The sequence below is a fragment of the Gopherus evgoodei genome, chromosome 6, assembly GCF_007399415.2.
Source record: "Gopherus evgoodei ecotype Sinaloan lineage chromosome 6, rGopEvg1_v1.p, whole genome shotgun sequence".
Classification (NCBI taxonomy): Eukaryota; Metazoa; Chordata; order Testudines; family Testudinidae; genus Gopherus; species Gopherus evgoodei.
Window position 1 is genome coordinate 12785393 of NC_044327.1, and position 72089 is coordinate 12857481.

Sequence of the window (72089 nt, forward strand, 5' to 3'; positions counted from 1 at the left end):
GTATAGATTAAGTTCTGTGTGTCTTGCAAGAAGAGAAATATAATTAAAGTAGGGAGGGGGTTAGGTTTACTGACATACAACAATAGGACTGGGAGTCCTGGGAGTCTGCAAGATTTATGAGAATGTACTATGTGCCTAAGGATGGTGAGGGATACAGTGCACTGGATTTGAGTATTTGTGAGCCTAGAATATTTTTAGTCTAGAGAATAAGTTAACAAAAAGATTGTACTGTTCCATGAAGAAAACAGTCTCTAACACTTAACAAATGTTATGTATACTTTAAATTTATCTAATTTATTATGAGTAAGCGGAATGAGCTTAACCGAATAAATGTGTTCAGAGAATGTTGCCCACATAACTTGCCTGTTGTTTTTCACCATTACCTGGAAAAAGTCAATTGCTCACATGTAACAGAGATCTAAGTAACAACATTTAAGTCCTGACCTAAACTGAAGTTAAGCCCAAATTTGAGGAGTGGTGTTTCAGATCTTCTCATCATCCATCCACCCTAGCCACAAATTCAAGGCAATTTGGATTCTGGCCATTGATTCAGGCCAATCTAGCGTAAATCATTGCCTCTCTTTTACTTCAACTGCACTGTACTAGCTTACCTCAAAGTGGTGAATTAATTAATGAGCTTGCTTTCTTCGGTGTAAGATGGCACATTTCTGAGGTGCAAGGCTAAGGGGCTGGGGAGATTTGCTTGTGTCTCTGTACTGTTCATGAGTGGCTTGGAGAGAATTCATGCAACTTGGGTGTCTCTGCATGCTGGTGGCTGAGTGATAACAGTGCCTGGAGGGGTTTGCTGCTTGTTACTAGTAAAACATTGTGGGAGACAGCCCAGGCTGGAGAGTTTAGGGGGCATAGCAGTTCCTGGCTGCACCTTGGGGGGTCTTGTCACACAAGTCTCTGCCTCCATCTACAATCCATACATTCCTTCTTTCCTTTCCCCCACCGTAAGTCTAAAGCTGTTTTGTCTAGTCCATTATCTTCCTGGTTCTTTATATCCAGTCTCTCTTCAGTCTCATCCGCTTTCCACCCTAGACTTTGAGCTTTCACCCTCCTCCAAGTATCTTAGTTCTCTCTTCAGTCTCATCCATGCCAACCTCCTCCTAGCTCTATTTTGCTTTCTTTTGGGTTTACCCTACTCTCTTTGGCTGGCGGTAGCTCAGTTCCAAAATGCTAGTTTTTCCTGTGCTTCTCCACACCACTGATGTTCTTTTGGCTACACCGGGATCATTGCAACTGTCGCTTGATTGCACTAACACTGGTGCTACTGACACTTACCATCACTTGGGCTTCATTCTTGCCTTCAGCTAGAGTCCATTCTTTGGCCAGGGATCAGCTATTACTCATGATGTCTGTCGGTCAAGCTGGAAAGGATAGTGTTAAAATTAGTGGTTCTCAACCTGTGACCCACAGGCTGCTTCTGGCCCAATCAGCACAGAGCTATGGTCCATGTGACCTCCTCAGGGCCATATAGGTAGTACTGGATGTGGGTCACAATGGTAAAGAGGTTGAGAACCACTGGTTTAAATGAACTCAAACATCATGAAAACTATCAGTCCCATAGAAGAAATTAGTCAGCTCCAAGTTCCTCAATGGCTTCCCTGCTAAGTAGATAAGGTATGCTCTGTCTCTTTGTAAAATTACTCAGAAATCCAATCAAATGTTGAATACCGTTGTACAGGAAGAAACTGTTTTCTGTATACTTCTATTTCCTAGACCCATCAGAAATGAATGCAACACTGGACATGACCTCATCAACAGGAGAAAGTGCACTCTTTTTGTATTAGGAAAGTTCATTCCAAGTGCAACAGATCATGAAAAACTGGTACACAAGAATATGAACAAAATGAAATGAAGTATAAGGAGGTACAGAGAAAACTCTTGGAGAGAAGGATCCTGTGAGGTGCTGAATCCCTGCAGATCCCACTGAAGCAAAGTGGGAGCTGTTTGAAGTGTCTCAGCACTCCTTAGGATTTGGCCTGGCGTGTGCTTTTAAGTGACACTGGAGAAACAAGTGCATATTGTGAATGAATGTAAATTAATGGCTCCCTTCTTGGGTGACAAACCAGGGAGTGAATTGGGGAGCTTGGGAGCTAAAAAATGTGAGCTGCTACAGTGTGAACTTAAGTTCTTGAGCTGGAGGTCATATCTGATGCCTGAAGGAAATGTATCTATCACAGAGGGGGACCTGCAATGCACACTCCCCAGGAACAAAAATTAACAACCTGTGTGTGGGGGTTAAATCATACCTGTGGGAGGCTGGGAATGGTAAGGTCCCCAGACAGTGACTGACTGGGACAGGGACCCTCAAATTGCTTTCTATACCCATGGCAGTGAAAGATGGAGGTTCTTTCAACCTGTCTGCTGCTCCCCTTGTCTATAAACATTTTTGGAGGGGAGAAGGGGTATCTTTGACCCAAACAGCACCACCACATTCCCTGGTGAGCTCCTTGTCAGTCAGCAAAAGACTTGAGGCCCCTTTAGAAATTTCTTCAGCCAGGATGGGAGGAATCAGTGCTTTCTGAGACATTGGGGGACTCGCTGAGTGTGTTCCGTGCTTTCTGACGTGTCCTTTCCAAAGGTCTGAAAGCCATCTATTGACCTAGGGATGCTGCCTTTGGTAATGATCTAGTAGCTAAGTGGGCAGAACTCCCTGTCCTATCCAAGGATAAATAGCTCCAAAACAGGATGTGTCTTCATAGCTCTGGTATTTGGGAGGTTTGCAGGGGTTGAGGAGTCTCTGCAATCACTTCTAAGCAGAGGCAAGCTAGAACATTGAAGGATGAAGAAGCCCTTCCAGGGCATCTCTCCCACTCCATTCAACTTGGCTTTAAGCGTTCTATAAATACTTCTGAAGATAGATGTTAGATGTGAGAAGAGGTGCTGCCTCTGTTGGGAGCAAAACCAGATGCCGTGTGCCAGATTTTCCCCTTTATGTTGTGAAAGTAGAATGAATTATATTGTGAAAATAGAAAGGATTAAAGAAATGCTGTCTGTACCTTTAAGCAAAATTGTTGGAACGCTGCAATCCAGGTGTCAGGAATACAGACATTAACATAGAACAATTGCACTGTTTAAGGGCAATTGGTGAAGTATTAGCCTTAGATTGATAAGAGTTAGTAAGGAAGTAGGATATGCATGCTGTGCCCCAGGTGAATTTTACTGTTTTGCTTTCTTTGTCCCTTTGTCTAATTACCGCTCTTTTATCTGTATAAATAAGATAGTTTGTGTCTTGCATGGTGCTCACATTATCTGGGTGTTATTAGCAGAGCGCTGTGCTAATAAAACAGAGTGGTCTGACAAACTGTGAGTCCTGAGTCTAACTTTGACAATGTGTAAGAGAGAATTAATGGGGAAACAATACCTGAGGGAAATCTACTCCGTGTAACGAGAGAATGCAGATTACACCTTCGCCAGCTGTCAGACTCTAATTCGGACAGCAAAAGTGGGTGAGTTTTAGGGAGCTGAGACATTCCATTAAAGGAGATGACTGTTTACCCAAATACAGCAAAAAACTTTCTCAATGATGCTTTGAGATTCAACAAATAACGAAGAGCCCGCTGTGCTATAATGACAGTCTGTGATGCATGCCAGCACCGTCCCTGGGAATTGCCGGGTCCTTCCTTTCTCTTGCTAGTGCAGGGCTGCCTCCTTTTTCCCCCAGCATACCTGTCTGAGGCTGGATCTTTATGGCTTCAGTTGTAAGCTTCTGCAACCTTAAAGTTGTCATTTTGTACTTGGCAGCTGCCTCTCTCATCTAGAACAGGGGTCAGCCACCTTTCAGAAGTGCTGTGCTGTCTTCATTTGTTCACTCTAAGGTTTCATGTGCCAGTAATACATTTTAACGTTTTTAGAAGGTCTCTTTCTATAAGTACATACAACAATAGAGGCTCTCTACACAAACATCCCACACACAGATGGAATACAAGCTGTCAGGAACACTATCCCTGATGATGCCACAGCACAACTGGCTGCTGAGCTCTGTGCCTTTATACTTACACACAACTATTTCAAATTTGATGACAATATATATCTCCAGATCAGTGGCACTGCCATGGGCACCCGCATGGCCCCACAATATGCCAATATCTTCATGGCCGACCTGGAACAACGCTTCCTCAGCTCTCGTCCACTCACACCCCTTCTCTATCTACGCTACATTGATGACATCTTCATCATCTGGACCCATGGGAAGGAGACTCTGGAAAAATTCCACTATGATTTCAACAGCTTCCACCCCACCATCAACCTCAGCCTGGACCAATCTACACGGGAGGTCCACTTTCTTGACACCACGGTGCAAATCAGTGATGGTCACATTAACACCACTCTATATCGAAAACCCACCGACCGCTATGCCTACCTTCATGCCTCCAGCTTCCATCCCGGGCACATCACACGATCCATTGTCTACAGCCAAGCATTGAGGTACAACCGCATCTGCTCTAACCCCTCAGACAGAGACCAACACCTACAAAATCTCCACCAAGCATTCTCAAAACTACAATACCCGCACGAGGAAATAAGGAAACAGATCAACAGAGCCAGACGTGTACCCAGAAGCCTCCTACTGCAAGACAAACCCAAGAGAGAAACCAACAGGACTCCACTGGCCATCACATACAGCCCCCAGCTAAAACCCCTCCAACGCATCATCAAGGATCTACAACCCATCCTGGACAATGATCCCACACTTTCACAGGCCTTGGATGGCAGGCCAATCCCTTGCCCACAGACAACCTGCCAACCTGAAACATATTCTCACCAGTAACTGCACACCGCACCATAATAACTCTACCTCAGGAACCAATCCATGCAACAAACCTCGATGCCAACTCTGCCCACATATCTACACCAGCGACACCATCACAGGACCTAACCAGATCAGCCACACCATCACTGGTTCATTCACCTGCACATCCACCAATGTAATATACGCCATCATATGCCAGCAATGCCCCTCTGCTATGTACATCGGCCAAACTGGACAGTCTCTACGGAAAAGGATAAATGGACACAAATCAGACATTAGGAATGGCAATATACAAAAACCTGTAGGAGAGCACTTCAACCTCCCTGGCCACACTATAGCAGACCTTAAGGTGGCCATCCTGCAGCAAAAAAAACTTCAGGACCAGACTTCAAAGAGAAACTGCTGAGCTTCAGTTCATCTGCAAATTTGACACCATCAGCTCAGGATTGAACAAAGACTGTGAATGGCTTGCCAATTACAGAACCAGTTTCTCCTCTCTTGGTTTTTACACCTCAACTGCTAGAACAGGGCCTCATCCTCCCTGATTGAACTGACCTCGTTATCTCTAGCTTGCTTGCTAGCACACATATATATACCTGCCCCTGGATATTTCCATTACATGCATCTGAGGAAGTGGGTATTCACCCACGAAAGCTCATGCTCCAAAACGTCTGTTAGTCTATAAGGTGCCACAGGATTCTTTGCTGCTTTTACAGATCCAGACTAACACGGCTACCCTCTGATACTTGACAACAATAGTTTAGTTATATAAGATTTTTAAAATGTTTATGAAGCTTCATTTAAAATTAAACTAAAATGCAGAGCCCCCCAGACGGGTGGCAAGGACCCGAGCAGTGTGAGTGCCCCTGAAAATCAGCTCGTGTGCTGCCTTTGGCAAGCGTGTCACAGGTTGCCTACCCCGATTTAGAATATTTTCTGTTTCTCTTTCTGTCTCTCTCTCAGAGATAGCATAGTCTCACACCTATAAACTCTGGTGTTGGACATGTCTCTATCTACTCTAGATTTATCCTTGCTTAAGAACAAAGGTAGTTGAAGAGTTTGAGGATTACTGTCTAACAGAAGACTTGTCCCATTCAAAGACTGGCTTAGTGATTACACTGGAAAAATAATAAATGGAGAAATAAACATTATTTCTTATAGGGGAAAGTGGCCTTCAGTTGCACAGAACCCTTTCTAACATTTGCTTTAAATATCCTACACTGCTTTGCTGGTGAATACTTATCTGCTCTGGAATAGTTTGCTTTCTTCTTTCATTTGCATTTAGAACTTGAGCAGCATAGAATATCTAGGGGGAGAGGAGGGAAACCCCAAACAGTCTCAGGGACTTGAAGTCACTGACACAGGATCACTCAGAAGGAAGTACAGTAAGAGTAGAGGTAAGTAAGCATAACAGGTTGGCAGTAGGACATGGTACCACTAGTTACCATGGTTACCATGCAGTAGAATGTCAGCACACTTCTTGAGCTCACCTGCCTGTCAGTAACTCTAGTTTTTCAGTTACAGTGGATGAATAAATTTAAATATTTATGGGGTGTGTAGGAACAACTGTGTGTTTCTGCTGATCCAACAGGACTGCCCCTGGCAGAATATTTACATCTCAATGGATTTGTCACAGGGACACCATTTCAGATTTTGGAGAGGGGGCAACTTTAACAGTGATTCCAAGGGCTATTTATGCACCTGAAAACTCTAGGGTTTTTTTTGCAGATAACTTAGAAATTAGCTGATAGCAGCACTGTATCTAATTCCTATATAAAAAAAGAGGATTTAAAAAATTAGACCCACTCAACTCTAATACTAACATGTTCACACATCTTGTGTCAAGTCACTTAAAGAACACTGGGTAGGTTTAAAATTTTAATGTATATTCTTTGTTACTAACTCTTGGACAACTGAAATAATTGTAGAAAAATCTTGATTACTTTCTATCACTTTTTTTTGCAGTTCACCAAGCTGGGAATAGATCATTTAACTTTGGAAACATCCTACTAGGACAAGACCCTGTGAGTTTATACTGCACCTGCCTGGGGTCTAGAGGTGTTACCTCGCTACAAATAATAGACTAGAAACTAACCTTAAACAGGAGTGAAACTGACACTTTCAAGTCATTTTCACAGTATTGCCAATCCCAAATGTTCAAAAATCATTAATCAGGCTCTCCAAAAATCATGAGTGGCTTTAAAATCATGAGATTATGTAAGAGATTTGCCTTCTGCTTTCTGAGCCTTTAGGGTGCACTGGGGTCATATTTTGAAGCTTTCACCACAGCCATGAGGACTAGAGACTTCATCTTTCTTTAAGAATGAAGGCTGAAATCATCACATATCCACTTGCCTCCAAGAGCTGGGGCTTTAAGGAAAGGAGTTATCATGAGACTCATGACAAAATCCTTGAAGTTGGCAACACTGCTTTTACCTCTGTTTAAAGGCCAGTTACTTTCCAGAAGGCTCTTAAACACAACACTACAGTGAATCATATAACATCAGGGTTGGAAGGGAGCTCATCTAGTCCAACCCTCTACTCAAAGCAGGACCAATCCCCAATTAAATCATCCAACAGATTTTCACCCTATATCCCTAAATGGCCTCTTTTAAGGATTGAGCTCACAACCCGGGGTTTAGTAGGCCAATGCTCAAACCACTGAGCTATCCCTCACTAATTCCCAACTAAATCATCCCAGCAAGGGCTTTGTCAAGCCTGACCTTAAAAACTCCTAAGGAAGGAGATTCCACCACCTTCCTAGGTAACCCATTCCAGTGCTTCACCACTCTCCGAGTGAAAAAGTTTTTCCTAATATTCAACCTAAACCTTCCCCACTGCAACTTGAGACCATTACTCCTTGCTCTGTCATCAGGTACCACTGAGAACAGTCTAGCTCCATCCTCTTTAGAACCCCCTTTAAGGTAATTGAAAGCAGCTATCAAATCCCCCCTCATTCTTCTCTTCTGCAGACTAAACAATTCCAGTTCCCTCAGCCTCTCCTCATAAGTCATGTGCTCCAGCCCCCTAATCATTTTTGTTGCTCTCCGCTGGACTCTTTCCAAGTTTTCCACATCCTCCTTGTAGTGTGGGGCCCAAAACTAGACACAGTACTCCAGATAAGGCCTCACCAATGTTGAATAGAGGGGAATGATCACTTCCCTCGATCTGCTGGCAATGCCCCTATTTATACAGCCCAAAATGCCGTTAGCCTTCTTGGCAACAAGGGCACACTGTTGACTCATATCCATCTTCTTGTCCACTGTAACCCCTAGGACCTTTTCTGCAGAACTGCTTCCTAGTCATTTGGTTCCTAGCCTGTAACAGTGAATGGGATTCTTCCGTCCTAAGTGCAGGACTCTGCACTTGTCCTTGTTGAACCTCATCAGGTTTCTTTTGGCCCAATCTTCTAATTTGTCTTGGTCCTTCTGTATGCTATCCCTACCTCCAGCGTATATACCGCTCCTCCAAGTTTAGTGTCATCTGCAAACTTGCTGAGAGTGCAGTCCACTCCATCCTCTAGATCATTAATGAAGATATTGAACAAAACTGGCCCCAGGACTGACCCTTGGGGCACTCCACTTGAAACCGGCTGCCAACTAGACATGGAGCCGTTGACCACTACCCGTTGACCCCGACAATCATGCCAGCTTTGTACCCACCTTATAGTCCAATCATCCAGCCCATACTTCAACTTGCTGGCAAGAATACTATGGGAGACCGTATCAAAAGCTTTGCTCAAGTCAAGGAATAACACATCCACTCCTTTCCCCTCATCCACAGAGCCAGTTATCTCCTCATAGAAGGCAATTAGGTTAGTCAGGCATGACTTGCCCTTGGTGAATCCATGCTGGCTGTTCCTGATCACTTTCCTCTCCTCTAAGTGCTTCAGAATTGATATCTTGAGGACCTGCTCCATGATTTTTCCAGGGACTGAGGTGAGTTCCCTGGATCCTCCTCCTTCCCTTTTTTAAAGATGGGCACTACAGTAGCCTTTTTCCAATCCTCCGGTACCTCCCCCGTTCGCCATGAGTTTTCAAAGATAATGGCCAATGGCTCTGCAATCACATCTGCCAACTCCTTTAGCACCCTCAGATGCAGCGCATCCAGCCCCATGGACTTGTGCTCGTCCAGCTTTTCTAAATAGTCCTGAACCACTTCTTTCTCCACAGAGGGCTGGTCACCTTCTCCCTATACTGTGCTGCCCAGTGCAGTCGTCTTGGAGCTGACCTTCTTTGTGAAGACAGAGGCAAAAAAATCATTTGAGTACATTAGCTTTTTCCACATCCTCTGTCACTAGATAGCCTCTCTCATTCAGTAAGGGGCCCATACTTTCCTTGACTTTCTTCTTGTTGCTAACATACCTGAAGAAACCCTTCTTGTTACTCTTAACATCTCTTGCTAGCTGCAACTCCAAGTGTGATTTGGCCTTCCTGATTTCACTCCTGCATGCCTGAGCAATATTTTTATACTCCTCCCTGGTCATTTGTCCAATCTTCCACTTCTTGTAAGCTTCTTTTTTGCGTTTAAGATCAGCAAGGATTTCACTGTTAAGCCAGGCTGGTCGCCTGCCATATTTACTATTCTTCCTACACATCGGGATGTTTTTTTCCTGCAACCTCAATAAGGATTCTTTAAAATACAGCCAGCTCTCCTGGACTCCTTTCCCCCTCATGTTATGTTATTTTCCCAGGAGATCCTGCCCATCAGTTCCCTGAGGGAGTCAAAGTCTGCTTTTCTGAAGTCCAGGGTCTGTATTCTGCTGCTCTCCTTTCTTCTTTGTGTCAGGATCCTGAACTTGACTATCTCATAGTCACTGTCTCCCAGGTTCCCATCCACTTTTGCTTCCCCTATTAATTCTTCCCTGTTTGGGAGCAGCAGGTCAAAAAGAGCTCTGCCTCTAGTTAGTTTGTCCAGCACTTGCACCAGGAAATTGTCCCCTACACTTTCCAAAAACTTTCTGGTTTGTCTGTGCACCGTTGTATAGCTCTCCCAGCAGATATCAGGGTGATTAAAGTCTCCCATGAGAATCAGGGCCTGCGATCTACTAACTTCTGCTAGTTGCCGGAAGAAAGCCTCGTCCACGTCATCCCCCTGGTCTGGTGGTCTATAGCAGACTCCCACCATGACATCACCCTTGTTGCTCACACTTCTAAACTTAATCCAGAGACTCTCAGGTTTTTCTGCAGTTTCATACTGGAGCTCTGGGCAGTCATACTGCTCTCTTACATACAGTGCAACTCCCCCACCTTTTCTGCCCTGCCTGTCCTTCCTGAACAGTTTATATCCATCCATGACAGTGCTCCAGTCATGTGAGTTATCCCACCAAGGCTCTGTTATTCCAATCACATCATAGTTCCTTGACTGTGCCAGGACTTCCAGTTCTCCCTGCTTGTTTCCCATGCTTCTTGCATTTGTGTACAGGCACTTAAGATAACTCGCTGATTGTCCTGCTTTTTCGGTCTGAGACAGGAGTCCTGCCTCTTGCACTCTCCTGCTCATGCTTTCTCACGGTATCCCATTTCCCCACTTACCTCAGGGCTTTGGTCTCCTTCCCCCGATGAACCTAGTTTAAAGCCCTCCTCACTAGGTTAGCCAGCCTGCTTGCAAAGATGCTCTTCCCTCTCTTCATTAGGTGGAGCCCGTCTCTGCCTAGCACTCCTCCTTCTTGGAACACCATCCCATGGTCAAAAAATCCAAAGCCTTCTCTCCGACACCTCCTGTGTAGCCATTCGATGACTTCCACAGTTCGACAATCCCTACCTAGGTCTTTTGCCTGCACAGGGAGGATGGATGAGAACACCACTTGTGCCTCAAACTCCTTTATCCTTCTTCCCAGAGCCACGTAGTCTGCAGTGATCCACTCAAGGTCATTCTTGGCAGTATCATTGGTGCCCACGTGGAGAAGCAGGAAGGGGTAGCGATCTGACAGCTTGATGAGTCTTGGCAGTCTCTCCATCACATCGTGTATCCTAGCTTCTGGCAAGCAGCAGACCTCTCAGTTTTCTCGGTCAGGGTGGCAGATAGATGACTCAGTCCCCCTGAGGAGGGAGTCTCCAACCACCACCACCCTCCTCCTTCTCTTGGGAGTGGTGGTTGTGGAACCCTTAGGACAGTGCATCTCATGCCTTCCAATCGGTGGAGTGTCCTTCTTTTCCCTTCTCTCAGATGTACCATCTAGTCCACTCTCCACATTAGTATCTGTGGAAAGAACATGAAAACGGTTGCTCATCTGTATTTCCACTGCTGGTACATGGACGCTCCTCTTTCTTCTTCTGGAGGTCACATGCTGCCAAATTTCTTCATTGTCCCTCTCTCCCCTCTGCACAGCCTGCTCTGATTCTTCAAGGCGTTGTGCCCGTAGAAGCATATCCTGACATCTGTCCAGGAAATCTTCATTTTCTCTTATGCAACGCAGGGACGATACTTGTTGCTCTAGACCTCGAACCTTCTCTTCCAATATGGAAACCAGCTTGCACTTTGTGCAGACAAAGTCGCTTCTCTCCTGTGGAAGGAAGACAAACATGTCACAACCCTATTCAGGTTACAACAGCTGAATGCTCACCTTCCATAATTTCTTCCTTCCAAGAGCTTCCTCAGCTGTTGCGGCAACTCAGAGAAGCCCTCGGGTTGGAAGCCTCAGTGGGCTCTCCCCAGGCAAACTCTCTCTGTTCACTGCTCAGCTGGTTCACTGCTGACTGCCTTTTTATAGCAGTCAGGCCCATACCTATATGACACTTTCTCATTCCTTCCTTTTCTCAAATGCAGAACAAAAAATGACTGAACAAAATGGTTTTCAGTTAAAATGTAAAATTGCACAGCAGCCATTGCTGTACAACCCAGCCTGGGGCAGAATCTGCCACCCCTTGGGAGTTAAGTGATTGCCTCTCATCTGACTCTCATTCTTCATCCTTCCTAACCTCTGTGCTGCTTTTCATGCTGTCAACCATGACATCTATCCTGGGACCATTTGCTGGAGTCTCAGAGAACTGGTTGCCTTGGTTTTGCTCCCATCTTTCAGAGTCCTATTTTATTTTTTTATTTAATAAAGAGAATGGCTGGCCTGCTGGAGAGGGAGCTAGCCCTGAAAGACCTGGGTTCTACTCCCCCATGGACTTCCTGTCTGACCTCAGTCCAGTGCTTTAAGGACAGAATTTCAAAGGTTTTTAGGCACCCAAAGATGCAGCTAGATATCTAGTGGGGTTTACAAAGCATCAACCTTCTAAGTGGCTTTGAAAATCTGACCCTTAGTCTGTGTGTGCCTCAGTTTTCCATCTGTACAATGGGGATAACGGCATTGCTCTAACTCATCGAGGAGCTGGGCAGAGAAATAGGTTAGACATTGTGAGGCACAGCCTCAGATAACATGGTGACAGGGCCACATATGTACCACAAGTAGAGTGGGAACTTCTTTATACACTGCTAGCCCTTTCCTGGGCTTGACTCCTTCTTTTCACCAATGCCCCCAAACCTCTCCCTTTTCGGAATGTAACCTGGGCTCAGTGCTTTGCTGTATCTTTTTCTGAGACACTGCCCCCACTCTGCCCCTGTGTTCCCTATAAAACAGCCCCTCCTCCCTCCACAGAGGGATTCCTCTTTTTACAGGCTAAACTTCCATATCCTTAATTTAATCACCAGCCCTTCTTCTCTTAATCACCCTAAACAAAATACTGACTCCATGTCCCAGGGGCACTTCTCTGCTGCAGAACTTACATTTCACGGTAATGCTGTGCTGTAGGTAAGAGCTCCACTTGAGAGCTTGCACCTCCTGTATGAAACTTGGTGGGTGTGTGTGCGGGGGGGGGGGGGAAGGGCTTCTGCCCTCCCCTGCTCCCCCTAATTGGCTCCCTTGGTTCTTCACTGAACAAATATTTGAATGACAAACTAAATGAAATGGCTGACTTACCAGTAAGTCATGCTAGGGAACTCCCTGGGTTTGTATGTGTATTTGAATGATAATCTCTGTTGTCTAGCTGCAATTGTTTAAAATGTTACGCCATAATGTGTGCATTTAATTGATGTGATCTAGTAAATATGCTACTGGGGACAGGCAACCAAACTTCTAAACAGCTGGAGTTGCTGCATGTCTGGGGTTTCAGTGTACATCTGTTCCTAATAAAAGTACTATAGTGGTGTGCCAAGTCTTCATGTATACACTCTAATTTAAGGCTTCGCATGCCGGTAATACATTTTAACATTTTTTAGAAGGTCTTTCTAAAAGTCTATAATCTATAACCAAACTACTGTTATATGTAAAGTAAACAAGGTTTTCAAAATGTTTCAGAAGCTTATTTAAAATTAAATTAAAATGCAGATCTTATTAGTTTAGTGTGATCCTTGCCCTTGCTTTTCCTTGCTGAGTTTTCCAATGTCCAAGGGAAATTAAAACAACTCAGGAAACTACAGACCAGTTAGTTTAACTTCTGTGCCAGGGAAGATAATGGAGCAAGTAATTAAAGAAATCATCATCTGCAAACACTTGGAAGGTGGTAAGGTGATAGGGAATAGCCAGCATGGATTTGTAAAGAACAAATTGTGTCAAACCAATCTGATAGCTTTCTTTGATAGGATAATGAGCCTTGTGGATAAGGGAGAAGTGGTGGATGTGGTATACCTAGACTTTAGTAAGGCATTTGATATGGTCTCGCATGATATCCTTATTGATAAACTAGGCAAATACAATTTAGATGGGGCTACTATAAGGTGGGTGCATAACTGGCTGGATAACCGTACTCAGAGATTAGTTATTAATGGCTCCCAATCCTGCTGGAAAGGTATAAAAAGTGGGGTTCCGCAAGGGTCTGTTTTGGGACCGGCTCTGTTCAATATCTTCATCAAAGACTTAGATGTTGACATAGAAAGTACGCTTATTAAGTTTGCAGACAATACCAAACTGGGAGGGATTGCAACTGCTTTGGAGGACAGGGTCAAAATTCAAAATGATCTGGACAAATTGGAGAAATAATCTGAGGTAAACCAGATGAAGTTCAATAAAGACAAATGCAAAGTGCTCCACTTAGGAAGGAACAACCAGTTTCACACATACAGAATGGGAAGAGACTGTCTAGGAAGGAGTATGGCAGAAAGAGATCTAGGGGTCATAGTGGACCACAAGCTAAATATGAGTCAACAGTGTGATACTGTTGCAAAGAAAGCAAACGCGATTCTGGGATGCATTAACAGGTGTGTTGTAAACAAGACATGAGAAGTCATTCTTCCGCTCTACTCTGCGCTGGTTAGGCCTCAACTGGAGTATTGTGTCCAGTTCTGGGCACCGCATTTCAAGAAAGATGTGGCGAAATTGGAGAGGGTCCAGAGAAAAGCAACAAGAATGATTAAAGGTCATGTTCTCAAGACCTTTAAAGGAAGGCTGAAAGAATTGGATTTATTTAGTTTGGAAAAGAGAAGACTGAGAGTGGACATGATAGCAGTTTTCAGGTATCTAAAAGGGTGTCATCAGGAGGAGGGAGAAAACTTGTTCACCTTAGCCTCTAATGATAGAACAAGAAGCAATGGGCTCAAACTGCAGCAAGGAAGATTTAGGTTGGACATTAGGAAAAAGTTCCTGACTGTCAGGGTAGTTAAACACCTGGAATAAATTGCCTAGGGAGGCTGTGGAATCTCCATATCTGGAGATATTTAAGAGTAGGTTAGATAAATGTCTATCAGGGATGGTCTAGACAGTTTTTGGTCCTGCCATGAGGGCAGAGGACTGAACTCGATGACCTCTCGAGGTCCCTTCCAGTCCTAGAGTCTATGAATCTATGAATCTATGTCTGGTGGCATGTATTTAGATACTTTAAGCTGCACACAGGCTTCTGAGTGATCAGTTGATAACCAGCTGGCAGGAGGTCAGCGGCTGGAACCCCATATTGGCAGCTGAGGTGAGTGGAGCTGGTGACTGGTAGGGCTGAGCAGGGCTGGAAGCCTGGACCCTGTGTGGCAGGGGGGCCTGCGCTGGAAGCAAGGTGAGTGGGGCTGCAGCGGGGACTCCGGCTGGTAAGAGGCCAGCAGCCAGAATGCCAGAGCGGCAGCGGACTGAGCTGGTCAGCCCACCCAGCTCTGGCGTTTCAGGGGTGGGCTGAGCATCTCCACTAGCCCCCCTCTAAGGTTTCAGCTACTGGTTCCTGCCAGCAAGGGTCTCAGCCCACTGCCAGCCTGGGGTTCCTTCCCTCAGGCCAGCAGCGGGTGCTGAGTGGGATCAGTGGCAGGAACTCCAGAGAGACGGCGGGCTGAGTGGCTCAGAGTGCCCCGCGTGCCATCAAAACCACGTGCCATAAGTTGCCGACCCCTGTAGTACAGTGAAGGCTAGATTTACAAAGGAAATCAGTGTTGTGCTGCTCAGCAACAAAATGCCTAACTTTTAGTCACTAAGACAAATCAGTGGGATTCACAAAGCCTGAGTTAGGTTCTCATGCTTCCTATACAATAAATGGAGGAAGCCTGGCATTTAAGAATGAGTTTCACAAAAGTCAGCATGCAAGGTAGCTCCCTTCTTAAACTAGCCAATAGGGGAAGCCGAAGAGATGGGATGTGTCCAACTCCCACTTTCAGGGGAGTTCAAAATCTAAGTCTGGGCTGCAGAGAAATACCCGTCTTTGCTAGGGATTGTCAGCTGTGAACCCTCGCCTGGTGTTAGGCAAGAAGCCTGGAGGGGTCAAGGTTTGGGACCAGGAGAATCTCCCTTAACTTTTAGCCTAGTGGTTAGGGTACTCACCTGGAATGTGGCAATCCCCAGTTCAATTTCCCCCCCACCTAAGGGAGAGAAGAGATTTGACTAGGGATCTGCCATCTCTTTAGTGAGTGCCCTGACCACTTGGCTATGAGACATTTACAAGAAGTTGTAAATATCCTATGCTGATCAGTGGCTTTTCTGAAATAACTTGCTGTGTTCCCTTTGGCTATCATGTGACATGTATCACATCTGGCAACTAGCTGACATCTTTCTTTGTAATATGAGCTCAAGAGTTGAATGGACATGGAGACCGAACTACACTCTGTGTCCACAAACTTGTGCTAGCCTAATAGTTCACAGATGTTCCATTAGAAACAAGTATCAGAGGGGTAGCCGTGTTAGTCTGGATCTGTAAAAGCAGCAAAGAATTCTGTGGCACCTTATAGACTAACAGACGTTTTGGAGCATGAGCTTTTGTGGGTGAATACCCACTTCCTCAGATGCATGTAGTGGAAATTTCCAGGGGCAGGTATATATATGCTAGCAAGCAAGCTAGAGATAACGGTGCCATTAGAAACAAGAAATTCATACCCAGCTTTGATGAAAGGTCAGGGACGTACACCATTGATTCATAACTACATGCTGCACCATGTGCATTAGAGACCTGAGCTGAAATTGCCAGGTCCCATTTTTTCCTGGAGGGGCTTCAACAAAATCTGTAGGGGCAGTCCAGTCTCTACAGAAAGGCCAGTTCTTGGCCTCTCTTCTGCTTGGATTGCTAAGAAGGTTGGTAGAAAAATACAATGTAAATTATTTCCTACTACCCTGACAGGTTGTGCATACACCATGCAAAATGACTGTTAGTCATTCTAACTCAACAGTCCAATTCACTATTGCCTTGTCTCTTGTGTGGTCTTTTATATGAGTGCAGAATATAGGGTTAAGAAGAAAAAATTAACACTGAGTTGGTAGCATTTTGATACATAATATATAGTTATCCCGTGTTAATATGAATATACAAGGTGCTGAACAGTGGCCCACCAGGCACTCCATGACCAGCTTGCTAAGCTCTATTTTCAGGTTTAAAATATTGAATCTCTCTTACCCCCCTTCAGAGCTGGGGAGTGAATAATGGGTTCTGACTCTCTACGAGTCAAGATGGGAACAGGGTAGTTGGACAATCAACGTGCATGTTTTATTAAAACACATCACTTGTTTGAAGGGGAGCTTAAAAATACCGTGTTGTGTTTTCACCACCTCCACTAAGAGGTGACATTCCTTTTAGCAGGAGCGGTTCTTCTGTTTATTCCTTAATTTCGGCATACTATTGATGATAGAACTCCATTTCTGACAGAAGGGCATTAAGTGTAATAAGTCTGGGATACATTTGTGCCTGTTAAATCTCTCTCTCAATGATAAATTTCACTGGCACTTTTAGTTCTCATTACAGTCTTGTTAAAGAGAAGGAAAAATCATAATTGTAATGTCTTGCCTGTTCTGTGAATTTTTGTAGCATGCTTTCATTGTGCTGACCTTTTCCCTGCATGGTGTCTGAATGGTAATTTGACATTCCTCTTCTTTGTTTTGGTGGTTTCCATTAATCTGTCAGTAAAAGATGGGATCATTGCTGGCCAACCAAAATACATAAGGTTAGAAAAGTAGAATATTTATTTCTTAGAGTCCTGCCATGAGTGCAGGGGACTGGACTAGATGACCTCTCGAGGTTCCTTAGAGTCCTGAGTCTATAACTGAATTTAAATAATGCAGGTTCAAAGTCTCTATCAAAACCCTTCGTTTCTATCTTTTACCGGTGCTACCAAAGTTGCCCTGAAGTACCTGAGTGAGAAAATTTTGCACAGAACACTATTATCAGGCGAACATAGGTGTATTTCCCTTCCAGTTGCTCAACTGAAAAGGAAGTATTGGCTCATCAGACCATAGTAGTGGATCCTCTTTGGAAGCTGTGTCTGGGATGTGGTTGTCTGGCTTTTAAACTAACCAACGAAAATACTAGAAGAGTTCAGACACGAGTTCCATAGAATAAATAGCCCATAAATAACATGAGCCTGACTGTTTCCTCCCTGTGATGCTTGTACAGAAGAGGTCATTCACATGAATTTCCCTGTGCATGGGAACAACAAGGAGTCCAGTGGCACCTTAAAGACTAACAGATTTATTTGGGCATCTTTAAGGTGCCACTGGGCTCCTTATTATTTTTGTGGATACAGACTAACATAGCTACCCCCGATACCTGTGCATGGGGTGAGAGGTAGGTGGCATCTCTGTTCTGTCTCCCTTTCCTCAGACCCACTGAAGGGGAAACCTGTGTAGTGTAAAGACTCCTCCCATAGAGGTAGAGAGTCTCAGAGGCATCACTTCTTTAGCAACACAGTGCCGACAACTAGCTCCAGATGGGCTGTGAAGGCTGATGAAGGGTCTACACAGTGCCATAAAGAACCTGGAGTTGAACCCAGGCATCCTGAGTCTCTACATTCCTCTGCTGTCAGCAAATATCTACAAAACCCACTGACAAAGTGTGCGTCTATTTCTCCCCAGTCTAGTAACTGGTCCACATAGAGCAGTGGTTCCCAAACTTGTTCTGCCGCTTGTGCAGGGAAAGACCCTGGCGGGCCAGGCCAGTTTGTTTACTTGTTGCGTCCGCAGGTTTGGCCAATCGTGGCTCCCACTGGCTGCAGTTCGCTGCTCTGGGCCAATGGGAGCTGCTGGAAGTGGTGCGGGCCGAGGGACGTACTGGCCGCTGCTTCCCACAGCTCCCATTGGCCTGGAGTGGCGAACCGTGGCCAGCGGGAGCTGCGATCGGCCGGACCTGCGGACGCGGCAGGTAAACAAACCAGCCCGGTCTGCCAGGGGCTTTCCTTGCACAAGTGGCAAAACAAGTTTGGGAACCACTGACAGAGAGGATAACAGCCTAATACCAGTGCTACCAGCTGCTGCATCAGCTCAAGTGGCAGAGGTCTGGATTGCAGCTCTGAAGGTCTGCATGAAGAGTTTGTCAAAAACCTATCATTTTAGTTTTCTTGAAACTATTCATGAACTTGACACAAATTGGCACCATTCACAAAATAGCCAAAGGACGAGGAGTGGTGACTATGGTCCCCTTATAACTGTTAGCTTATTGGTTAGAGCACTCGTGGGATATGGGGAACCTGTGCTTCAGATCTCCTTTCTGTCAGATATGGGGCAGGTATTTGAGTCTCCCTCCTCCTAAGCGAGTGCCCCTAACCACCATGCTACGGAATTGTTTTCTCTCTTGCTACCAATGATTTTGACCAAAAACAGAATTTGTTGAGTCACTGACATTTTTGGCTTGACTCAAACCAATATATCTTAATTTTTTTAATTTTCCAGATCTACCAGTGACCCAAAAAATCAGTTTTGCCCAGCTCTAACCTATAGCTACCCACCTAGGGACCTGGAGCTGATTTGGGGCACTGTTAGTCTGTATACGATGATGCAGTCATCTACCAATGAGAACTCTTGACACGTGCAGTTCCTCTCACTCCAGCCCATGTAATAGCAGCATGCAAATTAACTGGGTGAAATCCTATCACATATACTAGGCAGATGGTTAGAGGAGATGGTCATAACAGAACTCTTGGGCTTTCGAATCTCAGTCTCTGGTAGAGTTAGCTCTGATGTCACAGTGACACTGTTCTATAATATTCTGAGCGGTTGAGTTGGCCTTGACAACAAGGATAACCGAGCTCTCTGTTAGACTGAAGCACTTGATCCATCTGGTTAAACACTGATACAAAGAGGTACGATGGCCACACCGGGTTTCTCAATTAACCCTGTGCTCAGCGCACAAAGGCGGTGGGTAAAGATCCATTCTGTGAGCACGCAGTTGGAACTGGCAGGGCACTGCTTGTGGGGAGCTCCTAAGCCCTGAGTCCTAGGACTGGCACTAGAAGAAGGTGCTGTTTTGTGGGGAGTTGTGTCCAGGGTATGGTTGGCTTTAAACTAGCCAGAAAAAAATACAGATTGCTGTCACAGGCTCTTTACACCAGGTAGTCTGTATAGGATATGCCGTGTTTAGCCTAACCAAACGAAGGCTGAGGGAAGATATGATTTCAGGGGGAACTCTGTGAGTTGATTCTTGTAAGTTTCCTCCTCCAGGCTGTTTCCCTACAGGCACTTCCATAAGAAGGCTTGCTCTATGCAGTGTTAACTTCCTGGAATGAATGTCTCCTAACTAAGATCAGGAGGGCTAAAAGACAGATGAGCTAATTATGGGGGTCACCAATGTAAAACACAAAACTCTACTGAACTTAGAAATATCAGATTTAGCATTTAGAGGAGATTTACTGGTTTTAATCAGACTTTTATGCAAATATGACTTTTCCTAAGGACTGTGATCTAATTATTCTACATAACGGGACAATCTTCATTAAAAGATCACTGGAGTCTTTCTGGAAACATTATCTCCATTCACCTTGGGCGTAAGAGATCTAAATAACCTAAACTTGAACTTATGCATGGTTTCATGGCTATGGTTAGCCTGATATGTTCCAGGAGCATGTGTTATTGGCTTGAAAACAATAGATGAATGTGCAACCAAGCTTTAAGTAAGCAATGTGCTCTGTGTAACGTGTTAACTTCTCAATGTGTGACCTCTGTTAGAGGTGTTTTATAGGAGTTACAATAAGGGGTTTGTTTCAGGGATCCTGTGATTATGGTTGATTTTCTGTAGGTAACATATAGTTGCTGGGGACATCTATTTGAATAGATCATATGCTACTATTTCCCAGTGTGAATTTAAACTTGTACCAAAAGAGTGCCATGGCATTGGAGGGGTGTCCATTATTATTGTTGTAAATTGAAAGTCAAGTTTCATATAGTCCTATCTAATATACAGTAGATTGGCTAAAATTTGTGTACCCTCCTGGTAGAAGGGAATATTCCACTGGGGTAAAACCAGAGGCTCTTATGCCAGCTCCTCTGTTACGGGGAGCATGTTCTGGAATGGAAGGAGGAAGGGGATGCTTAGAGAACTCCTCCACTATATCAGTTCACTTAGACTGGCCTAACTTGCATTAGGGCTATGGTACCTTGAGAATAAGGGAGCAATACCTGCCTCCCTGATTCCCTGCATTCAGAAATACTAGCCTGATCATCATACTCACCGAAAAGACCTCAGTAGCACCTTGCTCCTTTTTAATACCTGGTTTTGATGTTCCGAGCAGCTGCAGCTCCCATGGCAATTGGTGGGAGCTGCAAGTACTCAGCACATCCCTGGATCAGACCTTTTAAAATGCTAAACATAAATGCAGAAATAAGAACCACCGATGGAAAATCTAGGCAGAGACAAGAGAGGAGAAAAATACATGGGATTTGGCTCACTATAAAAGCTCTAGTTACTGTCACTACTTATAGTACTTACTACTTGACAGACAACATAGATGGGTTGATTATTTCATGTCACTAGGGATGTATACTCCAGTTTTAACCATTTAGTTGAATCTGGCTTCCCAGAGTCTCAATTCTGGAGACTTTTTTTGGAGGTGTTTTATCTCTTAAGCTGTGTTTGATTTTCTTTCCCTCTTACGTGAGTGTGAGGGCCACGTCTCAGTGCAATTGTAGATCCAACACAGTACTAGATCATGGACATGGTGTGTGATCGTTTCCTTATACTGCAGCTTTATATATAATGGGGCCAGATTCTTTAGCGTATCCCCACTAACTTCAAGGGAATGACACCTATTTACACCAGCTGAGGGATCTGGCTCAACGATTCTTCCCAATGGTCTCTGAATGGATTCTAGATGTTGCAGAATGGGTGAGGTGCTCTTTGTCCCTCAATGAAACGCTTAGGTTGCTTTTTGTTTTGCTTAGACGACTGTCACCTAGTGGGCTAGCTTTTGTGGATCACGGTCTAAGGTACCAATTTCTCTCCATTCATTGTATAGGGACCCTACACTGTTAACTTGCTTTGTAGAGTAAAGTGATTCCTGGGATTTTTTTCATGGTGCCTAAAAGTTGCACACAATGCTCAGTATTGCAGTGTCTAAGTCCCTTTGTGGATCTGGGTCACAGGGATGGATGTGGCTGGCATGAGGGATATGTGCATTTGGTGCAAGACCCCTGGAACAGTACAACTGCATGCGTATAAAGCTGACATTGTTTGAGAGCCCACACAGCTTGTCTGTCTTTGGGTTTCATTACATATTTTGCTAGGCAGATGATGTGCTGTGATCACTATTTATCATTACACTTATTTGTGTCTCACTATGACCTTGTGCTCCCCCCCACCATCTATCTGTTGTATTCACGTGTGAGTAAACTTCTAATGGAGGGGAAAAGACAGGGAAAATCCAATAAACCTAACAAGAAGCAGCTGTAGGGAGTTAGAGTACCCCATGGATTAGAACTAAGCTTCAGTCCAGCTGGCTCCAAGTGTCTATTCATAAAACCTACTACGTATGAGAATGAATCTATATTACAGTTCCAGTGCCAACCTCAAAAGAGCGTGTATGCTGCTGAAGGTATGCTGGAGTAATCCGCTTTAGAGAGGGGAACTCTTTAAAGATACTATGTGAGGAGAAGTAATGCCTTGGAAAAGGAGGTATGAAGTTTTGGTACAGACTGAGGCTTCCTTCCCTTTAAAGATTTTCCCTGTACAAAACTGTTATGGGGAAGAGGGTCTAAAAGTAAATGAATTTCTGGGGTGGTGAAATAAAAACAGAGGCACTGCTCTTAAGAACTATTCCTTGTGTGGCTTCCTGTCCTCCCCTCTGCTGCCATGTTATGGGGTAAATGGATCACCTTGGCCACCAGGAAGTAGTGACAACCTGTGTGTTTTTTTGTTTGCAAGCTTTTTTAGAGCAATGATCTTATTTTTCTGTGTATAAGCGGGGTCCCTACGTACAATACAAATTATTAATAATAAACTTGAACCTTGGCCAAGGTTTACTGAATTGTTCACTGAGGGTCATGTTCTAGGCTAGCTTGAAGGGATCAATTGATGGTTTTCTGGGGAAAACGTGAAAAGAATTTTAATGGCTTTGACTGACTCCCCGTGTTTGTTTCATTTTGCCTGATTCTTATTTAGTCTACTACACTTTTCCTTCTGGAAAGCATCAGTGCGTTTGGTTTACTGAGCTATTTCTGAGCTAGTTTTGTCTTCAGGCTATAGAGCTCTGAACATGATCCATCAGGAGGAGTATTTGCCCTGCACTTGGCATTGCTTTTCTAAGGTGGAAGTGCAATGAAAATGTCCTAGCAGCTCAATAATTCAGTGTTATGCTTATCTGTCAAGCAAACATTTTTGTTGGGTCTTATCTCAAGTGTAAAGCATCTCTATTGTTTGTGAAAACCACCACACAGAGAAAGTGGGGTGGGGAAAATGGGAAGTGATATGTACGTAACAAATGAATGTATCTGAAATTGTTCTAGATTGTGTATAAAATACCAATGATTACCCATTTATTTTAATATAATTATTCACTGGATTCCATGGTTTTTTAAAAAACCGTATGTCAGAAAGGAAAACCTCAAGTTTGTGCCAAACAATTAATACTGAGTTGGCATCATTCCTGGAAAATGTGTGCTTTGCCCCTCCTGCATTTATCTGACTTCAGATCTTATTGCATCAGCAGACCAATGGTCCATTTGGTCACTTAGTCTAGGGCAGTGGCAACTACCAGATGCTTCTGAAAGTGGAAAACATTATACCAGTAGGATACCTTTCTTGAACTGACACTGCTAGAAGTATGTGTCTTGAAAGAGGAGAGTCTCTAGCCTTTATTAGCTGTATTAGCTAATGTAAATAGCATTAATTTCTTGCACAAATGTAATACAAGCTAGGAATTCTGGGACCGTTAACATTTGCATAACTCTTTGTAGTCCACAATCCTGGAATACGCTGAAGCTAATGGAAGAGACAGGCATAACGGTGGATCTACCAGGTAAAGGAAATGCTATACTGCAAAAATAGCATCAACTTTCTTTCCTTAGCCAAATAAAATGACTTTTTTCAATGTGAACGTTTCTTGTACTCTCTCTGTTACACACATTTAACTAACAGACATCAAATGGAAGTTTATCATCTTCAGTAGTAAACCTACTTAAAAGCCTGTCCTAAGTGCAAGTGAATTTGAATGAGAACAGAAAATGAGTGCAGTATGTTGCATAGATGAAATCGTGGAAGTGGAGAGGGAAGGGTAAGAACTGCCTATGAAAAGGTCTATTTGAATTTAAAATTGAATTTTGATTTGAATATTTGTCACATTTTCACATCCCTTCACCCTCTCTTCCCACCCCCAACCTCTTGGAACATCTGCTTTGGAAGCATGGTCTAGTGGACAAGATAGTGATCTGGGGATTGGAAAGTCTGGGTAATATTCCTGGCTCTGTCACAGACCTACTGTTTTACCTTGGGCAAGTCACTTCGCCGCTTCTTCGAGGGATTGCTCATATCAATTCCAGTTAGATGTGTGCGCGTGCCACGTGCACAGTCATTGGAAAGTTATTCCCCTAGCAGCACCTGTCAGGTCAACTGTGGAGCCCCCTTGAGTGGTGCCTTCATGGTGCTCAATTATATGATTCTGCCAACCTGGTAGCACCTCAGTTCCTTCTTACTGCCAGTGACGATCGTTAGAACTGTGGCATCTTGCTTAGCAAGTTCTACCATGTTTCCCTAGCTTTCTTCATTTGTTCTCTATATATATTAGTAAGTTTTCGTTTGTTAGTAGTTAGCAGTTGGGCTGGGGGGTTTCTCCTCCATCCCAACCCCTTTCCTCTTGGAAGGGCTTTCATGCCCAAATCCCAGGGCTTCAAGTCCTACAGCAAGCCCAGGCCAATGGGTGACCCCCATGACAATTATCTGAAGTGTCTGGGGATGCTCACCAAGCCGAACGGCGCAGGATTTGTAAGGGGTTTCACCCCAGAACCAAAAATTAGCCAGACTTTCGCCTCAAGCAGCTTCTTATGGAGGCAGCATTCAGACCTCAGCCTCTGCTGATGCAGCAAGACCTGGTGCCGAGTTCATCAGTGCATAGTGCCCCAGTGACAGTAGTGGAAGGGGCACCACAGAAGGACGCTGGCAGACACCCACAGCACCGCCGCTCCCTGGCGCCGAAACTGGTGGGATCGACCCGGCACCGCTCCCACTTGCCAGCACAGAAGTGGCACTGGAACCAAGAAGCCGCCAATGGGGTGCATCCTTGTGAAGAGCACCCAGCGCAGAAGTCTGCGGTGATGGCGCCATCAGCTTAATCCCCACAAGGGGGACTGTCAAATCCAGTGCCATTGGACTCCCTGGCCCAGGTAATCGAGGAGGTGGAACTGCTATCCACCCCAGACACCTTTTGAGGCCACGAGCGACCTCATCACCATGACAATGCTGAGGTCACCCACCCTTTGTGCCATTGAGTGGCACTGTCCTAAGGCAAACCGGCGATGCTCTGGCCCTCAGCACCGCTGATGGACTCGCGGCACTGGTCTAAGTTGCACCAGCATTCCCGCTTCCGACGCTGATCCACGCATCAATCCCTGTCACACAGCAGGTCCCATTCCTGGCACCGGTCCCGGTGCTGCTCAGTGACCCCATGCAGCTCTAGGTCATGGCACCTCACTCCAGCCTCTCAGCACCATTTTCAGGTGTCAAGACATCGCTCCCCTGCATAGCGCCGCTCACTAGATCAGCTCCACTTGGCACCGCCCTGGCCTTCGCGGTACCGATCCCAGTCTTTGGACTCGGAGGCAGGATCTAGATACTCAGAGCAGAGTCAGCACCGGTTGCACCATGGATGCTCTGAGGTGGTGGCAGGGCCGTGGCCTGTGCAGTGGCAAGGGACAGCTCTGTGGCCATTTTTGACCCCATGAGTGAACCACCAAGCACAGGGCACCCAGTCTAAAGGCTCCTGATCAGCCACCTCTGACCCGCAGATGCTGGAGGCTTCCTCCAGTTGCCCCACTCCTAGGGGTGCTGAGGAGACGCTGTGCCCCTACCATCACCCCACAGAACCAACTCCAACTCCGGTTACTGAGCAGGACCCTGGTCTGCCTGGTCCAGCCAGCAAGACAGGACAGGAGGTTCCTGATGAGCAGAAGGGACAGGAGGACCCTATTCCCTTGTCACCCTCCTTGTCGTCCTCCCCAGATGAGGCTATTGCGGGCACTTCTGTCTCCGGACCACCCCCCATAGACAGCTGGTGGGCACTGCGAGGGGAAAAGCTTTCTGACAACTGTGCATGTGGCGTGCACACACCTAATTAGAATGGACGTGAACAACACATCTCGAAGAAAAGTTACAAGAGGTGAGTAACTGTTTTTATTCTCTGTGCCTATTTCCTGCCCTGTCTTCTGTCTAGTTGGTTTAGATTGTAAGCTCTTTGGGAGCAGGGGCTGCCTCTTACTGTGTTTGCCGAACACCTGACACTATGCGATCCCACTCATGTGGGGTCTCTGTAGCAAAGCTAGATTTAAGGACCTGATCCAAAGTCCAATGAAGTCAATAAGACGGCACCCTTTTTGACTTAGCAATCTTAGATTAGGTCCTAGGTTGTTGGTTTTTTCCTCCCCCTCTCTCCAATACCTCCCACTCACTTATTGTCTCCTTCTATTCTGTGGACCTCCACTGCCATAGATCCTTGCAGTCCTTTAAACATAATTTGATAGCCGTTGGAGAGCAGGGCCTAATTTTGTACCCAAAAGAAATACTTTTATTGGAGAAGTAGAAAGTAACCAGGGCACTGGGCCTGTCCATACCCCTTTAAAAGGTGCCCTGGGATCTTTATATTAATGAGAAGATATTTTCTGCCCATCTTTGGTGAAAATGAATGATACTTTTGCAGAGAACCTGTGTTCAGCTTATGTTCACAATATGGTTATCTTTTATAGAGGCCTGAAATACTGCTGAACTGGTGGCAAATCTGAAACTTGACTATTGACTAACAGTTTCTCTTAGCATCTGTGTTTCAGTGAAAAAGGGGCTGGCTGCATGGCCATGTATTCAAAGGTGATTTGTTTTGGGGGTGGGGTGGGGTTACATTCTCTCATGGCCTGTGCTTGGGATCTACCGCCATTTGTCTGCTACAAAATAAATAATCTTCGTAAATTAATTGTTCCTGTTTTTTCCCCACACCTGTTAATATAGTAAAACTTGACTTGCTGCAAATATTTTTCTTTCTATGGTAGCTCTCCCATTTTACATGGCCGTACTGGAGGATTTGCCCTTTGCAACATGCAGAGAAACATGACGTCTGTCACTGCAAGCCAACGTCATGAATATATTTTTCTGTAGTGACTTCTCTCTCTTTGAAAAAAATTTTGTATGGGTCACATTGACATGCATTGTCTATTTAAAGTTGGCCATGGTTATTTTAATGTATCTTTCATGAGGCTAGATCACTTCTGATCTAGCAATAACAGGATAAAACTAAATAGATGGGTTTGAATATATTTATTGTGAGTGACTCAGATGAGAACATCCAAATCTCAACCTCTTGAGTGTAGAATTGTACCTGTTACAACTTTCTGTATCACTGTAAAGAAACTGACTACTTCTGTTATTAGGCCAATTGTGACCTTTATTCCTTATATGTCAAGTGCACAGCTAAGGTTTTGTGGAGGTAGAGGATCAGTGCAGTGGACTGGCTCACTGTTCTTTCCATATGCTAGTGATGCCCAGTTCTTGTGCTCGTGCTCTCTCTCTCTCTCTCTCTTTCTTCTCTGACTGAGCTGTACCGTACTGAGTACTGTACCCAGTGTTTGAGGCTGGGGTTAGATAACCCAAGCTCAGGCAGGATAAGGCAATGTTGGCAGGCCAGGCAATTGAAGGAAAAGGCAAAGCTTATACCTGACCCCTGGAGTGAGTGGCCCATTGTTTCTTATTCAGGTGGACAAGCAGGGAGTTAATGGATACTCGACTGCCTTTGACTCTAGCCAAGACCACTTCTTTCCATCTGTATTTGACAGGTATGTGAGATGCTTTCTTGGCTGTGGACCCTTCTAGGATCATCCATGCTTTTGTCACGTTGAGATTACTGACACAGTGTGATCTAACTGATAGGTCACTGGCCTGGAAACCTAAAGACCTGGGTCCTCATGCCACCTCTGAAGCGCCATGTGACCTTGGGCAAGTCACTTCATCTGTTTTCCCTGTCTTGTCTGTTTATATGATAAGATCTTGAGAGCAGGGGTTCTCTTACTATGTTTTGCATAGTGGGGCTACAGTCTTGGTTAGGGCCTCTTGGTAATATTGCTATAATAATAATATGATCTACAGGGGGCTTAGGGAGAGGTGGTGTATACTATTCCCAGAGCTGCCATTGACATGTTGGGAGATCTTGGGCAAGCTGCTTCCCCTCCCTGTACATTAGTTCCTCCTGCTGTGAAACTGGTAGAATATTACTGATTTCCTCTGTAAAGTTCTTGGAGATCTACTGTTGAAAATCACTGTATCAGAGAGAGGTTTTATTTTATGGAGTCTTGATATATCTTTCGCTTTCTTTGCAAATCATAAGGGTTTTTAGGAAAAGCTGCAGTGAACTCTTGCATCAAGCACTCTCGAGGCAAATCCTTTCTAAACTTGTTTATATTATGTCAACTTGTAGATGTGTAATTATGCTGATCATCTGAACTGCATTAACAAGGAAGAAATCAATTTCTTCCTCTGTTTTCTTCTTATGGTCTCTGAACTAAGCCCATGGTTTAAAAAAAATCTAAAGAAAATAAAAGAATGAAATGTTCTTTTCCCACTTTGCTCCAAGCAGTCACTATTATTCAGTACAGAATGTGAAGAAAGCTCTTCTGATAGCATCTCTGCAATTCATGCTTTATCCTGTGTAGCTGTTCTCCCTGATAAAAGAATTTCTAAGAAACAGCAAACTGTTGTAATGTGAAAAATCAAAAGGGTTCAGTTTTTTGCTGTTAGATTGAGCACAAAAAAAAGCAAAAACCAAAGAACGACAAAAATTTTATGTTTACTGGGTAACAGATATACAAATTATGCCATTGCCCATTTGCAATTCAAACCTGCCAAGCTTCTCGATTGGAGTGAGACTCACTGTTGGGATCAATTTCTTTTTTTAAAGTACCTCCACTTTTTTTATTGTAGGGTTCTGCAAAGGGTTTCAATGAGACATTAAAAATCTCACTCATTTTCTCACCTTCCCCAGCCCCCAGAAATCTTGCTGTAGCAATATAAATGATCATAGTCTGAGCTGACCTGAAAAATGTTTCATGTGATTTTACTAGTATGACATCTGCATACTTCATGAGGAAATAAGGCTAAAAGCTCCAAGCTTTGCTGGAAGAAGTGGCTAATAAGCTGAATAGGTGTTTGTACTGTGGTAAAGTTTAATTACAAAATTCAATACTTCTATCACACTAGTTCCCAGAGGTCCCAATTGGGATTACAAACCAAAGTAACTTTCCCACGGATTTCTTGAATCAACTTTGGTGACCCAGAAGTTGAACCTGATGTCTCCAAGGTCACACAAGGACTCAGGACGACACTTAGGGTATGTCTATACTACCCGCCAGATTGGCGGGCAGCGATCCATCCAGGGGTGGTTGATTGATCACGTCTAGTCTAGACACGATAAATTGACTGCCAAGTGCTCTCCCGTCAACTCCTATACTCCACCAGCATGAGAGGTGCAGGCGGAGTCGACGGGGGAGCATCAGCAGTCAATGCACCTCAGTGAAGATACCACAGTGAGTCGATCTAAGTATGTCAACTTCAGCTACGTGAATAACATAGCTAAAGTTGACATACTTAAATCGATTTCCCCCCCACCATAGTGTAGACAGTCTTAGTCTCTGTGCCTTCATTCCCCAACCATTGTCTATTTAAATTTTGGGTAAAGACTCACCCTCTGGTTACCTTAGCCCCAAGTGCCATACCTACAGAGTGAAAGTGTGAAAAATCAGAACTGGGTGGAGGGGGGTAATAGGCACCTATATAAGAGAGACTGAAAAATCGGGACAGTCCCTATAAAATTGGGACATCTGGTCACCCTACTAGGGCCTCTGTTCTCAGTTCAGACCTCTCAATGCTATTGCAATACAGATAAGAACTTTGGGGCTATGCCTAATACAATCAGGAAGGGAACCTTTGCAAGCCAATCCATCTTTCTTTTGTGATGGCTATTTCATAAACTGTCATTAATTGTTGTTCAAAAAATAACTACTATGGAACAGTGTTGTTAAGTTACAAAGGTGGTTAATCTTCATCTCAAAAATGTATATGTTTTGAGAAAAGACCGTCCAAGCATTTGGAAGGAAGATAAGACGAGACTGGGTGTAAGAAGGCCAGGGTATAAGAACTAGTAAAACTGACACTTATGCTGTTAAATGAACAGACTCCTAAACAAGTAATAAAGCTGGTGAAAGAAACATAAAAGCATGTAAAATACTATCGTATCTTAGAGTTTTAGAACACTTATCAGAGACCTGATGCTTCCATCAGATGGAGTTTCCCTGCATCAGGAATGCAGGATATGGTCCTATAAAGCAGACAAAGAAAAGCAGAATTTCTTGTCAAAATGGCAAGGTAAATTCAAAACACTGAAGCAAAAGCTCAGAGATGTAGTCACATCAGTGAAAACTGGGTGTGAAATGTTACTACATCAAGTGTAGTGTTACACCTATTTTGTACAAGTATGTATAACTGCAGAGGGTTTGGAATATTTAGTGCTGTGGCCTTCCAAATGCCTTGTTACAAAGGAGCAGGGCTGTACGATCAGGGCTGTACAAAGGCTGTACGATCCCTGGTGTCTTTAAGGACACAAGAATGTGTCCGTCTTTCTGGTGATGGTGTAGTAAATGACTCTGGATGGCTAGTTCCAAACACCTAATGTCAGGAGTACAACAGTGAGGTTTAAACTGGAAAGGAAGGATAGTCCAGCTGGTGTGGGATTTGGGAAAATGGAGTTTAATTCCTTGCTCCACTACAGACTTATGGTATGTTTACACTGCGATAAACCCGTGGTTCTGAGTCTGAGTCTGGGTCACTGACTCGGGCTCCTGTGGCCCTGTCTGCAGGGCTAAAAATAGCAGTGTTGGCACCTCCCCCCTTGCACGGTCTCAGTGCCTGGACTCCAGCCCGAGCCCAAATGTCAGCACTGCAATTTTATATCCCCATAAGCCTGAGTCAGCTGACTCAGAACATTCATGGCCATGCCACAGGTTTTTTTAATCGCAGCATAGACATCCTTAGTGTCTGCCTCAATATCCCATCTGTAACCATACTGGTACTTATTAAGGGGATAATAGCACTTCCCTACTTTGCAAAGGTGTTACAAGGCTAAATAGACTAAAAATTCTGAGGTGCTCAGATATTGCAGTAATGGGTTATAATAATAATGGCAGATAGGAGAATATTTTAAAAAGCATAGCTTGATTAAGGATGTTAATTTCAGATTAGAAAGTTGCCTCTTTAACACATATTTAAAGCCTTGATATATCTGCCAATCTGATCTTTTTTCCCCACACGTATAAAACTGGTCACCATATTAGAAGCTTTTCAAGATGCAGTGTAGTGCTGGCTGACCAGGTCATGATAGAGAGTATTGAGGTCAATTCACTTGTGTAGATCAAAGTAATGGTTAGATGTATTACTGTGTCTATTCAGACATTTAAATGTCATGAAAACTAATGGAAGGTTACTTGTGGTGTTTTCACTTCTGTTCCTATCATACTGTAATAGCAAACATTTATATAGGTAATTTAGTTACAAGGGTATTTGCCATCAAAGAAATCCTGTGAAAAATGCTAATTAAGGACTTTAATAGAAAATGCTAATTTCAGAGCAAGTGGCCATGATGTACATGGTCAGAGATCAAAAGTCTATGTGCATTCCTTACGCTCTGGTCTGTAGAGACACGGTCAGCTTGCTTTCTGTGTGAAGATACAGAATCCTTCTTTGAGTCACTATTTACAGTATCTCTGGACTGTTTGGATTCTGAGAGGGTGGAAAAACTGAAAGAGAAGATAAAGGTCCCCAGAATTATTCGTGTAATTCCTGAAAGACTTTTGGGAAATTGGCAGTGATTACATCACTGCCACCATTTGGAGTTATGAACTCTGATTTACCTGTCATATTTTACCTGCTTTTGTTTCTCAACTCATTTCTTTTTCTTAGCTAATAAATCTTTAGATTACTGCAGATCTGGCTGCCAGAATTGTTTTTGGTATAAGATCTGTAATACCAGCTGATGTAGCTGATGACTGGTCTCCTGGGACTGGGAGAAACCTGATGTGGTGCGATTTTTTTGGTTGAAGTAACCTTTTATCATAAAGGTCAGTTTGCCTGGGTGGCAAGATAGACTGGAGAGTCTAAAGGGACTATGACTTCATGGTATGACTGGTGTAGTGATCCAGGAGTTTACATTTGTTAGTGGCTTGGTGAAATCTAATTATAGATGAGATACCATGAGTTTAAGGTGTCTGCTCTTATTTTCTGACCATCTGAGATAGGCACTCGCAGTTGTCAGCCGTGCCAGACAGCATGACATACAGATACCTTGAAAGTGAGCGTGTGTGTGTATCTTTCAGAAAATGGAAATGGTAGGAATTATTTAGGAAATTTGTGAACATTCTTACTCCTGAGTATGATGTTGCTAAAAGCAACAATTTCTATTGATAGTTCGACACCTTCATTTGATGGGTGAATCACCCCACCCCCCAAAAAAGTGGTTTTCAGACAAACATGCACATTTGAATGCCTATCCAAATGATCCAAACCTCAGGAGTCTGCAAAACTCCTCTGTTCGTTGAGCACAATCTTCCAGCCTTGATGCTTTTGGACAAACAAAAGGAGAACCTCTGTGTAACATCTCAGCAATTCTGGTCCTGGGGCCCAATCCTGAAGCCCTAACTCACATGAGTATCCTCACTGAAGTCAAAAGAACTATCCAGGTGAATAAGGGCTTCAGCATCAGATCTTCGTGACTGGCAAACTTACGAAACACGGCGACACTAGAAATGGTAACACGGAGACCAACCTCCTCCCACCCCGCCCAACAATACTTCTCAAGCTGTACTGTGCTGCAGTAAGAAAACATACAACGCTCTTCCCCCGGACTTTGGGGTCTCTGATTCCCAGTGTCTCCATGATGTAGGGCTGATCTTTCTAATATGATTTTTTCCATCATGTCTCAATTTGGGGACATCGGGATGGGGGCCTGGCCCTTTATAGTAGCTGTAATGTTTCTCTGCCAAATTTAAAGTGACTTTTGCAGTAGCTGTAATTGTTGCATTGTCCTGTCTAATTCTTAACTCTTGTGATTTCTGAGCTTACTTTAGCTCCAGACAATGAATAGAACTGGTCAACTTGTGTTTTCATCAAAAAGCATGAACAAAGTAGTTCTTGAGATCTTTCACTTTTTTGTTTTAACTAAATTTTTTTTAATGAATTATTCTATTTTGATTATTTTTGGACTCTCTTGCCCATTTTTTTCACCTTTCCCCACCATTTTCCTGGAGTTGGGGAATGGGAGGAAATTGGTGGGTGGGGGCTACCTGGAGTGGGTTTTATTTTTTTGTGGAAAGTTATGGTTAACCAAGATGAGTGATAATATGCTGGAAGCAAAGGGATCTGGTAGCATGCTAGAAAAAAGCAAGAGAGAAAATCCTTTAAAGGGGGAAACACCTGGCACGCACTCATTTCAGCAGGCACGCTTTCAGCAGCTATCTAAAACCGCTCAGCTTGATAGTGTGCCTTTAACTCTAAAAACCAGAGTCCCCTTTGACAACAAGGATTTCTATGTCAAAAATTGATGGCTAGTTATGGCCTACAGATAGTTGTTAAAAACTAATTGAAAACTACTTGGAACAATTTCACAAAGACTGTTACTTGTCCAATAGAGGACAGAAGTTGAGATAGAATCTCTTAATTTTTTAAAATCTTAGGATCAAGAATGGCAACTCCAATATGAGTGAACTCAGTTTTTCATGTGGTTTTTCTAATATATTTTATTGAGAAGTGAATGACTCATGTTGTTGGTCAGCTCATGACATCCTGGAGTCTGGCATCGTATACTCCATTGCAAGGACAATACAAGGTTAAACTTGATGTCAGTTTGACTGGCATCTTATGTAAATGACAAGTCACCACATTTCCAGTGCACAACTCATTTCAAATTATAATTGATTGTGGGAAAATATATCAAACTAATTAATATTTTATACTGACAGTATTTTGAGGAGAGGATAATGCAGGATGTGGAAAAGACTCCCTCACTCCCCTTAGGAGATGCATAGTAATGTATCTGGGCTTTCTTCTGTATGCAGGTAACTTAATTTAATTTAGAAATGTCCAAATTACATGAAACATACCCCAGAGGCTTACATTACAAGTTTAAGCTAGAGATCTATGGATAACTCTTGTCCTATTTACAATTATTTTAAGAAATCAGGGGCTTGTGGCATCATTAAGAAAAACTCATTAAATACCAGTGTCTAATTTCCTGCAGAAAAATTTCATTATTGCCTAGATTAGTTTCAGAGTGAGACTGAATAATTCTGCATTTCCTATAGCACTAAACATCTGATTAAAAATATAAAAGTAAAACAAGTGCATTGTAATATTTATATTTGGGTTTTTATACCAAGTCTCTCCAGTCATCCATGTGTTGCAGTTGGATTCTTTGTTTTCATAGTGTTGCTACAGTGCCAGTCAAATGAATTCCCAGCATGTCAAACCATTCACACTGTAAACTTATTGGGACAGAGACTGTCTCGTAATGTGTATGTACAGCTCCTAGCACAATGGAACCATGTGGTCAGATGAGGGTGTTTAGGTGTTATCAGAATACCAAAAAATAATGGAGGAGTTTCCCCTAATGTTATCACGTGTATTGATTGAGACCCCATATCCGCATTTAGGGTGTGATACTTGGCAACTGAGAACAGAACATCCACCCAGTTAAGCAGGGAAGTAAACCTCCTACCGCTCTCAGCAATAGAAATCTGAATTGATGACCATGCGTGGGACTGAAAGTGCATAAGAATTGTCATATTGGATCAGACAAATGGTCTATCTAGCTCCGTATCCTTTCGTCCTACAGTGGCCAGTGCCAGAAACTTCAAAGGGAATGAATAGAATGGAGCAAACCTCAAGTGATCCATCCCCTGTCGTACAGATACAGTATCTGGCAGTCAGAGGATTAGGGATGCCCAGAGCATGGGGTTGCATCCCTGATCATCTTGGCTAATAGCCATTGATGGACCTATTTCACCATGAACTTGTCTAATGCTTTTTTTAAATCTACTTATACTTTCATCCTTCACAACATCCCCTGGCAATGAGTTCCATAGGCTGATTGCACATTGTGTGAATAAGTACTTCTTTATTTTGTGTTTAAACCTGCTGCCTATTAAGTTTATTGGGAGACTCTTGTGTGACTGTGTCTGGTGTGGATCACAGCTGAGCCTGCCAAATTCAGGACAGACTGATTAAAAATAGGGCAGACACACCGCAAACTGCTAGTTATTCTCACATTAGAATTCACGAAGCCAGTGACAGAAGTGAGCTGCTGTATCACAACACTGGTTAACAAGAAGCCAAAATAAAGGGCCCGTAGGCAATCCAGCCCCTATCATCACCTATACCCCTCTGGTCTTTATGATGAGAGGTTACAGAGTCATCATATATAAGGTGGTTCTAATCAGAAAGGATTAGCCACTTCTTCAGGACATATATATCCTTCTTATAAGCTGAAATAAAATGTCCACAGAGAATGAGGCTCTCCCCCACTATTTTTACACTGGTGTAATGGGTCAGACTCTCCATGTAAATCAACATAGCTCTGAGATCAATGCTACATGAATGCACACCAGCTGAAAATCTCACTCATTAATTTGAGAAGAATTAGTTCTGCTGTGGCTTTGAAGTTATGCAGGGCTAGAGCAACATAAACTGTTGTTACTTCATCATTAAAGGTGTAGGCAATCTGCTGTATTGCAAATTGAGACAGTTATTCTAGTCCAGTACACTTGGTAGTGAGTCAGATGGTATAAACATTCTGCTTCCCTTATCCAAAAGTCTACTAGCCAAAAGCTGTATTAGAATTTAAAATGAGCCCTGCAAACTTCTTGGCTGTGATGGTGTCCATACTTATCACAGCATTTGTCTTCACGTTCATTTTAATAAAGAAATATGGTGTGTTCTACCCAGACTCTTGCTGTGGTAAGCTTTGGCAATGTTTCCCCATCACTGACCCATCTTTTGGGTACAAAACACACCTTGACTCTCATTGTTAGTCCTGCTGTTTTGGTTAAAGGGGAGTAGTGGGGACAAAAGACATATCTGGCTTCAGGACTAAGCTTGATAAGTTTGTGGAGAGGATGGTATGATGGGATAGCCTAATTTTGGCAATAAATTGATCTTTGATTATTAGCAGGTAAATAGGCCCAATGGTCTGTTATGGGATGTTAGATGGGGTGGGATCTGAGTTACTACAGAGAATTCTTTCCTGGGTGCTGGCTGGTGAGTCTTGCCCACATGCTCAGGGTTTAACTGATCGCCATATTTGGGATCGGGAAGGAATTTTCCTCCAGGGAAGATTGGCAGAGGCTCTGGAGGTTTTTCACCTTCCTCTGCAGCATGGGTCACGGGTCACTTGCTGGAGGGTTCTCTGCACCTTGAGGTCTTTAAACCATGATTTGAGGACTTCAATAACTCAGACATAAGTTAGGGGTTTGTTACAGGAGTGGATGGGTGAGATTCTGTGGCCTGCAGGAGGTCAGACTAGATAACCATAATGGTCCCTTCTGACCTTAAGTCTATGAGTCTGAGTCAATAGCTGTGTGAATCAATACCCTGTCTTCCCTTCTCACTGGAAAACTGTTAACCTTATGATCTGTTAGCATTGCCCTCAGGCTCACTAACAGCATCTTACTCTCACACACTTTTTTTTGGTCTTGCCTTAAAATGGATCGTAGGTGCTTTGGGGCGAGAATTGTCTTCCAAGTATGGTAGAGCTCTTAACACAATCGGGTCCTGATCCTGACTGGTCCTTTTGGGTGCTACTGTGATAGAAATAAACAATGAGTCTGCATTTGGGGTTAGAAAGAAATGTATTTTGGGTGTGAATGCATGTAAAGGAGAGAATAAAATATCTAACTGGACAGACCACTTTGCAACCACTTTGCTGTCTCAACACAAGAGCACTGATGGAATTAGTGGAGAACTTCCTCAACTGTGCTAATGGCATCGTAGTTGAATTAGTCATTGTCTAGCAGTCACTGGCTAGAGTTAAACATGCTGGGAAAAGCTACGCCCCAATGCATTATACAGGCCATTTACAGCACAGTCAGATGCACATCCAACTAACTTGGCCAGAGAGGGGGCCATTTGTGCTTTGCAGAAGTTAGACTAAATAATCTACAGAGTCTTCAGCATCTCTATCTCCCTCCCCATAGTACACTTCCTACTGTTCTATCTAGTCTTGTTTTACAGGACTCAAGAGCCAGAGCTCTTCATTATATTAGTGCTGCCTTTGCTTAAGACTCAGTTGCGGTAATTAATAAGATGCAGGCAGTTCAGAAACCAGATGGGATTCTGTCTAATGACTGTACCTGCTCTGGCATGCCACCATAAATTGGTAAACCTAACATATTCCACTATGAATAATGGAAATGCCTGTTTAGAAATTATTACATTTAGAGCAAATTTCGTGGAAGAGGAAATAGAGTTGGATTTTCTTCATCTCTGCTGCATAAATCCTATGAAAATCAGGTCAATTGACAGCAGCCAAAACCTTGGAGATATGAGGAAAATCTCTCAGTATTAACAGTAAGCTGTGACGTACATAATCCATGGCAAAGGAAAACACTGGATGGGATTACAAAAGTATTCTGTGTGAGGCTAATGGTGACTATGTTAAGGTGCCACAGTATTTGGAAAGCAGTTATTGGTCAATCCATAGCCAGTAGGCTTTGCCTGCAATGCTCCAGTGGAGTCTTGCTGTGTTTCGGGGGGGATTTGGGGATCCTCTGCTTGGGGAAAAGAGTGACACCCTTGCATGATGTGGAGGACTAGCTCCATCAGGGTTCCTATACATCTCTGCAGAGTAACTATCGGGGTCCAGGCTGGATGAGAATGCAGGCACAGTTAATGAATCTGATGGTCCACCAGCTATCGACCACTTAGGAGCAGGGATGAAGCACCAGGAGATACTGTGGTGTTAGCACAGGAAGAGTGGTCGTCCACTAAAAAGCCTCAAGCTAAACATATCCAAATGAGCTATTTTTAAAAAATAGAGGTTTTTTAAACGGACAACAGACAGAATCCATGTCACCTTGCATTATAACAACCACCTTGAGAAGCCAAGCATTTTGAGTCAGAGATGCTGTTAGGAGTCAAAGCGCAAGAAGTCTTAGAGTGCACAGACCTAAAATGAGTGGAGGCCAGTAGACTATTACCTCTTTAACCTCTCTGACTTCTGAATTCTATCCTGAAAAATATCTGAAATGGAGTGAGCATCTTAAACTAAAACATCTGTTCTTTCCTCAAATGCCTGCTACAGTTAGGGGTCAAGTTCACTTCTCCCTTCCAGTGAACTGTAAATGAGAGATACCAACAAACCTATTGGGCTTTCAGTAAATGGGGATGTGTTCCTGTCCTTTTCTTTTCCGTTGCCTGGTATGGTATGTTTTAATCTAATACTACTTCCTCCACAGGCTAAGCCATATGGATATTTAATCATGTGTGACTGATGGAGAATGTGTGATATGTAATGTAGTAAAACCTGCCAACAACAAAAGTTATGATAGACAACTATTATCAGACTGAAAATCTCATTCCAGAACTAAAATTTTTAATACTCATTTGAGCACATGATGGAATGCAGAACTCCAGAAGAAGGAAAAAGGTGTAGAGTATTTAGCCATGCTATTACTTATGTTTCAGAATAGTGCATCTTTATATCTGTGCAGATCATGCTGACCTTAAATGGGCAGCCATTTTGTGTTCCACACAGATTTTTGCACACACAATGTGCTCTGTCATGGTAAAAGATGGTTACTCACCTTTGTAACTATTGTTCTTCAAGATGTGTTGCTCATATCCATTCCAGGTAGGTGTGCGCGCCGTGCGTGCACGTTTGCCACGCGCGGCGCGCACACCTACCTGGAATGGATATGAGCAATCACTCGAAGAAGAACCTTCCTTGTTTTCTTCTCTTCAGTCACACTAAAAGCCATTCTTACTGGAAATATCTGCTTACTTTGTTTATAGAAAGTATAATACAAATAAAGTTAATTCACTAGTATTGAAATGATCAATGAATAACTGAATGAATCCCCAAAAGACCGATCCTTCATTTCAAGACTTGGTCTTGTTATAACACAATAAATTAAAAACATATTAAAGTCTTAAGGTTGTTTATAAATTTAATGTAAACCTCCGGGCCAGAGACCTAGAGAGGTACATCTCTTTGCTCTGTCTATTAAAGAGATGGGGAAAGTCAGTGCTAGTTAGCTTCTTTTACATTAATTATTTACCATAACTCCACTTGCATTTTGTTTTGGGTGGAAATTTGTCTTTTTTTGATGTGTAAATGTGATATTTTATCTTTGCTGTGTTCATGAAAGGGTATAGGAATTATGCAGGATGTGTCCTGGGGGAGTATTCCCTCTGACTTTATGGGTAGCAGATTTTGGTTTTGCTAATATAGTCCAAGCTCAATAAGGAGCTGTGACTTTGTTCAAAGGTCCCATTCTGCTCTTGGTGCTTTATCAGGTGGTCTGGCTCTCTGTGTGGAGTGAATCTGAGGCACTAGACCAGACTGGATAGGTGGCCATGGTAGGGAGGAGAACAGATTTTTAAAGCAAGGTCTGACCAGACCAGCAGCAACCCAGCATATGACTTTACAGTGATGACTTTACAGTGCTCTGGTCCTCCAGGCTGGCAGGAGCAAAACTGATATCACAAACTGGACCTCATAGCCAAACATCAGAGCAGGGCTTACCTGAGCAGTTCTCTCTGGACTGGAGCAGACTGGCAGAGGAGAGTCAGCCTTTGACTACCACTGAAATTAACTGAATTGTGAATGTGTTTTTAGGTGGGGAGGGTTTGTGGTGGGTTTAAGAGTTCTAGAGCTTGATAGGACAGACACTCCACTATTAGGAACTGTGGGGTTGGCAAAATTCTTGAGGCCTTGAGTTGGGATGCTCGTTTGTATGTGTACAAAGGGGGTTTCATGTGTGGTTTTCTGTTTTACTATTTTCCCTTTTCCCCAGATCCAAAGATAGTTATGTTCTTCTTCGAGTGATTGCTCACATCCATTCCAGTTAGGTGTGCGCGCCGCGCGTGCACGTTCGTCGGAAACTTTTTACCCTAGCAACTCCAGTGGGCCGGCAGGTCGCCCCCTGGAGTGGCGCCGCCATGGCGCCCAATATATATCCCTGCCGGCCCGCCCGCTCCTCAGTTCCTTCTTACCGCCGTGTCGGTCGTTGGAACTGTGGAGCGCGGCATAGCTGTCCTCCACGTCCCTAGCTCTCCTAGTTATCTATCGTTATCTATCGTTATCTCTAGTTTCATTATAGTTGTTAATTAGTTTGTTAAGTTGATAGTTAAGTTAATTAGTTGTAAAGTACTTCTTCGCCGGGGGCTTAACCCTTCCCGGCACCCGGCACCGGGCTCATGCCTGGTTCGCCGGGCTTCAAGCAGTGTGCGGCCTGCAAGAAGCCCATGCCTACCAGCGATCCCCACGAAGTGTGCCTGAAGTGCCTCGGGGAATCGCACAGATCCGACAAGTGCCGCATCTGTAAGGCCTTTAAGCCGAGGACAAAGAAGGAGAGGGATCAAAGGCTCCGAACTCTCCTAATGGAGGCGGCACTTGACCCGACGGCTTCGCAGGCCGTGGTATCGGCACCGGCACCGGATCGCTCCGGCACCGAGAAGACTCCTCGGCACCGACCCTCTCCGGCACTGGAGCCAGAGCCAAGGCCGTCGAAGTCTAATACTCCGGCCAGGCAGACCCGGCTAGAGCGCCCGGCCTCGACATCGGCCGCGGCGCCGCCGGCACCGTCAGCACCGTTGACTCCGGGCCCGGCGGGTCCGTTGAGTCCGGTGCCGCCGAGCTCCCCCATGAGATCTGGGGTTGAGATAGTGGTCCCGTCCACACCGGAGACCTTCGCCTCGGCTCGGGACCTTATTGCCCTGACTGAGCCTACTCGGCTGCCACCCCCGGTACCTCCGGTGCGGGTCGTGTCCAGAGGCAAGCCCATGATGTCGGCATCGCCCAGAGACAGTCGTTCCCGATCCAGGTCCCGACGTCTTGGGCGCTCCAGATCCCGACGCCGCTCGCAGTCCCGGCACCGCTCCCCTCAGCGGTACCGGTCGCACTCGCGGCACCGGTCGGCATCGAGAAGGTCGCGGTCAGGCTCCAGTCGACACCGGCACCGCGACTCCAGGAGCAGGTCCCGACGCTACTCGCCGCACCGGTCGACCTCCCGGCACCGAGCTGGTGGCAGGTCCCGGTCCCGGTCTCGCTCGACCTCCCGGCACCGAGCTGGTGGCAGGTCCCGGTCGACCTCCCGGCACCGAGCTGGTAGCAGGTCCCGGCACCGAAGCGGCGCCCGGCACCGATCAGGATCACGGCACCGTGACAGATCCCGGTCCCGGTCCCGATCCCGGCACCGATATGACTCCCGGCACCGGTCCCCGGCACCGAGACGATCCTCCGTGCCGGCCCGCGCAGACCCGTACCATCCAGGGTCGGCCCCACCGTGGCCCTCGAGACAGCCGTCCGTATCCTCCCAGACGGACAGCGGCTATGCGCTGGGCACCGACCGGCAGGCGGCGCTGTTTGGTGATCCGCCGCTGCAGGACCAAGGCCCACAACAGTGGGGATTCTGGACACCCTGGGCGTACCATCAGGCCCAGGGCCCCCAGCAGCTCCCTCCTAGGCCGGCGACTGCGGAGCGTAGGGCCCCGGAAGCCTCGTTGTCTCGCCCCCCTCCCTCCCCGGAAGGGGAGGAAGGGTCCAAGCAGCAGGACTCCGCTGTGGCTCCGGAGGCAGAGGCGAGGGCTGAGGAAGACCCTCAGTTAGACACTCTCGTGCCGGGGGTCTCATCATCCTCCTCCCCGGATGAGGCGGTGGCGGGTACCTCCTCCAACAGTCCCCCCCCGCTGGATCTCAGGGCGCACCAAGACCTCCTCAGGCGATTGGCTCAAAATCTGAGTCTGCAGGCGGAGGAGGTCTCGGAGACAGAGGATCCAATTGTAACCATCATCTCTTCTGATGCTCCCACCAGGGTCGCCCTGCCCTTTATACGAACCATCCAGGCCAACGCCAACACCATCTGGCAGTCTCCGGCCTCCATCCCTCCGACAGCAAAAGGCGTCGAGAGGAAGTACATGGCCCCTTCTAGGGGATACGAATATCTCCATGTACACCCGACCCCGTGTTCACTGGTGGTTCAATCGGTGAACGATAGGGAGCGTCATGGCCAGGATGCTCCGGCCCCCAAATCAAGAGAGGCCAGGCGGATGGACCTCCTTGGCCGTAAGGTGTATTCGGCTGGGGCGCTGCAGCTCAGGGTCTCCAACCAGCAGGCCCTGCTGAGCAGATATGCCTTTGATTCCTGGGTGGCAGTGGACAAATTTAAGGAGCTGCTGCCACAGGATGCTCGCCAAGAGTTTACGGCCATCTTGGACGAAGGCAAGAAGGTCGCACGCACGGCCTTGCAAGCCTCCTTGGACGCTGCGGACTCGGCTGCCCGTACCCTTGCGTCAGGTGTTACGATGCGTCGCATCTCCTGGCTGCAGGTTTCCGGCCTTCCGCCGGAGCTCCAGCATACTATACAGGACCTTCCTTTCGAAGGCCAGGGCCTATTTTCTGACAAAACAGACCCCAGACTCAAGAGTCTGAAAGATAACCGAGTCGTTATGCGGTCCCTCGGGATGCACACTCCCGTGACGCAGCGTAGACCCTTCCGGCCGCAACAACAACAACAACGCAGGCCGTTTTCCCAGTTCCGCCAGCGGCAGGACCTTTACAGGCGCCGCGGCAGGAACGGGAGGCGCAGGCAGTCGGGGAACCAAGGGGGGCAGAACCAAGGCTCCTCAAAACCCCCGCCTGGTCCTAAGCCTTCATTTTGAAGGTGCGCTCGAGGGCGCAGTAACAGTTTCCCCTATGGATCCTTCCCCCCCGTTTTCCAACCGCCTTTCGTTTTTCCTCCCGGCGTGGTCCCAAATAACATCGGACCGCTGGGTCTTAAGCGTGGTGCAGACGGGATACCGCCTGCAGTTTGTTTCGTTTCCTCCTTCCCGCCCTCCTTCCTCGTCCCTCTTCAGGGACCCTTCTCACGAGCAATTCCTTCGGCAGGAGGTGCAGACGCTCCTCAGCAAAGGAGCTATAGAGGCGGTTCCGGAAAACGAGAAAGGCAAGGGGTTTTATTCCCGCTACTTTCTGATCCCCAAGGCCAAGGGGGGCCTCAGGCCTATCCTCGACCTGCGAGAGCTCAACAAATACCTCGTGAAGTTGAAGTTCCGCATGGTATCCCTGGGGACCATTATTCCATCCCTGGATCCGGGAGACTGGTACGCCGCCCTCGACATGCAGGACGCGTATTTCCACATTGCCATTTGGCCGCGCCACAGACGCTTTCTCTGCTTCGTTGTGGGGGCTCTTCATTATCAATTTGCAGTCCTCCCGTTCGGCCTCCCCACGGCCCCGAGGGTGTTTACAAAATGCATGGCAGTTGTCGTGGCGCATCTTCGGCGCAACCGTGTCCACGTGTTCCCTTATCTGGACGATTGGTTGATTCGGGGCACGTCGGAACAGCAGGTGATCAGCCATGTCCGCGTGATCACCGGCATGTTTGCGAGTCTGGGCCTCTTGATAAACACAGACAAGTCCACCCTGAGGCCCACTCAGAAGGTGGAATTTATCGGGGCCGTCCTGGACGCCACTGTGGGCAGGGCCTCGCTGCCTCTGCAGCGGTTCCAGACCATGGCGGCGATCGTTCAACGCTTGCGGTCAGCCCCGTTGACGTCAGTGAGGACATGTCTAACCCTGTTAGGCCACATGGCGGCGTGCACCTTTGTGACCGACTACGCTCGGCTCCGCATGAGGCCTCTCCAGCTGTGGCTTATCAGTCATTACAGGCCGGCAAGGCAACCGTTAGACATGTTACTCACAATCCCCCAGAAGGTCTTAGATTCCCTCGGCTGGTGGTTGGACCAGTCCGTATTGTGTGCGGGTCTTCCCTTTCACCCGTCTCAGCCCTCGGTATCCCTGACAACGGATGCCTCAGATCTAGGCTGGGGGGCCCACCTAGGGACCCTGCGGACGCAGGGCCTGTGGTCCCAGGAGGAGGTGGGGCTACACATCAACATGAGGGAGTTGAGAGCGGTCCGCCTTGCTTGCCAAACGTTTTGTCATCAGCTTCAGGGTCGTTGTGTAGCCGTGTTCACGGACAACACAACGACCATGTATTATATCAACAAACAGGGCGGCACCAGGTCCTCCTCCCTGTGCCTCGAGGCGATACGACTCTGGGACTTTTGCGTAGCCCACTCCATTCACCTCAGGGCTTCCTTCCTTCCCGGAGTACGGAACACGCTGGCGGATCGATTGAGCAGATCCTTCCTGTCACACGAGTGGTCCCTTCACCCGGACGTCGCTCTCTCCATTTTCCGGAGGTGGGGTTATCCCCGGGTGGACCTCTTTGCGTCCAAGGGGAACAGGAAGTGCCAAGCGTTCTGCTCCTTTCAGGGCAGGGAGCCGGGGTCGATAGCGGATGCCTTCCTCATCCAGTGGTCAACCCACCTGTACTATGCGTTTCCTCCGTTCCCTCTGGTTCACAAGGTCCTCCTGAAGGTGCGCAGAGACAGGGCTCGTGTGATCATGGTGGCCCCGGCATGGCCCAGACAGCACTGGTACACCATGCTGCTGGACTTGGCCGTAGCCGACCCAGTTCCCCTGCCCCTTCATCCGGACCTGATTACCCAGGACCACGGGTCTCTCTGTCATCCAGACCTGCAGTCGCTGCACCTAGCGGCGTGGCTCCTGCGTGGCTAACTGGTTCCGAGCTGCGCTGCTCCACGCCCGTGAGAGAGGTGCTCTTGAGCAGCAGGAAACCGTCCACAAGAGCCACATATTCAGCGAAATGGAAACGCTTCTCCTGTTGGTGCGTAGAGAGAAATCTCCGCCCTATGGAAGTTTCGGTAACCGAAATCTTAGACTATGTTTGGTCCCTCAAAGAGCAAGGTCTGGCCTTATCGTCGTTGCGAGTCCATCTAGCAGCTATCTCCACCTTTCACCCGGGTGCGGACGGTCGCTCCGTTTTTTCTCACCCGACGGTGTCGAGATTCCTTAAAGGGCTGGAACGGTTATTCCCTAACGTCCGTCCCCCTGCTCCAACCTGGGATCTTAACCTGGTGTTGTCCCGGCTCATGGGGCCCCCCTTTGAGCCGTTAGCTACTTGCTCCCTGCTTTACCTCTCTTGGAAGGCTGCCTTTCTAGTAGCTATCACCTCAGCTAGACGGGTGTCGGAACTCCGAGCCCTTGTGGTAGACCCCCCATACACGGTCTTCCACAAAGACAAGGTGCAGCTTAGACCGCACCCTGCCTTTCTACCCAAGGTGGTCTCAGCCTTCCACGTCAACCAAGAGATTTTCCTCCCGGTTTTTTTCCCAAAACCTCACTCCTCAGGCAGGGAGCAGCAGCTCCACTCGCTGGATGTCCGTAGAGCTCTCGCGTTCTACATAGAGAGGACCAAACCCTTCCGCAAATCCCCCCAGCTTTTCGTGGCGGTAGCGGACCGTATGAAAGGGCTTCCTATCTCCTCCCAGAGGTTATCCTCGTGGGTTACGTCCTGTATCAGGACCTGTTATGACTTGGCCCATGTCCCTACGGGCCGTGTGACTGCGCATTCTACCAGGGCGCAGGCGTCGTCGCTGGCTTTCCTTGCCCGTGTGCCCATCCAGGAAATCTGTCGGGCAGCGACCTGGTCATCGGTCCACACCTTTGCTTCCCACTACGCCCTGGTACAGCAGTCGAGAGAGGATGCGGCCTTCGGAACTGCAGTGCTCCGTGCCGCGACTTCTCTCTCCGACCCCACCGCCTAGGTATGGCTTGGGAGTCACCTAACTGGAATGGATGTGAGCAATCACTCGAAGAAGAAAAGACGGTTACTCACCTTTGTAACTGTTGTTCTTCGAGATGTGTTGCTCACATCCATTCCACACCCGCCCTCCTTCCCCACTGTCGGAGTAGCCGGCAAGAAGGAACTGAGGAGCGGGCGGGCCGGCAGGGATATATATTGGGCGCCATGGCGGCGCCACTCCAGGGGGCGACCTGCCGGCCCACTGGAGTTGCTAGGGTAAAAAGTTTCCGACGAACGTGCACGCGCGGCGCGCACACCTAACTGGAATGGATGTGAGCAACACATCTCGAAGAACAACAGTTACAAAGGTGAGTAACCGTCTTTTCCATGTCCTCAAAGTGTTTGCAAATTCAGGGGAAGAGAGACCACCTTGCAAGGGTCACGGGGAACAATTTACCTGAATTTCCCAGAGTCAAAAATCATAGTATGCTCGGGATGGGGGTTTGAGCCAGAGTGTGGTGGGTTGTTTTTCTTTTGTTGCTGTTTTTTCTTATTATTTTTTATTTTACCCCAGTGCCCCTGTAGTCTCACTGAGCAGCAGAGTTGCATTTATTTCTTCTTATTTTTCCGCCTGATGCTTATTTGCTGCCTTGACCATTGGGTCGTTTATTCCTACTACTGCTGTCTTCAAAAATAACATATGAAGAGCATCCCTTTTAAGAGGAGGTAGTTATACTTTTTTTCATTATAAAAGTGCTCTTTTAAAGGATCTAGTCTCCTGGGATTTGCCCCCTGCTATCAAGCATGAAGCTTGTGCTCCGCATATAACAGCTTTACAATTATCCAAGAAACATCAACAAAATCCCAGCGTGAAGTCTGTTCCCTCAGAGGGTTTCCCCTCAGTAGATATGGTTCTGTCATCATAGGAGACTTTGGAAACCACCTCTCCTTTGACTTGTATTGAATTAAAGCTGAACACTTGTTTTCAGTTTTCAGATTTATTGGTACAATCTGGCACTTTGGACAAACTATTGCTTTACCAAAAAAGGTCACTAATGTTGCTGGTAAAAACACTACAGCCCAAGTCAAATCTCCAGGGGGATCCTTAGGCAGTAAGGTGGAGAAGTCAGAAAATGAACTGAATTACAATGTGTGTATTCTTATGGTACTAAGCCTGCAACCGGATCTTCCTTCAGGGAGTCCCATGGAATTTCGAGTGCAGCATTGGCCTGTCTGTATGGATTTCACAAGTGGGATCAGGAGTCCCTGCTGGTATTCAGGACAGTCCCAAGTGTTCAGAATTCATGTGTCAATCCCGAAGAACTTTGTGAGATCAAGTACTGAACTTTCTGTTCTTCTTTGCCTTGTGGTTTCTGAGAACTTCAGGATGCCCCTCAGTCACACTTTCCAAGCCTTGCTCTGCAGCAATGAAGGCTAGACAATTCCTCTTTCAAAAGATAAAAATAAAAAAAAAGCTGAGTTTCACGTGCAATGTCTCAATTCCAGGAGTGAGGTTTTGAGGTGGGAAAAGAACACCATAAATATCATAAGACTCTTGATAAAACTTCCAGAGTTATGTCAGGGACTTTAACCCAGACAGCAAAGTTCATTGTCTGACCGCAAGAGAGACAGGCAACACCAGCAAGGTCGGATTAAAAGCTTTTTATTGACAAGTGCACGCATTAATAGAGAGCAGCTTGTTTTCAGGGAGAACCAGCCTGCTTTTTACATTTTAGTATAAGCCTATATAGACAGTTCCGTCGTGTCATAAATTATTCACTGGAGCAACCCACCCCCTTTTTTTTACAACTAGAAACTAGACACTTTTAGTATACATGTTTTACAGCATTAGGTGATTAACAATATTTTAGCAAGCACCAGAAGTTAGGAATGTAGGGGAGTTAAAACAGACAGAGAACTGAACCAAGGAGTGAAAACAGGGAGGCTGGGATTTCTTATCAGTTCTTCAAAGGAACTGTTCCTAACACAGCACAGTTGGTACCATACCAGGAATGCAGCCTCTCCCTTATCTTACTTTTTCCCAGCGCTTGTGAGACATGCTGCTCCTTCTCAGTGTTTTTCACTCAGGAATTACCCAAAAACCTCTGTTAGCCTGACTTTGGTCAGGTTGGCATACCTGGTTTTGTCTGCAATATCTTTATTCAGGCCTAACAATCCCCCTTTTGTCCCTAGAGGATCATAACGGGACTCTTGGGACACATATCTATTTAACAATTGTACGGGAGAGGCTAGTAAACCATGACCCAAGGTTTGGGAGGAGGTCCTTAAAACTAAAAGTGTGATTAAGAGATACAGCATGGAAAACAACAGCAACATTTTTAATAGCTTGTAAATTTTTGTTAATTAAGCTAGAGTGATTAACAGAAAAGCAACATTTTTTTTTATGCGAGCACAAGCCCCCCCCAATTTAGCATTCATGGCGTTTAGCACACGTCTATTTTGCAAAGGTATTTTTGCTACTTTATTAATTTTTTGTTGCAACTTTTGGAAAGTGTTTACTAATGCATTAGCTGTTTTTTTTAAGCTTTGCAGAAATATTTACAACTGCTTTTTTGAGCTTAGCCACCCACAATTTAGGAATGAGTGCACAGACAAAAGAGTGGAATTCTGTTTGTCTGACAACTAAGGGATTGGGGCACTGATTATAAATTAGTTAGGTATATCAAGTGGTCTAATTTTTTAGATGTTTTGGTGAATAATTTAGTTCCATGTGCATTCTTTCTTATGGACCCGTCAGGATTCGGTATGTGGAAGCCCACACCCGCCAGTCCAAATGCTTGGAAGGAGCACTGTAAATGTTCACACTTCCACCCAGAAAGTCTTCAGTATGTCTCCATGACCACAGATTAGATAGTACTCCTGATGTGTCTGTAAGGGCAGTGGGCCAAGTCTGGTACTCAAGATTACTCCAAATGGCCATTAGCTGGTTATTTAGGAAATTCTGAATTTTTAAACATACTAGATTCCACTGCAATGCCTTCCCAGCCTTAGTGATATTTAATACCATTTTTTTTGGTGTAGTACTTTTTCCCAGCGCTTGTGAGACATGCTGCTGTTTCTCAGTGTTTTTCACTCAGGAATTACCCAAAAACCTCTGTTAGCCTGACTTTGGTTAGGTTGGCATACCTGGTTTTGTCTGCAATATCTTTATTCAGGCCTAACAGTTACCAAGGCTGGTATCTACTGTAGATTTTCGTAGTGGCTCAATGGATTAAAAAAAAACAACTTCTTCTCTAGTAGATGTTAACCCTTAGATGTTCTTAACATATAGCTCAGCTCAGCTAGAGAGTATGCTGAGTAACAAGTTAATATTTTATTGAAAACCATTGTTTCTTTTGGTTTACTGATGGACAGAGGATTCAAATGCTCACCTATTAACATTCAAATATGTACTTTTTGTGGTTGTGTTGTCTCAAAATGTTTAGATAGTGCTTAGCAAGCCGTGAACCACCATAGTTTCTTTATTGCATCAATGTTTCAGTTAAATGGATAAAATCAAGTTAAAACTGTATTTTGTATGACAGACAGAAAATATTCAGTTTTACAATCCTGCTCTAATTATTGCTTTTTAAATGCTAAAAATTGGAAACCAAAAGTTTGATCCACTGAATAATGGCCTAATTTTGCTACCTTTACTCCACTTGAATAGATGCTGTCTCAGGATGCTCTCCCATTCAAACAGATTGCAGAACTGGGAGCAAAGAGGACAGGTAGATCATTATCTTTAGACTTGGATGGATTAGATTTATCAGTAACTATTATTAAACATTGATTTCAGATCGCACACACAGTGATGGAAAACATTTTCCATCAATAATTGGAATTTCACAATGTAAGAAAAATGCTGCTTGAGAACTTTATTAGAGTTTGAAGATATTTACTTTATATTTTGATGCGATGTTGAAAATGTGTTAATGGCTGTAAAACTACTTCAATCTCTACAGGTACTGTCATTAAATAATTCTGTGGGCCTTTAAGTTCCTGCAACTAGGAAAAATTTTAATTTTAAATTTAGAATTTAAAGATTTAACTTTAAAAATTCTTAAAACCCATAATTGTGCTCAACTGGCAACTTAAATCAGTAATCAAAGAAAATGCTTAAATATTGATATTATACATCAAAATATAAACATTGAATTTGCCAAGCTTAATTTTTATTAATTCCTAATAATAATCATCCTTAACACTTCAGATCTGGCTCAGGGGAGCAATATCTGATAGGAAAGTAGAAGTCAGACAAGGTTTTGATCCATTTTACTATACTGGAAATAAAGTCCAGCCTTAGTTTCATAACTCACAAAGCAACAAGGAAGGCGGGTGTTACGTTTCAGACAAACAAGTTCAGCCATTACCAGGAATGAAGTGAAGGGAAATCTTGTAAGAATTTAACAACTATCTCACTAAGAATCTCTGGCACCTCCATGCTCCAGGATCAGGGACTTGAAATTTGACATAACCCTGATTCATCGTTTGTGGCAAAATAGTTAAACACACCCTATATTTTCCATGGAAAGGATGATGCACACAGAATGAATGAAAATGTGTAGCAAATGAGGCTGATGTCGGTCAGACTCTTGACGTCACTTGTTGCAGAAGGTGGAAGGTGTGCCGTGAATGAGGCAGGGCAGGAAAAGAAGGATAGTCTCATAGTTAAGGAGGTTGACTTCTGGCCTGGAGAATTGGATTCTATCCCTAATTCTGCGGCAGAGTTCCTATATGATGGTGAGTGAGTTGCTTAAACAAAAGTTTTTACAGGTGGCAACTAAGTGTGTGTGGTTCATTTTGTGAGTGCCTCATTTGAGACACCCACAGCCAGATTTGCAGAAGTGCTGAGCACTTGGAACTGCAACTGATGTTAATTTAAATCTTGTGCTTTGAGACACCTGCCAAATCAAGTCAAGTTGGGCATGCAAAATTAGTGGAGACAATTGACAATTTTGGCCTAAGCCTCTTTACCTCTATTTCCCAGCTGTAAAATGGGGATAATACCATTCCCTTTCCTCACAGTATGAAGATAAATATAGCAATGGCTCTGAAGCACTCAGATATTACAGTCATGAGTATCCTAGAAAAGCCGTTTAGGAAAGGAAGAATCCTGTATTCCGTGCAGCATTCAGATAGCTTGCAGTAAAGAAGGCTTAGCATCACACATTGAACTGTGAGAATAAAAAGAAATATTGAATAACTACCCATTGAGGGAAAATGATTCATTTGCATTCCATACACAGGAGTTAGTGTGGGAAAAGAACTCAAGATGGTTGTGAGAGAACCAGATACTGAGTCCAGCATCACTAGTGCTGCAGAGTGGGTTGGATTTTGGGGGTAGAGACTGAGAACACGACGACATATGGTCAGATAGGTAGGCCATGGTGCAGAATTATGAGATTTTGAAGGGGAGGAGAAGGCACAACATCAGTTATACATAGCAAGGAATGAAAAAAAGACAAGAGGTTCTTTATATACACTAGGAGCAAGAGAAAGATGAAGGAAAATGTTGGCCTTCCACTACAGTGGCAAAGGAGAGCTCATAACTGGTAAAAAGGCAGCTGAGGTGTTTAATGCCTGTTTTGCTTCAGTCTTCACTAAAAAGGTTAATGGTGACCAGATATTTAACACAATTCATATTAACAACAAGGGGGAAGGAACACTAGCCAAGATAAGGAAAGGAAAGTTTTAAAGAGTACTTAAATAAGTTAGATGTGTGTAAGTCACCAAAGCCTAATGAAATTTATCCTAGGGTACTTGTTTCACCTAGTTCCACAATCTCTCAACCATTAGCAACTATCTTTGAGAACTCCTGGAGGACAGATGAGGTTCCAGAGGAATGAAAAAGGGCAAACCTAGTATTTATCTTAGGAAGGGGGAACAAAGAGGACCTGGGGAATTATAGATCAGTCAGCATGACTTTGATACTTGGAAAGATACTACAATAACTTATTAACCAATCAATTTGTAAGTACCTAGAGTATAATACGGTAATAAGGCAACATCAATCTAATTTCCTTCTTTGACAGGTTTACTGGCTTAGTGGATAGGGTAAAGCACTAAATGTAGTGATGTTTTGATATTAGTGAGGCTACTGACATAGTCCCACATGACCGCATTTCCTTAACTTGCCAATGAGACTGTCTATCTGAAATTACTATAAGGTTGGTGCACAATTGGTTGAAAGATCGTACTCAGACTAGTTATTAATGATTTTCTGTCAAATTGGGAGGACATATATAGTGGGGTCTGGCAGATATTTCCTCCCAATTTGATAGCAAATCGTGAGTCTAGTACCTTTCAGTATTTTCATTAATAACTTGGATAATGGTGTGGATGACGCCAAACTGGGAGAGGCTGCAAGCACATTGGAGGACAGGGTTAAATTCAAAATGACCTTGACAAACTGGAGAATTGGTATCTAAAAAGAAATTCAATAACAAGTGCAAAGTACTAAAAGTAGGAAGGAAAACATCAAATGCATAACTACAAATTGGCGAATAACTGTGTTTAGACAGTAATGCTACTGAAAAGGATCTGGGTGTTATACAAATTGAATGAGTCGTCAATGTGATGCAGTTCCAGAAAAGGCTAATACCATTGGGTGTTGTCTGTAACACATGCAACAGAATTGTCTTGCTCTGCTCAGCACTGGTGAGGCCTCTGCTAGAGTATTGTGTCCAAATCGGGGCACCCCACTTTAAGAAAAACATGGAAAAATTGGAGGGCCTCCAGAGGAGAGCAACAAAACTGATAAAGGCTAGCAGGGTTAGCAACAAGACACCTAACTCAGGCACAGAAGCACCTCTATGGACTTTGACTAAAGGTTGTCAAGGATCTATTGAGCAAAAAGTGTTGCAAAACCCTCAGAGTTAGTCCCCTGAGAACTGCCCATCACATTGGGCTCACGCAGATTTATGTGAACTTTGCAAATGGTTGAATTCTCATGGACTTCAAAGGAAATAGCATTGTGGCGCAATGTTTCTTTAATGCTTTGAAAACATGCTGCATAAAGTAGAGACTATCATTTATTAGATTCTTAGAGTCTCAACCACGCTGAACCCTCTGAGGTTCACTCATCACAAGGACTAGTAACTACGCATTCCAGGATAAAATATTCTTAATTCCTAACAAAATGTCAGCGTGTTGCACTCTGTGCAAGACTTTAGTTATAGCGGTAAAGATGACCTCCTCAAAAGCTGATGTATGATGCTTGACTAAAGTCTTACATTTCAGAACTCTGTGAGGAAGTGGTCCTTCAGCCTACTTCATAAATTAATTACTTGTGACAGAATAGAATCTTCTAATTTTTTATGAATCCTAGGTGTGCCTCAGTTTCTCTCTGTATGTTGCATTGCTACACTGGATGCAAAGGTTAACACTGCTCCTGGAACAGTGCAGGAGGTGTTATGTGTGTGTCTCCTTGCTGTCTAGGGGGAATAAATACAGTCATGGAAGAAGTGATTGAAACTGATCCATATGAACAGAGGGTCCAGTAAGACACAGAGATGGCCTAACAACTGAACAATCATCACCTAACAGCAGGAAACCTCAGCAGGTGGGACTTGGGAATGGAGCTGGAGAACAAGGTGTCAAGGGACTGAAAGAAGGGTGTGGGTTGGCTATTTTTTAGGGACTTGGGAGCTTGGACTGGAGGACAAGAGGGGGGTGGAGAGAGCATCTGAGATGCTGTCCATTACAACTTGGCTGTCTGCTCATGGTACTGGTGTTAAATTCAAAAGTACAGCATTCCTTAGACATCTATTAAATAACCTGAAAAAGAACCAGACAAGAGCCATACCCAAATGGACAGCAGCAATTGCACTCTTGTGTGCTCTGGGGACAAGAGACTTGGCTGGTGGGTCTATGGGTTCCCCCATGGCTCCCAGGCTCTTGGCAACAGAGGGAACCTAGCGCAGAAGGGGGCAGCACTGCAGTCTTTTGAAGAGCATCAGAATCCAGGAATCTCACCCATGAATTTACAGCCAGCTTACTGTGAAATATTCTAATAATGAAGAGACAACATGTTTCACTCTGGTTCAGAAAAGCCTATTAGGTGCAAGGTAAGAGTTCCTCTGCGAACCACTAGTTGCCAGAAATGTTCCAAGCTCAGTAAGCCTACACTTAACACTCATTTCATTCCTTTCTTTGTCCTTTTCAAAAAACACCAATGCAATTAAATGCCACCTCAATTCACGCCACTTCCCAAAGGGCAATCAAACGCTATATTAAGGTAACACTGTAGTTGAAAATGTACATACACAAGTCAAGAAATTAAAAACAAAATATGAAGCCCAAAGCCCCTATAGCTCAGCCAACGTAAGTTTGTGTTAATATGTATACTTGTAATCACTGCATAGCAATGGAAAATACCATTTTGGCAAAAGGTTCATTTCTCCATTGCTGTGGGGACCATAGTTTTAAATTGCTTGACTTCTGTGCATATAAATGCTTTGTACTAATGCTGCTGTCACAGACTTCAGTTTACAAATGGGAAGGGGACTGTAGAAGCAGGAATGGGTTAGTTGGATGGGTTGTGTAGCAGCCCTGAATAAGGTTTTTGTGGGCAGTGGAGTGACAGAGGAGATAGAACAGAGCTGGCAAGTGAAGTGGAAAAGGTATGGGCAAGGTGGGTTCAGGCAGGACCCATGGACTGGGTTCCATGCTATGTGACGGCTGTTGAGGCTCCTTCATTTATTCAAACGTTGAAGGTCCAAGACCAAACAGGGCTAAGGTTTGCCAGGGAACCATGAAAGAATATTGGCAGAACAGACCTGGAACAACAACATGTAGCTGCTACTTTGTCTACTCCCCTCTCTCACCTCGCACCTTCTCTTAGATTTGTCTTTGCTAGCAACAGATGCACTGTAAGGGGGAGCGCTGGTGGCAGAAAGAGAATTGATATGCTCCTCCATGGCTAGCAAGGACGAGGGGAGCCCACCTACAGCTATTGACCAGTCATGGCAGAAGAGGTGGACCAAGTGTAAGACCCTTCTTCTTTCACCAGGTTACAATTAGGAGGTATCTCTTTGCTGTGTAGGTGCTGACCCAAGGAAGGAGCCTGCTCCTTTCAAGTTATCATGGTTACAAAACACTGCTCTTGTGTTGTCCCCAGTTCCCATTGCTGACTTTAGCTCCAAACAGACCTGTGTGCAAGTGCCGCCTCTGGGTGTGGTGTCAATCACAGTGATGACAACAGTCTCCTTCAAGTTCTCCAGGAACCCTTTTTGGGGGGGAAGACAGGGGAATGTCTCCTGACTTCCCAGTTGGATTTGAAACACTAGAACTCTGTGAGCCCTGACTGGCTCAGAGATAGTTATCTATGTCTCTTCTAATTATCAGTTGGACTCTGTGCAGTATGGGCAAGGAACAGTGTATTAAATGTGTAATGCCACTTATAAGCTGCGTGTGCTAGTGCTGCTGATTAGAAATTAAATATTTCAAAGTCTTCCCTGGGCACAAGTGTTCCTGCTTTTCACACCATCCCATGATACAATAAGCACGTGTCACAGATGCTGTTTCATTCCATAACAAGGAACTGGCTGCTAACAGAATCCATTTAGTCAGTCACAGCTCCTTAACACTAGTAAAAGGTTGTGATCAGGGTGTATGTGTCAGGCAGCCTCCAGCCCAGTAGCTTCCAGCACAACACACAACCTGTGTGGAGATGATACGGCTACTGTTCCAGACTGAAGGAGCTGCACTGCAATCCTACCTACTTTGTAGTGTGTTCACTTCTCCCCAACCTCTTTATTCACTGCACTTCACCAGCTCTAAAACTAGATTCTCTCCCACTTTTGAAAATGTGATCCAAGATTTTCAGTGTTGATAGGTGACTAAGCATCCACCAGCCCTAAAACAACATACCAGTTGAGCTTCTGCCACTGTAAGGAAGTATTATTTTAAAAAATAATGTAGACATTGAATGATGCACAACCTATTATGTTGCGTCAAAGACTGAGTTGATGATGTGTAGAATTGCTAAGTAACCCCTTGAAACTGAAAGTACAGAAATCACACTTTTGCTAATGCTGAAGAAAGATAAAGCCCAGAAAGCTTGTTTGTTTAATGTGCCATTCTCATTTTTAACGAAGGACAGGTTTTCAAAACAATACAATAGCAATTGCATGCACAAAATTTACAGTTATTGTAACTAGTATGCAAATCAGGTAACTACATATCATTTGCACATGAAGTCCCCTCATTTGCGCACACACAGTTGTAGCAATTGCACTTGCAAACTAGGCAAGACATATGTTGTGTGCACAGCCTAGAAAATCTGGCCTTCGACAATGACTTAAGTTTAGTTATTAAAAAAGAAAACACATTGGTGGAAAGACTCTAATCAGTCAAAGTATACTTGTTTATGGATAGAGACGGCACTATTTGTCATCTTAGGGAAACTAGAAAATATCTATCCCTTTTCATTCCCCAGTCACTCACGTGTTAAACATCCACAAGACATTTTGCAGACTCTAATAGGCAGAGTCTGTGAGGAAAAGGAAACTGTCTAGAGCTTGGTTTGTCTGGACAGTGGGGTAACCAGATCTGGACTCAGTATTCAAGGTGTGGGTGCATCATTGAATTACACAGTGGCATTATAACAGCATTTAAAAGAGAACTGGATAAATTCATGGAGGCTAGGTCCATTAATGGCTATTAGCCAGGATGGGTAAGAAATGGTGTCCCTAGCCTCTATTTGCCAGAAGGTGGAGATGGATGGCAGGAGAGAGATCATTTGATCATTACCTGTTAGGTTCACTCCCTCTGGGGCACCTGGCATTGGCCACTGTCGATAGACAGATACTGGGCTAGGTGGACCTTTGGTTTGACCCAGTATGGCAGTTCTTATGTTCTTATATTTTCTGTCCCTCTCCTAAGAGTCCCCAAGGCTGTTAGCTTTTTTATTGCTGCTGCATGATGAACTGAAGTTTTCAGTGAACTAATCACAGAGATTCCAAGATCTTTCTGGAGTGGTAACAGCTCAGCTGTAGTGTATCAACATTTCAAAGAATTGCCATAGAACCACTCTAGAACATGGGTAGCACTCTGCATGCATTTCACACCCACGTTAGATATGTTTAGCAATGGGCAAGCTATGGAGTTTCCATTAATTGAACTTGAAATTTAAGAAAAATAACTATTCATTGAAAATACTAATGTTTATATTTGTGTGAAATTCCTCAGAACCGCAATGAAAAGTCTAGGTTTTATGGAACCTATCCTAGTTTCATTTAACTAAAAATAAACTCCTTCTAGAGTCACTCACTCACTGTAGAAACAAACAGGGACAAATTTAATGATTTTTTTTGTTTAACCACAATAACAGAATTTATGGTAACAGTCATTTGTACTTAGTTGCCACTAAAATGATACATTACCAGTCAGGTAGGGATAAGCTTGAGACAGATTCACCCATTCTTAAATTCCATGGTATTTGGATCTGTGAGTGTAGGGTTCTGTTCCTCTATGCAAGTAAAGCCCATTTAGAAAGTCCATATTCCACTCTGAACTCCCCCAAACTGTGTGGGAGTTTGGATCCAGACTTATGGTTTGGCCTCTGCTGTACTGGTCGTGGAGCCCATGCACACTCATACTGTAAAGGAAATTCTCTTTTTTATGATGAAAGTCGATGTAAATTCCATTAGGTCTGGCAGCACGAGTTTTTCTCAGGCAAATATTGCTCAAGGCCTTATGTGAAAAAGGAGCCGGGAACTCTCAGTGAAGAGGGGTCAGGGTGAGCACAGAAAAAATTAATTCAACCTGAGGCCAAGTTTTTCCTGATCGGGCTTGGTGTAGGGTGGAGATGTGATGTAGGGTGGAGATGTGATGTGTATTTCCCCTGACTTCTTCCCCAGCCCAGGTGTGGGTGTCTGTCTCCCACATAGGAAGCTCCCTGGAAGCAGTTTAGTCAACTTTCTAGGTAAGTTTGGGGAGTCAATATGAAGTAAACGACCCTCGCAGATGACATTGGCTCGGGGTATTTGTGCTGCCATCTGCTGCTTGAAAAAGAGTTGAATTAAATGTCACAGCAAGTTTATTTCACAATTGGCTTTATTGCCTAAGGACTATTTGATCAACGCAAGGGCATCTGCAATTATTTACTTAATAAGACTAGGTATGCTGGACTTGTTGATCCTCACTGCCTCTTCCATCCCTCCAATTCTGAGGACGTTAAATTTACCAACAGGAGACAAGCTAGACACGAGAAAATGACACCAGGCTTTGTTTATGGAAAACAAGTTGAGTTTCTTTTCCTTTTAGTAAAATCAGATAAACTCACAGTGCAGCATGGAGTGAAATTACGTTTTTAACGCTGGAGGAAGAATAGAACTGAGTTCTGTCTATTTTTTTTGAAGCATTCTAATTGTCTGGCAAGCAGCTGCTAGCACATTGTAAATGACTTTGCTTCATCTCTGTTCATTCAAGGTGAACTGGCGCATGCTAAATTATAGGCGATGCATGTACAGGTGACAAATAGTGACAGTATCTGGCTTGATTTGATGGTAGTGTTAGCAAGGCATTAAACTGACAGCAATAAGGAATGGCACCTGCTGCTTCCTTTTGCATTGTCTTTGAGTGTCGGCTTGACTGAGCCCACAACCTCTGTTTCTCGCATTCTTTGGTGGCGCACTGCCATGCTGATCGCCATATTTGGGAAGGAATTTTCCTCCAGGGCAGATTGCCAGAAGCCCTGGGAGTTTTTCACCTTCCTCTGCAGTGTGGGGCCTGGGTCACTTGCTGGTGGATTCTCTGCACCTTCAAGTCTTTAAACCATGATTTGAGAACCTCAATGGCTCAGACATAGGTTAGGGGTTTGTTGCGGGAGTGGGCGGGTGAGATTCTGCGGCTTGTGTTGTGCGGGAGGTCAGACTAGCCGATCATAGTGGTCCCTTCTGACCTTAAAGTCTATGATTCTGTATTGGGTCTGTGAAAGCGAAGTGTGTCCCGTAATGGTGATGCTATGGATAGCATTTGAGCTTCATTCCCTCTCTCGCCAGAAGAAACCTGTAGGATGAAATCTGGGCCCCACTGAAGTCAATGGAAAAAACTCCCACTGATCTCAGTGAGGCTTGTGGTTCACACCTTATAGTTAAAGGCTAGATTGTGCCTAGCCTGTGGATATATAGGGGAGATAGCATAAAAGGAGCCTTTCACGCCCATACAAAGGACAGCCAAAACCCCAGTCCCTGCATTCCCCTAGAAGCAATGACTGATTGCTTTCCCACCATCTTCACGGTTGCAAGCTACCTCAATGATCGACTCAAGGAGCAAAATCGATATAGCTTAAGAAAGAGGTGGTTAAGGGGTGACATGATTAGTCTATATGTACCCAGATGGGAAACAAGTACTTAATAATGGGCTCTTCAGTCTAGAAGAGAAAGGTCTAATATGATACAATGGCTGTAAGTTGAAGGTAGACAAATTTAGACTGGATGTATGGTGTAAATTTATGAGGATGAGAGTAACTAACCATTGGAACAATTTACCAAAGATTGTGGCAGATTCTCTGTCATTGACAATTTTTAAATCAAGATTGGATCTTTTTTTATAAGATATGGTCTAGGAATTATTTTGGGGAGGTTCTATGAACTGAGGTCACACCAAGTGAACACCGTGGTCCCTTCTGGCCTCAGAATCTATGAAAGGGGCAGGTAGGGGTGGAGGTTTGGGACTTATTGTGTCTCTTTGGTCACTATGTGATCCTTCCCATTAGTTGTCCATTACCATTCCTCCTGCCAGGTCACTTTCACCAATTACCACTTTCCAAATTTTTGCCTCCCATTCACTGTGTGTCTTCTTTTAAAATACTTAAGAGGTAAAAATTAACATAGTCATAATTTAAGAATTATTTTCCAACAAGAAAGCATAAACCTTCAGAAGTTGCTGCTTTATGTGCTGAGCATGATAATAAATCTGTCTGCTGCTAAACTCTTGAAACTGTGCTAATTTCTGTCATGTATACTAATGCCAGATAAATGTTTCCCATTTAGCAGTTTAGTACCATTCGCCTTTCACTACAATTCATCTTTTCCAGCAAACTTCCTTGAAATGGTGAACTCTTGTCATTAATAAGGAAATGAAGTTTATTGCTTTATGAAGTGATTTGCATACATTCAATAATGGTTGGAGTAAAACCTATTATCAGGTGTTTCAATATTTCAGTAACTCCCAGTGTGCGCAGAGAAAGTTTTATTATTTGCATTATGATTGTGTCTGGATGCTGCAGTCAGGGATTGTTTGAGCTTAGTTACTGTACACAATTTGAAGTAATGACGAACTCCAAGGAAATCATGATCTGTCTGCCAGCATTTCGCAGACAAAGAAAAAGGAGGCTAAATTTAATCAAATAATGTATTGATGTGAATCATATGCTCAACTTTAGCAATGACAGAATTTAACATAGCTCTTCTTAAAGCATCCCCTCTATCCAGCAACCCCAGAATAACCTGGCCAGAGGTAAGATAATTGTTGATTGAATCAGTCATTTGCTATCATTTGCTAAGGTGATGGACATATCTGTGAACTGAATTGGTGCATTCCTACCACTCAGAGATAAGATCTCATGCCTCTGATTTATGATACTATTTGGTATGGTTTGCACTCTCTAATGCAGTCATATTTAACAGGGGTGGATTATTGGTGGCACGAAGGGCAGTTAGATGCTGGCCAAACTCGCTTTTGAAAGTTACTGGGATTTGGGCACCTAATTTTCATTTATGCCTTTTGAAAATCTCTTCTTGTGAAGTTACTTAGTGTGGTTTGCACTGAGTCCTTCCTGCTCTGCCAGATATCGCTTAGGGCGTGAACAAAGCTTTGGCTGGTTTGCTGTTTGCATGTCTTTGGTTAAGTCCCACAGGTTCCCCCATCCCCCCTCTGAGCAGTGTTCAGCAGACTGATTCTGTTGGTTGGTTCCTCTAGGAGTCAAATGGTATGCCTGCCATGGCAGATGCTCCGACTTCTTAACATAAGTCTTAAATATTTCCATTTTCTGTTCTAGATAGCTTTTTCGAGATAAGGGGTTGTTCATCTCTTTAATGAATATTGGCATTTTTTATATATTCTTTCCATTAATACCTAGTATTTTTAATACGGCACTTGCTTTCCAAGGCATTTAGATGGCTATGCCTTTGATGAATTTCCAGCTTTCACATCCATATGTTAAGATGGAATCACACTTCAGTTGAAGTTTCATAGTTTAGGTCTTTAAGATTCTTTTTGTCATAACTGATGATTAGCCCTATCTCTCTTGTGATGCTATATAATCTATTGGTCTTTGCCTGCATGCTGGTTGAGCTGTCATTTAGAACAGCTATGGTAGCAAAATCTAAATCTTCCAGTGTACTGCTGAGCCATGCAGTGCCTGTTGTAACCTATTGAACTTGTCCTTAAAGGAAATCAATAGCAAACAGAAGAGGTGAGAGACCGTATGGTGGTTTGTTGACAGCAAGGTCTTTGCTGAACCTTGGCTCACCTCCGTGCTCATGTTGAATATTGTAATTTGTATATTCACATTAAATCCCAATCCTCACCAAGCCCTAATCGCAGCCACACTTCTAAGGCTGTTATGGAAATGATTTCAGAAGGTCTCAAATACCATTACGCTGTTGACTTGCTTTGTCTAAAATGTGCTTGTTTCCAGTGTATGTTCCTGGAAACATGGCAAGGCCATCTGTTGACAAAGTGCTGAGAGGCAGACATTTCTACTTGGATTCCCAGAGAAAATGTCCTTCCACTGGCTGTGCTGTGTATTTGTACATTTAAGCTTCTGTTTCTGTAAACTTTTGTTGTAGGTACTGCAGAGTCTAATCTTCAAAGCTCTCTGATGTTATCACTATTAACTGAAGCTTCGAAATTTTTTTCCCTGGCTACTGTTGTTTGCACATTGTGGGAACTATAGATTATTTCCCAAACAAATTATTAACACTTGTGAGTTCCTGCCTTATTTCCCAGCCAACAACATGGAAAAATTAGTTTAGCTAGACTGCTGATAAGCCATTTCAGTGTTTTTGGTTATAATTCACTATGGCCCTTTCAGCTCCGTCCTAATGATTTGATTTGCATTCTGTGTACTCATCATTTGTTATAACAGTGCCTACTAGCTTCATCTTCCAGCCCCTGCATCTTGTTATGCCTTTATCTGCTAGATTAAAGAGGCTTCTATCAGAAATATTTTCCCAGTGTATAGGCACTTATAGACTATGATCAGATCACCACTTAATCTGGTCTACAATCAGCCAGATGAATAGTCTCCTTAAGCCTCCCATTGTAAATCATGTATTTTTGGCCTCAACTCATTCCTACTGTGATTTCTGTGAATTCTTTCCAGTTTTTCCATATTGTTTGGTAGATGGTTTATTTTGTTGGACCTGAACCAAAATCCCAGACACGAATCCCTTCAAACTATGGGAAATACTTCCAAACTCTGCATCAGGAGACCACTTCCAACATATGCTCCGTGATAGTGGGGAAAGTCACTTAGCTTTCTATTCTATTTAGGAAAATACTCTGCCAGCCAAAGATTACTTGGATTTATCTCCCCCTTTATTTTCCTTGGCTAAGAGACAGGTACCCTTCCCTTTACCATCTTCCCCAGCCTTTTGCCTACAAAGTGAGGAGCACTTTCTGCAAGGAATTCAGCTCTCACCTCACTCAATGAAGTCCCTGGGAAAGAAGGGTGCTTGAATTGGGCCTTTAAGGTGGGAGTTTCAAAAGTGCTGAGCATTGGCTGACTCTGCTTCCGCTGAAGTTGATGGTGAAACTCCCATTGACTTCAGTGTGAGCAGAATTAGACCAACCCAGAACACTCTTGAAAATCCCAACCATATGGAATAAAATACTGGGAAGAGACAGTCAGGGACAATCACTTAGTATTAATTTTTATCCTTGCTTAAGATACCTTCAAATCAGAAATATTCAAGAAGGATTCATTTTAGTGATCTATTTATTTTTCCTTTCTGCAGTATGTCAACTTTAGAAGTTTATATCAAATTGACACTTACCTGCTCAAGCACCTAGTATTTGGATCTGCACTTAAGTGGTATATATGCACACCAATTTTGGGAGTTTCATTTAGTTATTTATCTTACTAAAGCTTGTATCTCGATTTCTGCTGGGGAATTCAAAAAGGTTTGAACCTGTATTAATTATTTCATAGAAAACCAGGCCTATTTTGACCTGAGTTCTTTAGCAGTTAATAAAAAACACAGTATATGTTTAAGTGCCTATGCCAACTAAACAATGGCTGGATTTGGTTTTAAAATAGGGATATTTAAATGCATAAGCAAATCTAGCATTGATGCCGATGGCATATGTAAATGGGCTGCTGATTTCCAAACAAAATTGCGATTTTTTTCATGTGTATACAGAGGAAAAAACATAGCCAAGCATCCATATATATATTACTCATTAGAATGCATCAGAATACCCACTCCAGGTCCATTACCTACTTAGAAGGCCCATTAAAGCATTTACTTTGTTTCATCAGCCACAAAATGAGTGGTGGGGGGATGACAAGCCTCATTTCTCAGTACTCATCTCTTTAAATGAAAAACAGCTACATTGAGGAGATGTTTTAATTTACTTTGTCATTCACTGAAAAAGGCTTTTTGAGAGTAACATCTGTGGCACATCAGATCCTATTCTAGAGCTGATCACCAGCATAAATCCTGGAAGAAAAGCATGTCTGATAGAAACAAGCACACAAGGACACATTATTATTGTTCATTGCTGGAATTCTGGGGACTTAGTGATTGAAGAGCTTCGGTACAGAATGCAAACTCCTTTGTGTAAACTTGCCTGCTCAGTTCAGGATCTGTTGTATTTTTACTTTCTTTTTATGAACATCTTTGGGGTTGATGGGGTGGAAGGAGGAAAAAGACACGCCACCATTAAAGCTAACTTGGAATCTGCATATAACAGCACAGTTTGCCCAGGCTTCGAAATAGCCACAGTACGTAGGTCCAATCCTGCAAACATGAGCCACTTTATTCATATGGTTTGTCCTGTTTGACTCAGGGAGGGAGACCTCACGGGAGTGCAGTTGGCCATTGCTATATGTGTTGGTAGGATCAGGCTCTAGGATGGTAGAGTCTATATATGTTACGCTGATACCATATAGTTTAAACAGAAGTTAAGGGCTTGATGCAGAAATTACTAGGTGGTGATCTTTGTGTTACGAAGGAAAGATTGGATGATCATAATGGTTCCTTCTGACCTTAGGCCATGTCTTGACTACCAGGGCAAGTCGACTTAAGTTATGCTGCTCCAGCTACATGAATAATATAGCTGTAGTCAGCATAGCTTAGGTTGCCTTACTGTGGTGTCTACACCGCACTGCATCGACAGGAGACACTCTTACTCTTCTCATTCCAGTGGAGTACCAGAGTCGATGGAAGAGTGATCTGTGGTTAATTTAGTGAGTCTTCACTAGAGCCGCTAAAACAACCCCAACTGCATCAATCGCAGCAGCGTCGATTCCCAGTAAGCGTAGACATCGCCTTAGTCTCTGAATGATGTATATTAGAATCTAAAGGTCAGATCTAACTTTGCATCAATTTCAATGGGAGAAGAGTTAAGCCAACTCTTTGGAAAATCCCACCCATAACTTTCAAGTTAGTGCCTTACCAGTGGTGATGCCTTATCAAGACAAGGGTTCAGTTTCTATAATGTGGTCATCTTTCTCATAGCAGCCTCCTGTGAGAGAAAATGTTTCTGTATCTCCAGCTTCCTTGAATAATATCCTTTAGTGCAGGCCAGGCTTTGAATACTTCTGAAAAGGACATTTTATTCTAAAAGGTGTTTTAACAGCTAAAGTGCACATACCTTGAGCTATATGGGTTAGGGCACCAGAGGGATGAATTTCAGCTGAGATTTGAGGAGCAGGGCAAGTCTCTCTCGACCCAACTTAAGCCACTCATTGGGGTTAGATGGGAGGTAGGGAGGCAGAAACATATAGGGGTTGCATCTGCAGTCATAGAACATAGCTGAAGGGCTCTCTGCAGCAGTCCTGCATATGCTGGCCATGGAATGGACCATACCATCCATGTTTTTATGGATTCATTGGCCTCAACAGTGAGGGGGAAATGGAGGCTGTGGATATTGTTCAACTCATGAGCTGGAAAAGCAGCGATGAAGGGCTCTCCTTGGGCCCCATGACTTGCTCCTTGGTTCATATAGATCTCCCCTCCCTAGCCACAAAGCCCAGTTACTCTCTTTTTCTGTGGTTGATGGACATTTCACCTGCTCAGATTTGTAATCAACTACTCCCTCTCCTTGATGGATGTTTCATCTTTGCTACTGTGACCTGCTTCTTCGTTATAGTCAGGGTTTTTAAATACTTCAGCAAAGAGCTGTAGGAATAATTTTTCTTTGGATGCCCATACACTGTCAACTATTCATTTGTTTCCCCTAAGATCTTTTCACAAGTTAAAGAGAAATTTCTGCCATGCTTGTCCCTGAAAAGTTGCTGTTAGTTCTACACTTTTCTTTCAGATTCCTATGCAACCCTATGGTGCTGTTAGCTAAAGAGTCTTAACTTATTTTCAGATGTATTCATCGTATTACGGATAGTCAGTCAATAGAAAGAATTAGGGATTTTGGTGCATTCTAGCAGAGACACAAACCCAACACATCTTTCTTGAAATGCGGTGCCCAGAACTGGACACAAGAAAGATGTGGAGAAATTGGAGAGGGTCCAGAGAAGAGCAACAAGAATGATTAAAGGTCTTGAGAACATGACCTATGAAGGAAGGCTGAAGGAATTGGGTTTGTTTAGTTTGGAAAAGAGAAGACTGAGAGGGGACCTGATAGCAGTTTTCAGGTATCTAAAAGGGTGTCATCAGGAGGAGGGAGAAAACTTGTTCACGTTAGCCTCTAATGATAGAACAAGAAACAATGGGCTTAAACTGCAGCAAGGGAGATTTAGGTTGGACATTAGGAAAAAGTTCCTAACTGTCAGGGTAGTTAAACACTGGAATAGATTGCCTAGGGAAGTTGTGGAATCTCCATCGCTGGAGATATTTAAGAGTAGGTTAGATAAATGTCTATCAGGGATGGTCTAGACAGTATTTGCTCCTGCCATGAGGGCAGGGGACTGGACTCGATGACCTCTCGAGGTCCCTTCCAGTCCTAGAGTCTATGAGTCTATGAGTCTATAAGATATTAGAGGCAAGTTCTAAAATGTGCTAGCGGGGCAGTAGTGTGGGCTAGTGAATAGAGCATAGGACTAACATAACGTCAACAGACGCAGGTCATTGGCTGGTGGGATCAAACCTGGGTCTCTGGAGCTTACTGCATGAGCCTCTATTGCATGAATTAAAAGTCATATGGCTTTTAGCTAAGGCTATAGACCAAACTCATTAATCTCTCTCTCTCTCTTTCTCTCACTCAGTGGTCTCACTGCCACTAGATGGGACAGAACATCACACCCAGGAGGTGTGTGGGTTACACTAGCACCTAGGAGACCTGAGTTCTGTTCTTAGCTCTGTCCTAGCCAGCTGGGTGGGCCTTTGCCTCGGTTTCCCCATCTATAAAATGGGAATAATGACATTGACCTTATTTGCAAAGTACTTTGAGTTCTACTGATGAGATGTTATATCAGAGCTACATATTAACATTCTTATTCTAACAAAATACTAGATCCATATAGACTGTGACAAGCCTGCCGGTGTTATAAGGACTTCATCTGGCAGGATACAGAGCACTCCACATGGGTGGCCCCTAGTTCTTATATTATGGGAACAAGTAAATAACTTTTCCTTATTCACTTTCCTTATTCACTTATTCATTTTCTCCACAACATTTGGTAGCATACCATTCCGATGACTGGAAGAAGGGGGTTATTCTGCCTCTTTTTAAGAAGGGAGGCAAGGATGAGTGTAGCAACTAGAGAGCTAGCATCTTCTTCTCAGCCCCAGTGAAAGTCTTTGCTTCTGTGTTAATATCTTGAATCAACAAAACACTTTGTGCCAAAGGCTGGGATACTCAACATGGCTTTGAACATGACCATTCCACTGTCAACTCCCTCTTTACAATCAAACATCCTCCAGATCCAGATTACAACCAGATCAGTATTAATGTGTTTGGATAGAACATTGGGCAGGTGACAGCTTGAAAATACTTAAGCAGCTTCACAGATTGTCCACATCTTCCGAGCATCCTCCAAGACAATCATATAGCAGCAGGTGCTACAATGGTGTGAGCCCTTCAGTGGCCTCTGTGGGTGATGCCATGACATCAAGCTTGCTATGAAGCAGTGGAGCTATAGAACTGCATATGAAGTCTGGTTGTGTGGAAGTGAAACATGGACTTTGAGGAAGGCTGAACACCTGACATTTTCAATTCTCGTCGCCATTAACTGCCCTATATTAAGGAGGCAGAAGAAGATCAGAAATGAGGATATTTGAAGGTGACCCCAGCAACTGCCTCCATCAGCACTATTTCAGTTCCAGCAGCTTTCTTTGTGTGGACATTTATAAGAATGGAAGATCAATGAACTCCAAATCATGTGTACCAAGGAATGCTGCTCCACTGCCAGTGATCATATGGACACCAACAGCTTTGCTGGTGTGATGAGACTGAATATTTTGTTTGCCCCAATAACTGGCACTCAGACCACCTGAAGCATCTTGCCAGAGATTGGTGTGGGGAGTGCTCAGTTTGCAAGGACACCACAAGCCTTTAGGAGTTGCCATGATGATAATTTCCTTAATTTTTTTCCTCTCTTCCCTTTCTGCTCCTTCATTCATTCATACTCTCTCTGTGTATACACACACAACAGCGAAAGAGAGTAAGAGATCTACACACTAGCATCCACTCATACCACCCAATTGTATATCTACTCCTTTAGGTCCCAGTCTTTATTGCTTTGTAGAGCTCGTGGACAATTTTTGATCAAAACCCAGCACTACAACCACCTTTTTTTTAAAATGAAAATGAAAATTCTCTGAAAAAGTTTTTTCATTTAAAAAAATGAATTCCAAATTTTCAGCAAAAAAACCTGAAAATGAAAATGTTTTTCAAAGTCAACAAATTCATTCCTGCCCCTCCCTCCTTTTTCTCTTATTTTGTCATTCTATTCCCTATTTCCATTTTGCCTCTGAGAAGGAGGAGGTAGGTTTCAAAGTCCAGGGGGCAATCATACCAGTGAGGATGTGTCACCACCTGCCCTGCAACATAGAGTGCCTCATAATGTTTTGGTGTTGTAGCTCCCAATCTTGGTCACCCACAAACTGCTTACAGCATACAGGTCACTCCATAATTTATAGCTACTGCCCTAGTCCAGCAGCTCTGACCCCAGCAGCTGGTCAGCAATGCTACAGGTGCACACTGGCTTCCAGCAGCCTTGGCTTCTACTTGCAGGATGACCCCAACCCACTCCCAGTCCCAGATTTTCCCCAAAACGTGTTCTCACATGGCCCAGTACTCTCCTGGATTGTTCAGATATTTAAGGTCTGTTGACCCTGTAAAGGGTCAATATTCAAAGGTTTGTTACTTTAACTGGAGTTACCAAACAGTTCACTTTAAACGCAGCCCTGGATTAGTTTAGATTAAAAACAAAACAAAAGAAGATAGGCTTAAGTGGATTCAAGCATCCAGTATTAAAATCAGAAATGGTTAAAAGAGAAATCAAAGTAAAATGCTTTCTAGTAGCTAAAAATTAACAAGCTAGACTCGGTTCAAGGTGAAATCCTCACCACAGGTCTCCAGCAAAATGGCTGACCAAATTCTCCAGTTAGACTCTCCCCCCAAAGTCAAAGGACTGACTCCTTTGTTATCTTAGGTGAGAGAGCGAGAAAGAAAACCTGGGGTGTTTTTGCCCTGCCCTCCCCTCCCCCCGAGCACTGCTTTACCGCATTATATCCAAATTCTTGTTATATCGGGTTGCGTTATACAGGGATAGAAGTGTACTACCAAGCTTCCTGAGAGTACTTGACCAGGTGCCATAATGAATAATACACTTAAACTATTTTAAAGTTTATGTCTGGCTGCCCATCACCATTGTGTCCGAGTGCCTTCCACATTACATTGATCACCAGTAGGAAGTCTCTAATGGATTTTATGCAGTCTGAGCGTTTGTTGGGGGGTATAAAAGCTCTGCTTGAGGTAGGGATTCATTAGATTTTATTGTAGTATGTTGGGTTTTTTCATGGGAGGATGTGGGCAGGCATATGGAGGCAATGAGGTTGTGAAAGTCATTCTTGTTAGAGTGGAAAGGCTTGGTCAAAAAGGGAGGTTTTGTAGCATTTCCTGAAGTATCTGGATTAGCTGTGTCCCATTTGGAAGTTCATTCCTTAGCTGGATCCTGGGCTTTGGGGTCTCAACCTGTTTTCATTCTTTCAGCAGTGCCTTTTCTCTTTGGCCCTGTTCTCACAGTGTCTCCTAAACAGGTATGTGAACCAAGCAGCATTCATGTTCAGTCCACAAACAGACTGAAAAGAGTTGCAAAGGGATCTTACAAGAGTGGGTGACTTGGCAACAAAATGAGATGAAATTCAGTGTTAAGTGCAATGTAATACACATTGAAAAAACAATCCTAATTAGACATACAAAATGATGGGGTCTAAGTTAGCTGTTACCACTCAAGAAAGAGATCTTGAAGTCATTGGAAATAGTTTTCAGAAAACCTCTGATCAATGTGTAGTGGCAGTCCCTCCCCCCGCCCCCCCCCCCAAAAAAAAGCTAACAGAAAGAGCGTGATGGATCAGAAGACAGAAAATATCATAATGTCTCCAAATAAATGACCACACTTTGAATACTGTGTGCTGGTCTGGTCACCCCATCTCAAAAAAGATATATATTAGAACTGGAAGAGGCGCAGAGAAAGGCAACAAAAATTATTAGTGGTATGGACCAGCTTCCATATGAGGAGAGATTAAAAAGACTGGAACTATTCAGCATGGAAAGAGATGAATAAGGGAGAATATGATAGAGGTCTATAAAATCATGAATGGTATGGAGACAGTTAATAGGGAAGTGTTATTTACCCCTACGTAACACAAGACCCAGGAGTCAAAGAAATTAATAGGCATCAGTTTTAAAATAAACATAAGGAAGCACCACTTCATACAACACACACTGAACCTGTGGAACTCTTTGCCAGTGGATATTGTGAAGGTCAAAACTTTAACTGGGTTCAAAAAAGAATTAGATAAGTTCATGGAAGATAGATCCTTTAGTCAAGATGGTCAGGGATGCAACCCCTTGCTCTAGGTATCCTAACTACCCAAGGCAGGGAGTGGATGACGGGAGATGGATACTTGATAAATTGCCCTGTTGTGGTCTGCCTCTGAAATATCTGGCAGTGGTCACTGTCAGAAGCCAGGATACTGGGCTCGATGGATCATTGGCCTAACAAAGTATGGCCAATTCTTACGTTCTGAAGTCCGAATCTAACTCTTCAAGTAGGCAAAACAAATGTGCCCATCCATAACAATGAACACATTGTATATGTCATCAAATCAGCCACAGACATTCAGTGTACCATATCTTACCATATAGCAGTGTATCATATCTTGTCTCTGGCTGAATGTCATGTAGTCACAGATATATTTATAAACCGGCCCCTGTACACAATAATATATATAAAACTTGTCTTCCAATAGACATCACATAAATATTTACACTTGCACATACAAAATTATGTGATGTATAAACAATTCAGTGGACAGTCTGAAGCATGGATGGCTTTGTGCAGAAGCTTCCTCATATATGCCAATTTTCCCATCACCCAGTTGAAAGATATCTATTTAATCCATCTCTTATCAGTGACATAAACGTTTAATGAAAGATATTTATTTTCGTGCTCTAGGTGTTGGCACGTTACCCATTTAACCTTCACATCTGTGGCAGATATTTATTTTCACCACTACAAGCAGTGACACATACAAACTTAATCAGGGATAAGCATTGCATTCCTCTAGTACCTGATATATATTCATTTAACCATTGTGTCATGCTTGTGCAGGCCACATTTAACAGGGCTGCATGACAGTTAAACCAGCCCTGTGAACTAGGGCTTGTCATTCCCTTTTCTCTCCCACTACATGCTTTCTCTAAATCCCAGGCCATAATTGTCTGTCAGTATTATGGCAGTTGTCACTAGATGTCGCTGTTGCACAGTTTTCCAGATTCTTTTTCTTTGGTGTGTGAGTGAATGTTCAGTCCTGGGGGGAGATGCCATGGTCTTGTTTTGGTTATGTAAGCTTCCAATAGAAACAGCTTCTGGAGAGATGGATCTATGAAAGAAGCAGAGGAGTTTGCTCCTTGGTTTGGTCTCTCCTTAGAGTCAATTACTGAGTCACAGTTGTTCCCTGGGAACTGGGCACTAATGTGGGGCTGAAATTCTTGTCAGAAAAGATCATTCTCCCTGCTGTTGCATCTCTGTTGCAGAACTCCTTTATATGTGTAAATGAAACAAGTTACATTTGAAATATATCCAGTCTCTATGTTGCTGATTTCTCCTCAGTTGGAAAGCCAACCTGCAAAGCCCCAGACATCTGCCATTGCTTGGCACGTGGGTGATGCTGATGTCAGAATGATTAGCCTGTGCTGGAAGAAGGGGCAATGTTATTTGAATTACAGTAATATTTAAAAACAAAACAAAACAGGTGAGATTCGGGCCCCGCTGTCCTTGCCCCTTAAGTCTTAGTTTCTAAATAAAGAAAGCTAATTGAGGGTAATAATATATGTGGTTTATTTGCGTTCATTCTATCCTATCTGTAAGTTATGTCTTCAGTTTGAACAATCCCCCCAAAACTCAAGGTAAAATTCTCAAAACTGAGTTTCATCTTATTTAAGTGTGAATTTATTTATCTGTCCATATTCGTGACTCTTTAGGCAAACATAATTAATTTTGAGTTTGTTATCAACCTGAAATCAATTCCATATAGTTTGGTGCTCCTCCAGCATAAAAACTCCACTCAGCTCTAGCTACAAATTTAGCTTTCTTCCCCTATTAGAGACTTGGAATAATTTATTATTGTTTATCTACTGCAAAGTTTCTTTTTTCCCTTTACAAGGTGATCATAAGAAAATTTTACCTAATTTATCTTTGTATTTAAAATAAATTTTCAGACGTAAAAGATTCTTTGAACTATTAATTTGAGTTTAGGTGATTCATTTATAATTAACTTGTTTGAGAGACTGGATATGTGAAAGATGAATCATTAGCCAGTTTTTGAGAGGGTAGCTGTCCTCAGCTTAGTAAGAGGAGAAAAGTATATAGAAATGTTCATTTAATTTTTTTAACATTACATAAAACCTACTTTCAGCCTTGTTCAGTGAAACGTGTTTCTAACAAGTGAGCAATAAAAGATGACTTGGAAATACAAGAAACATAAAATCCCAGGTAACTTGTTACTATTGAACTGCAGAGATTTGATGGGCATCATAAATAATATGGGAATTAAAAGATTTATTTTTTACTACTGAGAAATCAGGAGATAAAGACCCACTAGGAATATCAGTGGCAACTGGGCTTGGTGAGAAATGACAATTCTTACTGCTTGTGGCCACATTCTAATTTTCTCTAGAAAAACAATTGCATTGATTAGTAGAGCTGGTTGAAATTTTCGGCTAAAACTCTTTCGGTGAAAAATGGAGATTTGGTGACACCGA